This window comes from Salmo salar, chromosome 12 (assembly GCF_965601325.2).
Source record: "Salmo salar chromosome 12, fSalSal1, whole genome shotgun sequence".
Taxonomy (NCBI): Eukaryota; Metazoa; Chordata; class Actinopteri; order Salmoniformes; family Salmonidae; genus Salmo; species Salmo salar.
This window is the reverse complement of record NC_138302.1, coordinates 17,134,614-17,206,702: the sequence shown is the minus strand read 5'-3', so window position 1 is coordinate 17,206,702 and position 72,089 is coordinate 17,134,614. Positions and strand designations below refer to the sequence as shown.

Below are 72,089 nucleotides of genomic sequence, written 5' to 3'. Positions count from 1 at the left end.
GCTTGGAAAGGTGATTCAGAGGACAGTTCAGAACTTTGAGCGGCCCACAGGGCTGTGCCCCAATCCAGAGCTTTGTCTGTGAGTAGGGAGATGACGAAGTCCACGCCGTCTTTGTCAGAGGTGAAGACAGCAGGGTGATGGTCTATGTACAGGTTACATTGCATGAGAAATCCTTGACATTTCCCTGGGGAGCCGTCGTATTTATTAGGCATGGATATGGAGAGAGATGAATGAGAGGAGGCTGTGGCACCTGATATCGGTGAAGCAGGAATGGACTGGCGAAAGAGGTCAGAGTTCATCGATTAATTCCTCCTGTCAGGTTAGATGTACAGTGAGGGAAAAAAAGTATTTGATCCCCTGCTGATTTTGTACGTTTGCCCACTGACAAAGAAATTATCAGTCTATAATTTTAAATGGTAGGTTTATTTGAACAGTGAGAGACAGAATAACAACAAACAAATCCAGAAAAACGCATGTCAAAAATGTTATAAATTGATTTGCATTTTAATCAAAAACCAAAGAACATAATTATTTTCACAACGTCAAGGTGAGAGACAAGGCTGCAGTTTGAGTCCAAATCTTTTCAACATTTATATCAATGAATTAGCAGACATGTTAGAACCTTCTCCAGCCCCAGGACTCACTATTTGACACGGAGGTAAAATACCTGCTATATGCTGAGGATTTGGTTATTCTATCACCAACCAATGGTCTTCAACAGAACCTTAACATTCTAGAGCAAATTTCCATAATTGGGCCCTGGCAGTAAATTTAAAAAAAGAAACAAATAGAAATTCACCCTGAACAACACCATAATTGAACACACAAAAAATTACTCATAACTTGGTCTGACCATATCTGCATCGGGAAACTTTAACTTCTTGCGGATCAGTGGGACGCCAACATCCGGGGAAATTGCAGAGCGCGAAATTCAAAATACAAAATTCGTAATATTAAACATTCATGAAAATACAAGTGTCTTACAAAGTTTAAAAGCTTAACTTCTTGTTAACCTGTTGGGGATAGGGGGCAGCATTTGCACGGCTGGATAAAAAAAACGTACCCGATTTAATCTGGTTACTACTCCTGCCCAGTAACTAGAATATGCATATAATTAATTGTTTGATTTGGATAGAAAACACCCTAAAGTTTCTAAAACTGTTTGAATGGTGTCTGTGAGTATAACAGAACTCATATAGCAGGCCAAAACCTGAGAAGATTCCAAACAGGAAGTGCCCTCTCTGACCATTTCTTGGCCTTCTTTGTCATCTCTTTCCAAAACAGAGGATCTCTGCTGTAACGTGACACTTTCTAAGGCTCCCATAGGCTCTCAGAAGGCGCCAGAACGTTGAATGATGACTCTGCAGTTACTGGCTGAAAAACAGTAGCGCATTTGTTAAGTGGTCGATCTGAGAACAATGGGACGGGCGTGCACGTGAAGAGTCCATGTTACTTTTTCAGTCTTTGAATGAAAACAACGACTCCCGGTCTGAATATTATCGCTATTTTACGAGAAGAATCGCATAAAAATTGATTTTAAACAGCGTTTGACATGCTTCGAAGTACGGTAATGGAATATTTTGCATTTTTTTGTCACGATATGCACCGGCGCGTCACCCTTCGGATAGTGTCTTGAACGCACAAACAAAACGCCGCTATTTGGATATAACTATGGATTATTTGGAACCAAACCAACATTTGTTGTTGAAGTAGAAGTCCTGGGAGTGCATTCTGACGAAGAACAGCAAAGGTAATCCAATTTTTCTTATAGTAAATCTGGGTTTGGTGAGTACCAAACTTGGGTGTCAAAATAGCTAGCCTGTGATGGCCGGGCTATCTACTCAGAATATTGCAAAATGTGCTTTCACCGAAAAGCTATTTTAAAAATCGGGCACAGCGATTGCATAAAGGAGTTCTGTATCTATAATTCTTAAAATAATTATGTTTTTTTGTGAACGTTTATCGTGAGTAATTTAGTAAATTCACCGGAAGTGTTCGGTGGGAATGCTAGTTCTGAACGTCACATGCTAATGTAAAAAGCTGTTTTTTGATATAAATATGAACTTGATTGAACAAAACATGCATGTATTGTATAACATAATGTCCTAGGAGTGTCATCTGATGAAGATCAAAGGTTAGTGCTGCATTTAGCTGTGGTTTTGGTTTTTGTGACATTATATGCTAGCTTGAAAAATGGGTGTCTGATTATTTCTGGCGGGGTACTCTGCTGACATAATCTAATGTTTTGCTTTCGTTGTAAAGCCTTTTTGAAATCGGACAGTGTGGTTAGATTAACGAAAGTCTTGTCTTTAAAATGGTGTAAAATAGTCATATGTTTGAGAAATTGAAGTAATAGCATTTCTAAGGTATTTGAATATCGCGCCACGGGATTCCACTGGCTGTTGACTAGGGTGGGACGCAAACGTCCCACCTAGCCCAGAGAGGTTAACAGCCAGTGAAATAGCAGAGCGCCAAATTCAAAACAACAAAAATCTCATAATTCAAATTTCTCACACATACAAGTATTATCCACCATTTTAAAGATAAACTTCTTGTTAATCCAACCACAGTGTCCGATTTCAAAAAGGCTTTACGGCGAAAGCATACCATTAGATTATGTTAGGACAGCACCTAGACAAGAAAAACCACACAGCCATTTTCTAAGCAAGGAGAGGCGTCACAAAAACCAGAAATACAGCTAAGATTAATCACTAACCTTTGATGATCTTCATCAGATGGCACTCATAGGACTTCATGTTACACAATACATGTATGTTTTGCTCGATAAAGTTCATATTTATATCCAAAAAAAAACATTTTACATTGGCGTGTAATGTTCAGAAATGTTTTGCCTCCAAAACTTCCGGTGAATGAGCACATCAATTTACAGAAATACTCATCAAACGTTGATAAAATATACAACTGTTATGCATAGAATTAAAGATAAACTGCTCCTTAATGCAACCGCTGTGTCAGATTTCAAAAAAGCTTTACGGCGAAAGCACACTGCAATAATCTGTGTACAGCGCTCAGTCACCAAAACAAGCCATACAGATACCCGCCATGTTGTGGAGTCAACAAAAGTCAGAAATAGCATTATAAATATTCACTTACCTTTGATGATCTTCATTGGAATGCACTCCCAGGAATCCCAGTTCCACAATAAATGTTAGTTTTGTTTCAATAAAGTTCATCTTTATGTCCAAATACCTCCTTTTTGTTTGCACGTTTAGTCCAGCATTCCAAATTCACAAGAGCGCGCGTTTAGTCCAGACGAAAAGTCAAAATAGTTACATTACAGTTCGTAGAAACATGTCAAACGACGTATAGAATCAATCTTTAGGATGTTGTTATCATAAGTCTTCAATAATTTTCCAACTGGACAATTCCTTTGTCTTCATAAAGGAAAGAGAAGGGAGCTCGTGCTCATGCCCGTGACTGAGATGGCCTAAGCCAGACACCTGATTCCAACAGCTCTTATTCTCTTCCCATTCACAGTAGAAGCCTGAAACAACATTCTAAAGACTGTTGACATCTAGTGGAAGCCTTAGGAAGTGCAATATGACCCCACAGACAATGTATATTGGATAGGCAATCACTTGAAAAACTACAAACCTCAGATTTCCCACTTCCTGGTTGGATTTGTTCTCTTTTGGGTCTGAGTAGCAGGCAGTTTACTCTGGGCACCTCATTCATCCAAGCTACTCAATACTGCCCCCCTTTCCCAGAGAAGTTAATCCAGCCGCTTTGTCAGATTTCAAAAAGGCTTTACGGCGAAAGCATACCATGCGATTATCTGAGGACAGCGCCACAAGCAGAGGCATCACGAAAGTCAGAAATAGCGATAAAATAAATCACTTACCTTTTAAGATCTTCCTCTGTTTGCAATCCCAAGGGTCCCGGCTACATAACAAATTGTCATTTTGTTCAATAAAGTCCTTCTTTATATCCCAAAAAAGTCAGTTTAGTTGGCGAGCTTGATTCAGTAATCCACCGGTTTCCCTCGTTCAAAATGCATACAAATGAATCCCAAAAGTTACCAATAAACTTCGTCCAAACAAGTCAAACAACGTTTCTAATCAATCCTCAGGTACCCTAATATGTAAATAAACAAACAATTTTAAGACTGAGAATAGTATGTTCATTAACTGAGATAAATAACGAAGTGCGGGCCCTCATCCACGCGCGCCACAATACTACAGCCAAAATGGGAGCCACCTAGAAAAACTACAAATTCTGCTAATTTTTCAAAAAACAAGTCTGAAACGCTTTCTGAAGACTGCAGTTCATAGGGCTTCCAGTAGATGTCAACAATCTGGGAGGTATTCCATTGATATTCCCATAGACAGCCATTTCAATGAGTGCTGAGCTCAACAACAACAAAAAAATCCGGATGGATTCTCCTCGGGTTTTCGCCTGCCATATCAGTTGTATTATACTCACAGACATTATTTTAACAGTTTTGGAAACTTTAGAGTATTTGCTATCCAATACTACTATTATATGCATATCCTAGCTTCTGGGCCTGAGTAACAGGCAGTTTACTTTGGGCACATCAATCATCCAAACTTCCGAATACTGCCCCCTATCCCGAAGAAGTTTTAATATGGCACTCAATGAAAAAGGCCGCAGAGCATTGTATGCAATAAAAATGAAATTATTCAAAATCAAAATCCCAATTAAAATTTGGACCAAAATATTTGACAGTGTAATCCTACCAATAGCTCTTTACGGAAGTGAGGTTTGGGGGCCACTCAATAAACTGGATTTTAAAATGTGGGACAAACATCCAATTGAAGTCCTACATGCAGAATTCTGTCAGAAAATTCTACAAGTCCAGAGAAATACACCAACTAATGCATGTAGGGCAGAATTTGGGCGCTTTCCACTGGTAATGAAAATACAGAAAAAACAGACATGGACTTAGAAACCGGCAGACATGAAAAGACATGCCTACCCAAAGAGGAGTGTGTATGTGGTCACTGCACAACAGGGGAGGTAGAAACGGAGATGCACTTTCTCCTTTACTGTGATAAATGTTCCTCACAAAGAGATTCATTATTCACAGAAATTACTACATTTATTTCAAATTTTAACTAATTTAACCCAGAGGAAAAACTAAAAAATACTCATAGGCGAAGGAGCAATGGCTCCTCTTGAAGCCAAATATGTATTTGCCTGCCATAGCCTGAGGGATACTGGATAATAACATCTTCATAGTAAACAGTAGTATACTGTAAACTATTATAGTAAATTATTATTGTTACTATTATTATCGTTGTGATTATCATTCCAAATTGTATGGGTAGTAGGGTGATGGTAATGATAGCAGTTTAACCTCTCTTGGGTAGGGGGCAGTATTTTCACGGCTGGATGAAAAACGTACCCAAATTGAACGGCCTACTACTCGGGCCCAGAAACTAGAATATGCATATTATTAGTAGATTTGCATAGAAAACACTCTGAAGTTTCTAAAACTGTTTGAATGATGTCTGAGTATAACAGAACTCATATGGCAGGCAAAAACCTGAGAAAAATCCAACCAGGAAGTGGGAAATCTGATGCTTGTAGTCTTTTCAAGTCATTGCCTATCTAAACACATCGTGACTTAGGGTTCATTTTGCACTTCCTAAGGCTTCCACTAGATGTCAACAGTCTTTAGAACCTAGTTTCAGGCTTTTGCAGTGAACAGAGAGCGAACAAGAAGGCCGGGAAGTTGGTGACTCAGAAAATGACATGAGTTTTGTGGCGCGCGTTCACGTGAAGAGGTAGCTGTGTTCCATAACGTTTTTCAAGACATTGGAATCGTCCGGATGGAATATTATTGAAGTTTTATGTTAAAAAGGCCCTAAAGATTGATGCTATACAACGTTTGACATGTTTCAACGAACGTAAATAGAACTTTTTTGTTACTTTTCGTCATTAAATTTTGGGCGCGCTTCCTACATTTGGAGTAGCTTACTGAACGCGCTAACAACAAGGAGGTATTTGGACATAAATTATGGACTTTATCGAACAAAACATTTATTGTGGACCTGGAATTCCTGGAAGTGCCTTCTGATGAAGATCAAAGGTAAGTGAATATTTATAATGCTATTTATGATTTTAGATGACTCCAAAATGGCGGGTATCTGTATTGCCTGGTGTATGTTTCTGAGCGCCGTACTCAGATTATTGCAAAGTGTGCTTTCCCCGTGAAGCTTTTTTGAAATCTGTCACAGAGGTTGTATAAAGGAGATGGTTATCTATAATTCTTTGAATAACAGTTTAATATTTTATCAACGTTTATGATGAGTATTTTGGGATATTGTTGTGCTGATTCACCGGCAGTATTGGAGGCAAAATATTTTCTGAACATCACGCACCAATGTAAAATGCTGTTTTTGGATATAAATATGAACTTTATCGAACAAAATATACATGTATTGTCTAACATTGAGTCCTAGGAGTGTCATCTGATGAAGATCGTCAAAGGTTAGTGCTTAATTTTAGCTGAATTTCTGGTATTTGTGACCCCTCTCCTGCTTGGAAAATGGCTGTGTGGTTCTTCTTGTGTTGTACCTGTAATCCAACATAATCCAACTTTGCTTTCGCCATAAAGCCTTTTTGAAATCGGACAATGTGGTTATATTAAGGAAAAGTGTATCTTTAAAATGGTGTAAAATAGTAATATGTTTGAGAACTTTGAATTATGACATTTTGTTGTTTTGAATTTGCCGCTCTGATTTTTCACTGGCTGTTGAATAGTGTGAACCGTGGGTGGGACGGTAGCATCCCACCTGCCCAAGAGAGGTTAATGATGATGGTAGTAGTAATGATGATGGTAGTTGTAGTACTGATGTAATGGGGAAGATGACAGTTATTTAGTTATAGTTTCATCTTCCATGTTTAGCTTTTTATATATTTATAACATTTATACTATTGACTTTCCATTTTATTGTTGTTCGGTTTGTATTATCATTTACTACCATTTTATATTACTATTTGTTGTTCTTTATAATTTCATTACAATGTATATTCTATACCGTAAATTCCGGACTATAAGCCGCAACTTTTTTCCCATGCTTTGAACTTCGCGGCTTAACCTCTAGGGTCGGGCGGGACGAAATCGTCCCACCTACTCAACAGCCAGTTGAATCCCATGGTGCGTTATTCAAATACCTTAGAAATGCTATTACTTCAATTTCTCAAACATATGACTATTTTACACCATTTTAAAGACAAGACTCTCGTTAATCTAACCACACTGTCCGATTTCAAAAAGGCTTTACAACGAAAGCAAAACATTAGATTATGTCAGCAGAGTACCCCGCCAGAAATAATCAGACACCCATTTTTCAAGCTAGCATATAATGTCACATAAACCCAAACCACAGCTACATGCAGCACTAACCTTTGATGATCTTCATCAGATGACAACCCTAGGACATTATGTTATACAATACATGCATGTTTTGTTCAATCAAGTTCATATTTATATCAAAAACCAGCTTTTTACATTAGCATGTGACGTTCAGAACTAGCATACCCACCGCAAACTTCCGGTGAATTTACTAAATTACTCACGATAAACATTCACAAAAAACATAATTATTTTAAGAATTATAGATACAGAACTCCTCTATGCACTCGCTATGTCCGATTTTAAAATAGCTTTTCGGTGAAAGCACATTTTGCAATATTCTCAGTAGATAGCCCGGCATCACAGGGCTAGCTATTTAGACACCCACCAAAATCAGATTTACTATAAGAAAAATGTTATTACCTTTTGTTGTCTTCGTCAGAATGCACTCCCAGGACTTCTACTTCAATAACAAATGTTGGTTTGGTTCAAAATAATCCATAGTTATGTTCAATTATCCTCTGTTTTGTTCGTGCGTTCAAGACACTATGCGAATGGTAAAGAAGGGTGACGCGCACGACGCATTTCGTGACAAAAAAAATCTAAATATTCCATTACCGTACTTCGAAGCATGTCAACCGCTGTTTAAAATCAATTTTTATGCCATTTTTCTCGTAAAAAAGCGATAATATTCCGACCCGGGAATCTGTGTTTAGGTTCAAAGACGAAAGAAAATAAAAACATGGGGTTGACTCGTGCACACGCCTCAGCCCATTGTCCTCTGATAGAGCACTTGCCAAAAGCACTAATGTTTTTGCCAGTGGCTGGAATTACATCATTCAGCTTTTCCCCACCTTCTGAGAGCCTATGGGAGCCGTAGGAAGTGTCACGTTACAGCAAAGATCCTCAGTCTTCAATAAACAGAGTCAAGAAGCTCAAGGAATGGTCAGAGAGGGCACTTCCTGTACAGAATCTTCTCAGGTTTTTGCCTGCCATATGAGTTCTGTTATACTCACAGACACCATTCAAACAGTTTTAGAAACTTTAGGGTGTTTTCTATCCAAAGCCAATAATTATATGCATATTCTAGTTTCTGGGCAGTAGTAATAACCAGATTAAATCGGGTACGTTTTTTATCCGGCCGTGTAAATACTGCCCCCCTACCCCCAACAGGTTAAACAATGACGCAGCTAATATATGGATTTTTCCCGCTTTCAAATTTGTGGGTCCTGACAGCGTGGAGCATTGTCAAAAAATCCACTATCATCAACGGGTTTCGAAAGGCTGGACTGCTGCGTGTTGAAGAGGGCTCAGCGGGGGATTTGCCTCCAGATAAAAGTGACGGGAGCAACAATGAAAACGATCCAATATCGGATGAAGCAATTCTAAGGCTATTCAACTCCGACACCGAAGGAGATGACTTCAGTGGTTTCAGTGCACAGGAGGAGGAAAATAGTGACCAATGACTTTCTTGGTAGGCTGTTTACTGTTAATTTTGTATTTTTTGTTACAAGCCGTGTTTCGTTAAAGCCCATTTATTTTTGTTACAAGCCGTGTTTTGTTAAAGCCTGTGTGAAGTTCATTTGTTTCAATGTACCGGTAGGCACCTGCGGCTTATAGACATGTGCGGCTTATTTATGTTCAAAATATATATATATTTTTTAAATTCAGTGGGTGCGGCTTATATTCAGGTGTGCTTAATAGTCCGAAAATTACGGTACATTGTTGCTTTGGCAATATTGACAATGTTTTTCATGCCAATAAAGCAGCTTGAATTAGAAGAGAAAAAAATGAATTAAAGGAGAGAAGAGGAGAGAGAAAAGAGAAAGGAGAGAGAAAGGAGAGAGAGAAAGAGGGAAAGAAAGAGGAGAGAGAAAGGAAGAGGAGAGAGCGAGAGAAATGAGAGAAAAGAGAGAGAAAAGAGAGAAAAGAGAGAGAAAAGAGAGAGAGAGAGAGAAGAGAGAGAAAGAGAGAGAGGAGAGAGAGAGGAGAGAGAGAGAAGAGAAGAGAGAAAACAGAGGAGAGTAAAGTGAGAGTAAAGTGAGAGTAAAGTGAGAGTAAAGAGAAGAGAAAATAGAGAAAAGAGAGAAAAGAGAAAGAATAGATTGGAATGGAGAGAAAACAGAGAAAGAAATGAATTAAGAGAGAAAAGAGAGGAGAGAAAAGAGCGAGAAAAGAGAAAGAGGGAGAGAGAAAAAGGGAGGGAGAGAGAGAAAGAGGTTAGATAGATGGAAGAGAGAAAAGAGAGGGGGAAAGGGGGGGTTAAAGAGATAAGTTGTAATGCAATGCAGTCTCTGGCATCATCTCCCCATCATGCACGTGTTAAAGGCACTGTACCGGTACTGTACCTTTCTGCGTTGTGTTCTGGTGAGGTGTAGGTGGAAGACAAGTCTGGACACAATTCTGCCGGTTGTCTCTCTTTTAGTGACTACATGGAATGGATACAAATAAAAAACAAAGGTTAATGCTGCTGTCTGGACTCCCACACACAAGTATATCAAATCAAATGTATTTATATAGCCCTTCTTACATCAGCTGATATATCAAAGTGCTGTACAGAAACCCAGCCTGAAACCCCAAACAGCAAGCAATGCAGGTGTAGAAGCACGTATATTAGCCTCTCTTCTTCATGCTCTGAGCTAACTCACGTCAACAACAAAAACTGCATTGTACATGTTCATTATTTCAAAAGACTCACATTTCATTTTATATATGTTGTACAGAGATAATTTGCTAATAAATGCTAAATATTTCTTAGTGTACTATTGTAGCATTATACCGGAGGTATACTAATGAGGCAACAACGCCATTTTTGACATGCCCAGACAGGTAACAAAATGAACAACAGCTAACTAATTAGCACAAACATTACATATCAAATCGTCACATTTCACAACATACCTGCATGGAATGGACACAAATACAAAGCAAATGTTGATGCTGCCGTTTGGACTACCATACACAAGTTTATTGCCTGATAAAAGACAAAAGAGTGCCGAATTCCTGTCAGAAAACTCACGCTGTCTGCACCTGAGACCCTCTCCCGCAAAGGTAACGGTGGCTGGGCAAGCCTTGCAAAGTTGAAATCAAAGTTCCACTCGAACACTAGCCACATTAACACTAATATAAATATTCCTAAAAACTGTAGTGCAACACTAAATCAATGACGATATAATTTTCAATAGTCTTTTTTTGTACATTTGTGGACATTTGCGAACATGTGCATTCAAAAGACCGGAGCGTACATAACACATACCTCTCCTCATCACGCGCTGAGCAAACCGAAGAGTAAAAGCATGGCTCCCGTTGATGACCTCACAGCATTAACACAATTTAGAAAATAAATACAATACAATAGTTCACTCTTAAAAGTTGTGCAACACATCTCAAAATAACCTTAAAACAATGAATTATAATAAATATGAGGGATTTTCGGTGAAATACATAAGGTATATGTTATACCTGTAAAACGTACGTAGCATTTGCTTCGGCACAGGTGTTGTGCTGAAAATCTCCCCTCTGCCAGAATCCCCCCCTTCGCGTTCTTCATTGCTGCGACTTGATTGCTAGTTGTCGTTTCTGCTCTCCACTCCTTTGTCAGTTTAGCGTACATTTCACTGATCTTAGTGGCAGAAAGCATTTTTGTCTGCAGTTTTCGGTTTGGCTATTTGTTTCAAGTGTATGTTGCGGTTCTAGCTTGTATGGCGCCCTGGGCGAACCCCCCTTCGGCGCCCACACCCGGGAGCGCCCCTTGTTGCCCCCGGCAAGATGCCCCTGGGCGGCTGCCAATGTCGCCTGTACCTAAATCCGCTACTGATTATTGTATTAGTCTATTAATAAATCTCTTTGCCAATCTCTCTCATGTCTTATTGAACTAGTATTTTTGAAAGTGTAAGGATAATTATTCAGCCATTGCTTGTCAACATTTTACTCCCTCCTCTATGTTTAATATAACACACATACATTAATTATTAATTTCGGTTGCCTATCCTGACGTGAAGTTTGACGTGAAGTTTGTTCTATAGAAAGTATTTGACTCTGATGTGTGTTGGAAATTAGAAGGGGGGGATTCTGGCAGGGGGATTTTCAGCACAACACCAGTACCTAACTTACTTGATGTTAGCTAGCAGCCAGCATTTATCTGCATTTGGAGAAAGTTCTGAACTCGATTATCTTTTGGACACCTAAAGCTATGAAAATCGTGCATATGTCATGTATGGAACTAGTCTGGGCTGTAGTCTGTTTAGCTAACATTCCACTCCTTGTAACATTACAAAGGGGGTCTGTAATGTATTGCATTGTTATCTAGGTATTCAATTCCCTTTTTAAATTATGCAAGACTACTTTACAATAATGGCAATTATGCATTATTTTAATCTTCCAATTTACCCATGTGGCTCTGACATGCATCGAATGCTACATAACTTTGCATGCATGCTTTCCATAAATGCAATGTACTGATGAAATGCCCCCCCCCCATGAATAATAAAAAAGGCAAGAAATGCAACATTAGGCCAACCTGACTAGCGAGAAAAGTGTTAAAAACCGTAGCTAGCGATCGTCAACATGACAGGATCTGAATGTAGGAAGAGACGAGTCACACACGCCTGTTTAGACAGTTTTCACCGCCTTCTTGTTATGAAGTCAATCAACTGTATTCGCTTCTCAAGTCGAAGTTATTGAGTTGACAATGTTTTGTGCTGTATAAATGTTTGGGAAAGTATTTGTTTTAAGCAAATAACGCCTGCCTGCCAGCTGCGAGAGAAAAGTAATCGCTAACGGTGCATGTACACTAAATAGCGGTAAATTGCCGCGTGTCTCTTATGCCGCCCATTGTGACTCGCTTGTGGGCGTGCTGGGAGCATATGGCAGCATGAAGCAGCATGTTCGATTGGAAAAAGAGAGAAAGTAAATGAACTACCTAGATAGCTGAATGCAGCCTGCCGCAATATTGGTTAACATATGGCATATACACAAACTTGGCAGTTGTGTCAAGTTGGCTGTATGTCCTTTGGGTGGCGGGCCATGCACGATACACACGGGAAACTGTCGAGCGTGACAAATCCAGCAGCGTTGCAGTTCTTGACACACTCAAACCGGTGCGCCTACCATACCCCATTCAAAGGCACTTAAATCTTTTGTCTGGCCCATTCACCTCTGAAGGGCACACACAATCCATGTCTCAATTGTCTCAAAGCTTAAAAATCCTTCATTAACCTGTCTCCTCCCCTTCATCTACACTGAAGTGGATTTAACAAGTGACATCACTAAGGGAGTATACATTCACCTGGTCAGTCTATGTCATGGAAAGAGCAGGCGTTCATAATGTTTTGAACAAACAGGACACGCACGCCTCTGAGAATCACGCAGCGCTGCTGGGCTGGCCAAAGGCACAGTAGGGTCACACATGCTGCTTTGAATGGGTCGGTTGTGTGAAGAGGACACACATAACTTTGTCCTTTTTAAAATATTTATTTTGAGTGAAAACGTCTTCACAAATCGTGATTTTATCAGGAGAGAAGATATTCCATGCGGTAATAATCCGATTATTTCTCTCTCTGTCTCTCTGTCTATGGCGCACAGCTCACCATCTGCATTTTTTGTGATACCGGGAGCACGTCAGCTGGTGCGTGGTAGCTGCAGTGTTAGTAATAACGGACAGCATTACTGTGCAGACACGGAGGACGGTCTCTCGCGGGTGACGGGTCCGGGTCCGTTGCATTTCTAACTGCCATGGGGAGAAAACGGTTGGCTGAAAACACTCCGGCTCAAGGGTGAATGACCGCACACCGAGAAGCGAGCGAGCAGATGCTGTTAATTCAACAACCAAATGCAATTGATTTTACATACAACAATCACTAGAAGCTATCGTCAGAGCTTTGGACTCTAAACTTTTATATTTCTTAGTTATATCTTGTCTAAAACTTCCCCGATATTGGGTGTTTGGACTGGAGAGAACAGAAGGTGAGTACATCATAAGAGATGGAGGGAGAGGGGGACTCATTTAAGGTTAACTTGAGTGTATCAATGTGGTATCATGTGGTATATGCAGTACTTAGATGTAGAAATGCAACCAGTGTTTCTGGCTCTCTCTTCTGCACTTCCTTTTCTCTGTATGCTCTCTCCCTTTTTCTCTTCCTATATTTTTCCCTCTCTCTCTCTTTCTAGGTCTCTCTCTCTTTCTCTCTAGGTCTCTCTCTCTCTCTAGGTCTCTGTCTCTATCTCTCTCTCCCTGTCTCGCTCTCTCTAGGTCTCTCTGTCTCTCTCTATCTAGGTCTCTATTTCTCTCTTTCCAGGTCTCTCTCTCTCTAGGTCTCTGTCTCTATCTAGGTCTCTGTCTCTCTCTCTCTAAGTCTCTCTGTCTTGCTCTCTCTAGGTCTCTCTCTAGGTCTCTCTCTCTGGGTCTATCTCTCTAGGTCTCTCTCTCTGGGTCTCTCTCTCTAGGTCTCTCTCTCTCTCCTCTGCCATCAAGAGTGATTGGTTGACCGTTACTATGGTATCACTGGGGTGGTAAAGGCTCAATTTACCGTCAGACTAGAGGGAAGAGGGGATACAACTCAGACTAGAGGGAAGAGGGGATACAACTCAGACTAGAGGGAAGAGGGGATACAACTCAGACTAGAGGGAAGAGGGGATACAACTCAGACTAGAGGGAAGAGGGGATACAACTCAGACTAGAGGGAAGAGGGGATACAACTCAGACTAGAGGGGATACAACTCAGACTAGAGGGAAGAGGGGATACATCTCAGACTACAGGGAAGAGGGGATACAACTCAGACTAGAGGGAAGAGGGGATACAACTCAGACTAGAGGGAAGAGGGGATACAACTCAGACTAGAGGGAAGAGGGGATACATCTCAGACTAGAGGGAAGAGGGGATACAACTCAGACTAGAGGGAAGAGGGGATACAACTCAGACTAGAGGGAAGAGGGGATACATCTCAGACTAGAGGGAAGAGGGGATACATCTCAGACTAGAGGGAAGAGGGGATATATCTCAGACTAGAGGGAAGAGGGGATACAACTCAGACTAGAGGGAAGAGGGGATACAACTCAGACTAGAGGGAAGAGGGGATACATCTCAGACTAGAGGGAAGAGGGGATACATCTCAGACTAGAGGGAAGGAGTAGAGGAGACAGGTTGAAGGGAATAAAAAAGTTGTTGTTCTCTATCCTCTCCTTCTCTCCTTTTTCTATCTATCTGTCTGTCTGTCTGTCTGTCTGTCTGTCTGTCTGTCTGTCTGTCTGTCTGTCTGTCTGTCTGTCTGTCTGTCTGTCTGTCTGTCTGTCTGTCTGTCTGTCTGTCTGTCTGTCTGTCTGTCTGTCTGTCTGTCTGTCTGTCTGTCTCTCTCTCTCTCTCTCTCTCTCTCTCTCTCGGTGTGTGTGTGTACAGATGAAGTGGGTAACAGGTGTGTGTGATGGTGGTCTCTTCACAGAGAGCTACTGTAACATCTGCAACGCTCAACTCATCTCAGAGTCTCAACGCGTGGCACACTACGAGGTTAGTCTCTCTCTCACACACACACACACACACACACACACACACACACACACACACACACACACACACACACACACACACACACACACACACACACACACCTGTAAATACCCTGTAACAGTTTCCTTTGTCTTGTCTCTTGTCCTTCAGAGTAAGAAACATGCCAACAAGGTCCGTCTCTTCTACATGCTTCACCCTGAGGATGGAGGACCTCCCTCCAAGAGACTGAGACCTGACAACGCTGTACGTCTGTCTGTGTGTGTGTGTCAGTGTTCGTGTCTTTCTCGCATCCCTTCTCTCTCTTTCTCTCTCTACCTCTTCCTCTGCTAGGCCAACTAACAGTCAGTCAGACAGAATGTTACCTCTTCCTCTGCTAGGCCAACTAACAGTCAGTCAGACAGAATGTTACCTCTTCCTCTGCTAGGCCAACTAACAGTCAGTCAGACAGAATGTTACCTCTTCCTCTGCTAGGCCAACTAACAGTCAGTCAGACAGAATGTTACCTCTTCCTCTGCTAGGCCAACTAACAGTCAGTCAGACAGAATGTTACCTCTTCCTCTGCTAGGCCAACTAACAGTCAGTCAGACAGAATGTTACCTCTTCCTCTGCTAGGCCAACTAACAGTCAGTCAGACAGAATGCTACCTCTTCCTCTGCTAGGCCAACTAACAGTCAGTCAGACAGAATGTTACCTCTTCCTCTTCCTCTGCTAGGGCAACTCTTTGTACATGTACGTGCAGTGTGTGTGTGTGTGTGTGTGTGTGTGTGTGTGTGTGTGTGTGTGTGTGTGTGTGTGTGTGTACATTCAAAGCGCTGTGTCCCCATGGGGGGCACTGGTCCAGCAGTCCTGTGGGTCTGCAGATAAAACTCAGCTTCCTTTGATCTCTGCAATGAATTGGGGAGGTTGAATCTCTCTCACACACACACACACACACACACACACACACACACACACACACACACACACACACACACACACATCTCTCTCTCATTCTCTCTCTCCTCTCTCGCTCCTCTCCTCTCTCTCCTATCTCTCTTTCTCTCCTATCTCTCTTTCTCCTCCAGGATAGTGAGGAGAGAGCTGTGGATGGTAACAAGTGTTGTAGTCTGTGTAACATGTTCTTTACCTCAGCCATAGTGGCCCAGTCCCACTACCAGGGAAAGACTCATGCTAAGAGCGTAAAACTAGTGTTGGGCTCCTCACCGACTATTTCTACTACCCCTACCACAGGTAACACACACACACACACACACACACACACACACACACACACACACACACACACACTCAGACACACACACACACACACACACACACACGCACATTTTCCAATACACACACACACTTTCCTTAATAATCACGTTTCATGAATACGCACTCCTTATTTCCTGTTTCCTGTGTCACAGACTCCTCCCCCTGTCCATCAGACACGCCCCCTCTGCCAATGCCGCCTCCCCCAGCCCCTCCCATTACCTGGCTAGTGACCAATGGCAACACAGCGTGTAGGTCGTGCTTCCTGTGTGGGGCATGGTTCAACAACCCAGCGATGGCCCAGCAGCACTACGAGGGGAAGAAGCACCGCCGGAACGCAGCCAGGAGACAACTACTGGATCAACTAGCGGATAACCTGGACAGCAACCAGAACACAGGTTAGAGGTCAGGGGTTAGAGGTCAAGGGTTAAAGTTCAGGGGTCAGGAAAGCAGCCAGGGCACGACTTCTGGAACAACTGACAGATAATTGGATATGAAGCAGAACACATGTTAGAGGTCAGCTGTTAGAGGTCAGAGGTTTGTGAGATTAGAGGTCAAACTAGGGTCAAAGGTTATGGCAGGTGTAGCTAGGCGTAGGGTCTAAGATTATATAAGGTATGATTACAGGACCGGTGTTATGGTGGCTTTAGTGGGCGTGGCCCACCCAACCATACCCTGCCGTACCTCCTTGACCATCCAAATAAAATATTTAAATATAGATGATTTATTTGACCTAGATGCACGCCGACAGAGACAAATACATCTCAGATAAAGCATCGGCGCGAAACAGCGACTGATATTATATAAGAACGGCTAATAGTAGGTTAACACCATCTGCTTTAATTCACTCCGGAAACAGTCATTCAAGAAGATCTAAACGCATATTCCCATGAAACTGATTGACATCAAATGATTGACGTGCAGTTTGGACATTTCACCTGTAAAACGTGAAGAATTATCATTAAAGAAGATGGTGTTAACTAACTATTAGCCATTCTTATATGATATTAAGCTGTTTCCTGAGTGAATTAAAGCAGATGGTGACTGATCAACAAGTAGCCTATCTGAACACTGAGTTGACATCATATTTGCTTAGCAACAATATAAGCTCAAGAAACTTGTCATGATTGACGGCCATGTTTTCCAAGTTATATGCAGCTTTGTGTCTGTGTCCTCTGTAGCTGAGCCCACATTTACCAATAACTTTAACTACATCAATCACACGTTCCATGACCTGCCTTCTCTTTCTGACCTGGTCTTGTTGAACTGACATGTGCTTATCACTCAGAAGGGTACGGATGTCTGCTTTTCTGGCTCTGAGGAAAAAAGCTTCTGCACTTTCTCTATGTGTCTTGCTTCTCTCATGTTCCTGAACTCTCTGAGGAGCATGTTTCCAGGCCTGCGTGCCTCCTTTGACAAATCCACTATCACTGGCTGAAGGTTTTGCGAATGCAAGACAAACTGAGCAGAACAAGGAGTGAGTTACTTCATAGTATGTCAGCCATTTTCTGTTTGTGACATATATAGTGGAATATATTGGGAATGACTCTTTGAGGGGTTTGTTTTGGGTGGGACTGAAAAAAATAAGTCAAAATCCTTGGACTGAGGACGGCAAAATAATCAAATGGATTTTCAGTGCTTTCGCTGTCCCCTTCTATTTTCCCTGTACTGGGCTCTGAACCTCTCTCTCTCTCTGCACATCTGGTTGCTCTGCAGAATGAGATTAACATTGTAAATAACCTCAACTTAAACTTGTATTACTTGTACAGTCATCGATTGTACAGTCATGGCCAAAAGTTTTGAGAATGACACAAATATTAATTTTCAAAGTTTGCTGCTTCAGTGTCTTTAGATATTTTTGGCAGATGTTACTATGGAATACTGAAGTATAATTACAAGCATTTCATAAGTGTCAAAGGCTTTTATTGACAATTACATGAAGTTGATGCAAAGTCAATATTTGCAGTGTTGACCCTTCTTTTTCAAGACCTCTGCAATCCGCCCTGGCATGCTGTCAATTAACTTCTGGGCCACATCCTGACTGGCAGCCCATTCTTGCATAATCAATGCTTGGAGTTTGTCAAAATTTGTGGGGTTTTGTTTGTCCACCCGCCTCTTGAGGATTGACCACAAGTTCTCAATGGGATTAAGGTCTGGCCATGGACCCAAAATATTGATGTTTTGTTCCCCGAGCCACTTAGTTATCACTTTTGCCTTATGGCAAGGTGCTCCATCATGCTGGAAAAGGCATTGTTCGTCACCAAACTGTTCCTGGATGGTTGGGAGAAGTTGCTCTCGGAGGATGTGTTGGTGCCATTCTTTATTCATGGATTTGTTCTTAGGCAAAATTGTGAGTGAGCCCACTCCCTTGGCTGAGAATCAACCCCACACATGAATGGTCTCAGGATGCTTTACTGTTGGCATGACACAAGACTGATGGTAGCGCTCGCCTTGTCTTCTCCGGACAAGCTTTTTTCCGGATGCCCCAAACAATCGGAAAGGGGATTCATCAGAGAAAATGACTTTACCCCAGTCCTCAGCAGTTCAATCCCTGTACCTTCTGCAGAATATCAGTCTGTCCCTGATGTTTTTCCTGGAGAGAAGTGGCTTCTTTGCTGCCCTTCTGACACCAGGCCATCCTCCAAAAGTCTTCGCCTCACTGTGCGTGCAGATGCACTCACACCTGCCTGCTGTCATTCCTGAGCAAGCTCTGTACTGGTGGTGCCCCGATCCCACAGCTGAATCAACTTTAGGAGACGGTCCTGGCGCTTGCTGGACTTTCTTGGGCGCCCTGAAGCCTTCTTCACAACAATTGAACCGCTCTCCTTGAAGTTCTTGATGATCCAATAAATGGTTGATTTAGGTGCAATCTTACTGGCAGCAATATCCTTGCCTGTGAAGCCCTTTTTGTGCAAAGCAATGATGACGGCACGTGTTTCCTTGCAGTTAACCATGATTGACAGAGGAAGAACAATGATTCCAAGCACCACCCTCCTTTTGAAGCTTCCAGTCTGTTATTCAAAATCAATCAGCATGACAGAGTGATCTCCAGCCTTGTCCTCATCAACACTCACACCTGTGTTAACGAGAGAATCACTGACATGATGTCAGCTGGTCCTTTTGTGGCAGGGCTGAAATGCAGTGGAAATGTTTTTGGGGGGATTCAGTTCATTTGCATGGCAAAGAAGGACTTTGCAATTAATTGCAATTCATCTGATCACACTCTTCATAACATTCTGGAGTATATGCAAATTGGCATCATACAAACTGAGGCAGCAGACTTTGTAAAAATGTATATTTGTGTCATTCTCAAAACGTTTGGCCACGACTGTATGCCCCCTGATTACAGTCCCACTGATAATATCATATCATAGCATACATGTTTAGGTTTGTGCTCTTAAGTTGTACCTGAAGCTTCCTGCTCTGAATCTGACTCTGTACTGACCACCATCTCCAGTTCTGCAGGAGCACCTGAAGCTCTAGTGCTGCTGCTGCTTCCTTCTCCACCTTGACAAAGAAAATACTCTATTATCATACTCTATCATTAGTGTGTCAGTAGGCTACATTAATACAGCTCTGGAAATAATTAAGAGTTGTCTCTTAATTTTTCCCAGAGCTGTATATTATTGTAGTAACTTGTAATGCTGGTACTAATGGCGCTAATGATCTTTGTCATTGCCTGTGCTGTGTCACACAGGCTACTGTGTTACGTTTATGGTTACGTTACTGTAGCCTGTTTCGCTGTACAGTGTATGTGCACTTTCCCTAGCTTATGTGGCATGAGTCATGACCCAATGCTGGCAAGTCCATAGTCTGGGTTTACAATTTTTTTTACTAGTTGAAACATATTGCCTTCAATGTCATATTATGATCGCTATGTTGCACTCATTGCTATGATATAGCTCCTCCACGAAGTCGTGCAAACTGTTTAGGCTCCCGGCCGTTGTGTCACTATTATTAGCTAGGCTACTTAGCTAACTATGCTGGGTGTGTGTGTGTTTTAGCTAGTGTTTTTGACTGACCTGGTCCCTTACTGGCGAACATGTTGCTTATTTTGCAGCATTTAGCTGCGTCTGTGGCAAGGGCATTTCTCTTTTTTATTCTCTCCCTCTCTGCTGCACCTTTCATTTTCTGACCGTCCATTTCGCCGTGCGACTTGTCTAAAATGTTTTTGGTAGAGAAGCAGGTAGACCGTTGCTATGTGCGTCGCGGAGAGACCTGATGTCATTTTTGGCGCGCGCATCCTCGCGCGGGGACACTGCAGCGGAGAGTGAGAGTCTCGATGAGTGGATTCTCTGTCAACTCATTCCTGCTTGCTACATGTGTTATGGCTAGTCAAGTTGACTATTCGCGGCAGGCCAAAACGACCCTCAGGCCACCGGGACATCCCGACGGCGTTAACCTACTATTAGCCGTTCTGATATGATATTAGGCGCTGTTTCCAGAGTGATTCAAAGCAGATGGTGTTTACTAACTATTAGCCGTTCTTAATAGCAGGCGTAGTTTCCTGAGTGAATTAACACATGACGGTGATGATGGTCTATTTTGAAATGAAGTATGCCTAACTTGGTGTTTGAGGGTTACATAAAAATATCACATGTCCTTGAGACAATATCTTGTGGGCATCGGCAGACGTTGCAATTTGAAGATAAATGTTATGCATAGGCCTGTTCTACAATGACATCTGTAGGTAAAAACTTGAATTGAGAAATTAGGATGTTATTTAAAAAAAGTCTATTTTGCGCTCCCTCACCTAAAAACATAGCACTACACCACTGTAATTGAAGGAAAGGTGGCGGGTGCACAATGCACTGTTCGGATGGTGGGATTATATTGGACGAACGTGTGAATGTAACCTACTTTTTGATGTGATTTGTTTGACAATCAGATTGTGTTCGTGCCACATTACATTTTTACAGTTAAATTACACTCAAGAGTTCACACATAGGAGGTCCTGTGGAACAAAGTTTCCCCCAATAGAAATCAAATGCCCGTCCAACTGATTAGTTCTGGCCCTGTATGATTAGACAGAGATCATATCACAGGAGTCCAGGAAGTGTCCATAGGAGACAGGTGTTCCAATCATTTGATTCAGTTCCATTGTGTGTTCCTGTGTACCTTCAGGTTTGAGGAGCAGTTATAACTGCAGTGTGTGTGATGTCACTCTGAACTCAATAGAACAGTACTACGCACATCTCCAGGGCTCCAGACACCAAAACAAGTGAGTGAGTCTGTCTATCTGTCAGTCAGTTGGTCGGTCTATACCTCTATCTTTACCTGTAATCCTGACATCCAACCCCCACCCCCTAATCTAATCAGCCTCAGCCAATTCCTCTCTCCTTTCTCTTTGTAACCACACTGGTATTGTGCCCTAAATGGCATTGCACCCTATTCCCTATATAGTGCACTACATTAGACCAAAGCCCTATAAGCCCTGGTCAAAAGTAGTGCACTATATAGGGAATAGGGTGCCATTGGGGATGCTAACCAAGTTGAGAGGAAATTGTAGATGTTATTGTTATTAATGTTATGAATAGTGAAAAATGTAATAAGTAAATGTTATTGATCCAATTAGGAGGCTTGGTTAACGAGCTGCGTATTTCTCAATTTCTGACTTTTATCAGATCATTCTTTCTTTTTTAAAGCAGAACATTGTTAGTTTCTCTCCCTCTTCTCTCTCTCATCTCTCTCTCTTCTCTCATGTCTCTCTCTCTCTCTCTCTCTCTTTTGTCTTAGCGTAATAGATTGGTTCTTAGTGTAAATTATTCTTAGTGTAATAGAATGGTTCTTAGTGTAATATAATGATTCTTAGTGTAATAGAATGGTTCTTAGTGTAATAGAATGGTTCTTATTGTAATAGAATGGTTCTTAGTGTAATAGAATGATTCTTGGTGTAATATAATGGTTCTTAGGGTAATAGAATGATTCTTAGTGTAATATAATGGTTCTTAGTCTAATAGAATGATTCTCAGTTTAATATAATGGTTCTTAGTGTAATAGTGTATTAGAATGGTTCTTAGTGTAATATAATGGTTCTTAGTGTAATATAATGATTCTTAGTGTAATATAATTATTCTTAGTGTAATATAATGATTCGTAGTGCAATATAATGAATGTCATTATTGGTGTAATAGAATGATTCTTAGTGTATTGGTATAATAGAATGATTCTTAGTGTAATAGAATGGTTCTTAATGTAATGGAATGATTCTTAGCGTAATATAATGATTTCGTAGTGCAATATAATAATTCTTAGTGAAATAGAATGGTTCTTAGTGTAATAGAATGATTCTTAGTGTAATAGAATGATTCTTAGTCTAATAGTGTAATATAATGATTGTTAGTGTTATATAATGATTCTTAGTGTTATATATATTTTATATTTATATTTTAGTCATTTAGCAGACGCTCTTATCCAGAGCGACTTACAGTAGTGTTTCTTAGTGTTATAGGATGGTTCTTAGTGTAATAAAATGGTTATTAGTGTAATAAAATGGTTATTAGTGTAATAGAATGGTTCTTAGTGTGATATAATGATTCTTTGTGTTATATAATGATTCTTAGTAAAATATAATGATTCTTAGTTTAATTGAATGATTAATCGTATAGTAGAATGGTTCTTAGTGTAATAGAATGATTCTTAGTGTAATATAATGGTTCTTAGTGTAATAGAATGATTCTTAGTGTAATAGAATGATTCTTAGTGTAATATAATGGTTCTTAGTGTAATAGAATGGTTCTTAGTGTAATAGAATGGTTCTTAGTGTAATAGAATGGATTATTAGTGTAATAGAAGGATTAATCGTGTAATATAAAGATTCTTAGTGTTACTGAATGATTCTTTGTGTAATAGAATGATTTTTAGTGTTATTGGATGGTTCTTAGTGTAATATAATGATTCTTAGTGTAATAGTGTAATAGAATGATTCTCAGTGTAATATGATTCTTAGTGTAATAGAATGGTTCTTAGTGTAATAGAATGATTCTTAGTGTAATAGAATGATTCTTAGTGTAATATAATGATTCTCAGTGTAATATGATTCTTAGTGTAATAGAATGGTTCTTAGTGTAATAGAATGATTCTTAGTGTAATTGAATTATTCTTAGTGTAATTGAATTATTCTTAGTGTAATTGAATGGTTCTTAGTGTAATAGAATGGTTCTTAGTGTAATATAATGATTCTTAGTGTAATAGAATGGTTCTTAGTCTAGTAGAATGGTTCTTAGTCTAGTAGAATGGTTCTTAGTGTAATAGAATGGTTCTTAGTGTAATAATGTAATATAATGGTTCTTAGTCTAATGGAATGATTCTTAGTGTAATAGAAAGATTCTTACTGTAATAGAATGATTCTTAGTGTAATAGAATGATTCTTAATGTAATAGAATGATTCTTAGTGTAATAGAATGGTTCTTACTATAATAGAATGTTTCTTAGTGTAAAATAATGATTCGTAGTGTAATAGATCATTCTTGGTGTAATAGAATGATTCTTAGTGTAAAAGAATGATTCCTAGTGTAATAGACTGGTTCTTAGTGTAATAGAATGATTCTTAGTGCAATAGAATGATTCTTAGTGCAATATAATGATTCTTAGTGTAATAGAATGATTCTTAGTGTAATAGAATGGTTCTTAGTGTAATAGAATGATTCTTAGTGTAATAGTGTAATAGAATGATTCTTAGTGTAATATAATGGTTCTTAGTGTAATAGAATGATTCTTAGTGTAATAGAATGGTTCTTAGTCTAGTAGAATGGTTCTTAGTGTAATAGAATGATTCTTAGTGTAATTGAATGGTTCTTAGTCTAGTAGAATGGTTCTTAGTGTAATAGAATGATTCTTACTGTAATATAATGGTTCTTGGTGTAATAGAATGGTTCTTAGTGTAATAGAATGATTCTTAGTGTAATAGTGTAATATAATGATTCTTAGTGTAATAGAATAGTTCTTAGTGTAATAGAATGATTCTTAGTGTAATATAATGATTCTTAGTGTAATAGAATAGTTCTTAGTGTAATATAATGATTCTTAGTGTAATTGAATGGTTCTTAGTATAGTAGAATGGTTCTTATTGTAATAGAATGGTTCTTAGTGTAATAGAATGATTCTTGGTGTAATATAATGATTCTTAGGGTAATAGAATGATTCTTAGTGTAATATAATGGTTCTTAGTCTAATAGAATGATTCTCAGTTTAATATAATGGTTCTTAGTGTAATAGAATGTTCTAGTTAATAGAATGGTTCTTAGTGTAATAGAATGGTTCTTAGTGTAATAGAATGATTCTTAGTGTAATAGAATGACTCTTAGTGTAATAGAATGGTTCGTAGTGCAATAGAATGATTCTTAGTGTAATAGAATGACTCTTGGTGTAATAGAATGGTTCTTAGTGTATTAGAATGGTTCTTAGTGTAATAGAATGATTCTTAGTGTAATAGAATGGTTCTTAGTGTAATGGAATGATTCTTAGCGTAATATAATGATTTCGTAGTGCAATATAATAATTCTTAGTGTAATAGAATGGTTCTTAGTGTAATAGAATGATTCTTAGTGTAATAGAATGATTCTTAGTCTAATAGTGTAATATAATGATTGTTAGTGTTATATAATGATTCTTAGTGTTATATATATTTTATATTTATATTTTACTCATTTAGCAGACGCTCTTATCCAGAGCGACTTACAGTAGTGTTTCTTAGTGTTATAGGATGGTTCTTAGTGTAATAAAATGGTTATTAGTGTAATAAAATGGTTATTAGTGTAATAGAATGGTTCTTAGTGTGATATAATGATTCTTTGTGTTATATAATGATTCTTAGTAAAATATAATGCTTCTTAGTTTAATTGAATGATTAATCGTATAGTAGAATGGTTCTTAGTGTAATAGAATGATTCTTAGTGTAATATAATGGTTCTTAGTGTAATAGAATGATTCTTAGTGTAATAGAATGATTCTTAGTGTAATATAATGGTTCTTAGTGTAATAGAATGGTTCTTAGTGTAATAGAATGGTTCTTAGTGTAATAGAATGATTATTAGTGTAATAGAAGGATTCATCGTGTAATATAAAGATTCTTAGTGTTACTGAATGATTCTTTGTGTAATAGAATGATTTTTAGTGTTATTGGATGGTTCTTAGTGTAATATAATGATTCTTAGTGTAATAGTGTAATAGAATGATTCTCAGTGTAATATGATTCTTAGTGTAATAGAATGGTTCTTAGTGTAATAGAATGATTCTTAGTGTAATAGAATGATTCTTAGTGTAATATAATGATTCTCAGTGTAATATGATTCTTAGTGTAATAGAATGGTTCTTAGTGTAATAGAATGATTCTTAGTGTAATTGAATTATTCTTAGTGTAATTGAATTATTCTTAGTGTAATTGAATGGTTCTTAGTGTAATTGAATGGTTCTTAGTGTAATATAATGATTCTTAGTGTAATAGAATGGTTCTTAGTCTAGTAGAATGGTTCTTAGTCTAGTAGAATGGTTCTTAGTGTAATAGAATGGTTCTTAGTGTAATAATGTAATATAATGGTTCTTAGTCTAATGGAATGATTCTTAGTGTAATAGAAAGATTCTTACTGTAATAGAATGATTCTTAGTGTAATAGAATGATTCTTAATGTAATAGAATGATTCTTAGTGTAATAGAATGGTTCTTACTATAATAGAATGTTTCTTAGTGTAAAATAATGATTCGTAGTGTAATAGATCATTCTTGGTGTAATAGAATGATTCTTAGTGTAAAAGAATGATTCCTAGTGTAATAGACTGGTTCTTAGTGTAATAGAATGATTCTTAGTGCAATAGAATGATTCTTAGTGCAATATAATGATTCTTAGTGTAATAGAATGATTCTTAGTGTAATAGAATGGTTCTTAGTGTAATAGAATGATTCTTAGTGTAATAGTGTAATAGAATGATTCTTAGTGTAATATAATGGTTCTTAGTGTAATAGAATGATTCTTAGTGTAATAGAATGGTTCTTAGTCTAGTAGAATGGTTCTTAGTGTAATAGAATGATTCTTAGTGTAATTGAATGGTTCTTAGTCTAGTAGAATGGTTCTTAGTGTAATAGAATGATTCTTACTGTAATATAATGGTTCTTGGTGTAATAGAATGGTTCTTAGTGTAATAGAATGATTCTTAGTGTAATAGTGTAATATAATGATTCTTAGTGTAATAGAATAGTTCTTAGTGTAATAGAATGATTCTTAGTGTAATATAATGATTCTTAGTGTAATAGAATAGTTCTTAGTGTAATAGAAGGATTCTTAGTGTAATTGAATGGTTCTTAGTCTAGTAGAATGGTTCTTACTGTAATATAATGGTTCTTAGTGCAATAGAATGGTTCTTAGTGTTAATAGAAGGATTCTTAGTGTAATTGAATGGTTCTTAGTCTAGTAGAATGGTTCTTACTGTAATAGAATGGTTCTTAGTGTAATAGAATGGTTCTTAGTGTTAATAGAATGGTTCTTAGTGTAATAGAATGATTCTTAGTGTAATAGAATGATTCTTAGTGTAATAGAATGGTTCTTAGTGTAATATAATGATTCTTAGTGTATTATAATGGTTCTTAGTGTAATAGTGTAATAGAATGATTCTTAGTGTAATAGAAGGTTCTTAGTGTAATATAATGATTCTTAGTGTAATAGAATGATTCTTAGTGTAATAGAATGATTCTTAGTGTAATAGTGTAATAGAATGGTTCTTAGTGTAATAGAATGATTCTTAGTGTAATAGTGTAATAGAATGATTCTTACTGTAATTTAATGGTTGTTAGTGTACTAGAATGATTCTTGGTGTAATATAATGGTTCTTAGTGTAATAGAATGATTCTTAGTGTAATAGAATGGTTCTTAGTGTAATAGAATGATTCTTAGTGTAATTGAATGGTTCTTAGTGTAATAGAATGATTCTTAGTGTAATAGAATGATACTTAGTGTAATAGAATGTATCTTAGTTTAATAGAATGGTTCTTAGTATAGTAGAATGATTCTTAGTGTAATAGTGTAATTGAATGGTTCTTAGTGTAATATAATGATTCTTAGTGTAATAGAAGGATTCTTAGTGCAATATAATGATTCTTATTGTAATAGAATGATTCTTAGTGTAATAGAATGATTGTTAGTATAATAGAATGATTCTTAGTGCAATATAATGATTCTTAGTGTAATAGAATGGTTCTTAGTGTAATAGAATGATTCTTAGTGTAATATAATGATTATTAGTGTAATAGAATGATTCTTAGTGTAATATAATGATTCTTAGTGTAATAGAATGGTTCTTAGTGTAATAGAATAATTATTGGTGTAATAGACTGATTCTTAGTGTAATAGTGTAATATAATGATTCTTAGTGTAATATAATGATTCTTAGTGTAATATAATTATTGTTAGTGTAATAGAATGATTGGTAGTATAATAGAATGTATCTTAGCGTAATAGAATGGTTCTTAGTGTAATAGAATGATTCTTAGTGTAATAGAATGATTCTTAGTGTAATAGAATGTATCTTAGTTTAATAGAATGGTTCTTAGTATAGTAGAATGATTCTTAGTGTAATAGTGTAATTGAATGGTTCTTAGTGTAATAGAATGATTCTTAGTGTAATATAATGATTCTTAGTGTAATATAATGGTTCTTAGTGTAATAGTGTAATAGAATGATTCTTAGTGTAATAGAATGGTTCTTAGTGTAATATAATGGTTCTTAGTCTAATAGAAAGATTCTTAGTGTAATAGAATGATTCTTAGTGTAATAGAATGGTTCTTAGTGTAATAGAATGATTCTTAGTGTAATAGAATGATTCTTAGTGTAATAGAATGGTTCTTAGTGTAATATAATGATTCTTAGTGTATTATAATGGTTCTTAGTGTAATAGTGTAATAGAATGATTCTTAGTGTAATAGAAGGTTCTTAGTGTAATATAATGATTCTTAGTGTAATAGAATGATTCTTAGTGTAATAGAATGATTCTTAGTGTAAAAGTGTAATAGAATGGTTCTTAGTGTAATAGAATGATTGTTAGTGTAATATAATGGTTCTTAGTCTAATAGAATGATTCTTAGTGTAATAGAATGATTCTTAGTGTAATATAATGGCTCTTAGTGTAATAGAATGATTCTTACTGTAATTTAATGGTTGTTAGTGTAATAGAATGATTCTTAGTGTAATAGAATGATTCTTAGTGTAATAGAATGGTTCTTAGTGTAATAGAATGATTCTTAGTGTAATAGAATGGTTCTTAGTGTAATATAATGATTCTTAGTGTAATATAATAATTCTTAGTGTAATAGAATGATTCGTAGTGTAATAGAATGGTTCTTAGTGTAATAGAATAATTATTGGTGTAATAGAATGATTCTTCGTATAATAGAATGATTCTTCGTATAATAGAATGATTCTTCGTGTAATAGAATGATTCTTCGTATAATAGAATGATTCTTCGTGTAATAGAATGATTCTTCGTATAATAGAATGATTCTTCGTGTAATAGAATGATTCTTTGTGTAATAGAATGACTCTTTGCTCCCAGCTCTGTTCTCATGAGTCAGTGGAATGTTGTCGGTCTGTCATCACCCCACTCTTGCCCTACTCTCCTCCTCTTCCTCCTCCTCGTCCTCCTTTCTTTTTCTCTCTCCCTCATCTCTCTCATTCTCTCTCTTTCTCTCTTTCATTTATTCTGTCTGTTGTTTACACCTGTCTCTCGTCTGTTTCAGTTTGAAGCAACACCAGAGATGTGTTGAGCCAGTCGGTCTGTGACTTCTGCCCCCCACTGGATGGATGACCAGAGAGAAGAAGCAGCCAGAGAGAGACAGACTGGAATTGTGATGTCATCATGTGCCGTTTGTGACGTCACAGTGCAGAGAAGGAGGTGTGACTGGTTGGACTAAAACAGAAGCAGAAAGAAAAGAAAGGAAGATAAAGGTCAGACACAGCGATGATGTCACATGCACAAACTTTTTCTGCAAAGAGAGTTCAATGATGTCAGTCACCCACAGAAATTGACAAGAACACTTCTCACACTTCGTCATCTGACACACACACACATACACACACACACACACACACACACACACACACACACACACACACACACACACACACACACACACACACACACACACACACACACACAGTGGTGCCAGACAGCTCTGTGGAAGCCAAGGAACCGTTACTATGGTAATCCTGCCCGTGTCAAAATAGAAGACGTTTTCAAATCCTAAAAACCTTCATTCAGGAAATGGGGGTCTTGTCAGAAAGTGCTTCAGCTTTGAGTTGATTCATGTCATTAAAGCACTTTGAAACATATTTCTGTGTATCTGTCCTCACTTTTGTTGCGATTAGATGCATGTTGGATCCTTACCAGACACATGGGCATCCATCCATGTGTGTGAGAAAGAGAGAGAGAGAGACAGCAAGAGAACGAGAGAGACAGCAAGAGAAAGAGAGAGAGACAGCAAGAGAGAGAGGAAGGAGGGAGAGAGAGGGGTAGATATAGAAAGAGAGAGAGGGGGAGAGAGAGAGGGGGAGAGAGAGAGAGAGAGACAGCAAGAGAGAGAGAGAGAGAGAGACAGCAAGAGAGAGGAATGGGGGAGAGAGAGGGGAAGATATAGAAAGAGAGAGAAGGGGAGAGAGAGAGAGAGAGAGGAAGGGGGGAGAGAGGGGAAGATATAGAAAGAGAGAGAGGGGAGAGAGAGACAGCAAGAGAGAGAGGAAGGGGGGAGAGAGAGGAAGATATAGAAAGAGAGAGAGGGGGAGAGAGAGAGACCGCAAGAGAGAGAGGAAGGGGGGAGAGAGGGGAAGATATAGAAAGAGGGGAGAGAGAGAGACAGCAAGAGAGAGAGGAAGAAGGGTGGGGGGAGGGGTGGATGGCATTTTCTGCCCTGTGAACGGTTATTTTACACACAATTTAGCCCATAGGTCCATTAGCAGTGGTACGTGAACCTTTTAGCTGTTGACTTCAGTAGACCTGAATGGACATTTGCTGTTGCACACACACACACACACACACACACACACACACACACACACACACACACACACACACACACACACACACACACACACACACACACACACACACACCAAAGTGTGTCCTGATCTTGTCCACATTCTGATTCTGCCCACCTTGTTTTACATGTTTCCATGGTGTTAAAATATGTCTTCTATCCATCCACTGAGATTGAATTGTGACCACATTTTCTGGTCCTTGCCTGTATTGAAACTATTTGACAGATATTATTTCAAAATAATATTTATTTATTTACCTTAAAACGCAAATTGATGCCAAAGTCAATAGTGCCAGCTGTCAATAATTTTTGGGGTGGCGGGATAATGATGATTTAAATGGTTTCACTGTCCACATCCGTCTACACTTGAAATATATCCATAAATATATGCGTTCCTTACTACCTCTGGAGGTGGGCTGGAAGATCTGATCAAGTTCAGATCACAATGCATCTTTCAATCGTCTACAGCTGTCTTAAAATGTGGACAAAATCAGAATGTGGATCAGATCAGGACAATGGACACATGTTAGTTAATAGCTAGAGGTGGAGATCAATTCACTCTGAGCTGCCTCCCTCTCTTTGTCCTTGGAGAGTGCACTACTATAAATCCCCTTGAATTGAATTGAATTGAGAGAAAGAGAGAAAGAAAGAGAGAGGAGAGCGAGAGGAGAGAGACAGAGAAAAAGAGAGAGAGGAGAAAGAAAGAGAGAGGAGAGAGAGAGAAATATAGAGAGAGAGGAGAGAGAGGAGAGGGAGAAAGAAAGAGAGAGGAGAAAGAAAGATATAGAGAGGAGAAAGAAAGATAGAGAGAGGAGAAAGAAAGATAGAGAGGAGAAAGAGAGAGAAATAAAACAAAATCTAAATAACATACACGTGGTTAGCAGATGTTATTGCGGGTGTAGCTAAATTCGTTTTCTTCTAGCTCCGACAGTGCAGTAATATCCAACAATTAATATCTAACAATTTCACAACATACCCAATACACACAAATCTAAGTAAAGGAATGATGATGAAGGCCTAATTAGACCAGTATATTAGATCAGTATGTTAGATCAGTATATTAGATCAGTATATTAGATCAGTATGTTAGATCAGTATGTTAGATCAGTATATTAGATCAGTATGTTAGATCAGTATGTTAGATCAGTATATTAGATCAGTATATTAGATCAGTATGTTAGATCAGTATGTTAGATCAGTATATTAGATCAGTATGTTAGATCAGTATGTTACATCAGTATATTAGATCAGTATGTTAGATCAGTATATTAGACAGACACAGTGAGGTGAGGCTGTGAGGACTAGCTAACAGCCGACAGACACAGTGAGGTGAGGCTGTGAGGACTAGCTAACAGCCGACAGACACAGTGAGGCTGTGAGGACTAGCTAACAGCCGACAGACACAGTGAAGCTGTGAGGACTAGCTAACAGCCGACAGACACAGTGAGGCTGTGAGGACTAGCTAACAGCCGACAGACACAGTGAGGCTGTGAGGACTAGCTAACAGCCGACAGACACAGTGAGGCTGTGCGGACTAGCTAACAGCCGACAGACACAGTGGTGAGGTGAGGCTGTGAGGACTAGCTAACAGCCGACAGACACAGTGAGGCTGTGAGGACTAGCTAACAGCCGACAGACACAGTGAGGCTGTGAGGACTAGCTAACAGCCGACAGACACAGTGAGGTGAGGCTGTGAGGACTAGCTAACAGCCGACAGACACAGTGAGGTGGGGCTGTGCGGACTAGCTAACAGCCGACAGACACAGTGAGGCTGTGGGGACTAGCTAACAGCCGACAGACACAGTGAGGTGAGGCTGTGAGGACTAGCTAACAGCCGACAGACACAGTGAGGTGAGGCTGTGTAGACTAGCTAACATCCGACAGACACAGAGAGGCTGTGCGGACTAGCTAACAGCCGACAGACACAGTGATGCTGTGAGGACTAGCTAACAGCCGACAGACACAGTGAGGTGAGGCTGTGAGGACTAGCTAACAGCCGACAGACACAGTGAGGCTGTGAGGACTAGCTAACAGCCGACAGACACAGTGAGGCTGTGAGGACTAGCTAACAGCCGACAGACACAGTGAAGCTGTGAGGACTAGCTAACAGCCGACAGACACAGTGAGGCTGTGAGGACTAGCTAACAGCCGACAGACACAGTGAGGCTGTGAGGACTAGCTAACAGCCGACAGACACAGTGAGGCTGTGCGGACTAGCTAACAGCCGACAGACACAGTGAGGTGAGGCTGTGAGGACTAGCTAACAGCCGACAGACACAGTGAGGCTGTGAGGACTAGCTAACAGCCGACAGACACAGTGAGGCTGTGAGGACTAGCTAACAGCCGACAGACACAGTGAGGCTGTGCGGACTAGCTAACAGCCGACAGACACAGTGAGGTGAGGCTGTGAGGACTAGCTAACAGCCGACAGACACAGTGAGGCTGTGAGGACTAGCTAACAGCCGACAGACACAGTGAGGTGAGAATGTGAGGACTAGCTAACAGGCGACAGACACAGTGAGGTGAGGCTGTGTGGACTAGCTAACAGCCGACAGACACAGTGAGGCTGTGCGGACTAGCTAACAGGTGACAGACACAGTGAGGCTGTGAGGACTAGCTAACAGCCGACAGACACAGTGAGGCTGTGAGGACTAGCTAACAGCCGACAGACACAGTGAGGCTGTGAGGACTAGCTAACAGCCGACAGACACAGTGAGGTGAGGCTGTGAGGACTAGCTAACAGCCGACAGACACAGTGAGGTGAGGCTGTGCGGACTAGCTAACAGCCGACAGACACAGTGAGGCTGTGGGGACTAGCTAACAGCCGACAGACACAGTGAGGTGAGGCTGTGAGGACTAGCTAACAGCCGACAGACACAGTGAGGTGAGGCTGTGTAGACTAGCTAACATCCGACAGACAAAGAGAGGCTGTGCGGACTAGCTAACAGCCGACAGACACAGTGATGCTGTGAGGACTAGCTAACAGCCGACAGACACAGTGAGGCTGTGAGGACTAGCTAACAGCCGACAGACACAGTGAGGCTGTGAGGACTAGCTAACAGCCGACAGACACAGTGAGGTGAGGCTGTGAGGACTAGCTAACAGCCGACAGACACAGTGAGGTGAGGCTGTGCGGACTAGCTAACAGCCGACAGACACAGTGAGGCTGTGGGGACTAGCTAACAGCCGACAGACACAGTGAGGTGAGGCTGTGAGGACTAGCTAACAGCCGACAGACACAGTGAGGTGAGGCTGTGTAGACTAGCTAACATCCGACAGACAAAGAGAGGCTGTGCGGACTAGCTAACAGCCGACAGACACAGTGATGCTGTGAGGACTAGCTAACAGCCGACAGACACAGTGAGGTGAGGCTGTGAGGACTAGCTAACAGCCGACAGACACAGTGAGGCTGTGAGGACTAGCTAACAGCCGACAGACACAGTGAGGCTGTGAGGACTAGCTAACAGCCGACAGACACAGTGAAGCTGTGAGGACTAGCTAACAGGCGACAGACACAGTGAGGCTGTGAGGACTAGCTAACAGCCGACAGACACAGTGAGGCTGTGAGGACTAGCTAACAGCCGACAGACACAGTGAGGCTGTGCGGACTAGCTAACAGCCGACAGACACAGTGAGGCTGTGAGGACTAGCTAACAGCCGACAGACACAGTGAAGCTGTGAGGACTAGCTAACAGCCGACAGACACAGTGAGGCTGTGAGGACTAGCTAACAGCCGACAGACACAGTGAGGCTGTGAGGACTAGCTAACAGCCGACAGACACAGTGAGGCTGTGCGGACTAGCTAACAGCCGACAGACACAGTGAGGTGAGGCTGTGAGGACTAGCTAACAGCCGACAGACACAGTGAGGCTGTGAGGACTAGCTAACAGCCGACAGACACAGTGAGGCTGTGCGGACTAGCTAACAGCCGACAGACACAGTGAGGTGAGGCTGTGAGGACTAGCTAACAGCCGACAGACACAGTGAGGCTGTGAGGACTAGCTAACAGCCGACAGACACAGTGAGGCTGTGAGGACTAGCTAACAGCCGACAGACACAGTGAGGTGAGGCTGTGAGGACTAGCTAACAGCCGACAGACACAGTGAGGTGAGGCTGTGCGGACTAGCTAACAGCCGACAGACACAGTGAGGCTGTGGGGACTAGCTAACAGCCGACAGACACAGTGAGGTGAGGCTGTGAGGACTAGCTAACAGCCGACAGACACAGTGAGGTGAGGCTGTGTAGACTAGCTAACATCCGACAGACAAAGAGAGGCTGTGCGGACTAGCTAACAGCCGACAGACACAGTGATGCTGTGAGGACTAGCTAACAGCCGACAGACACAGTGAGGTGAGGCTGTGAGGACTAGCTAACAGCCGACAGACACAGTGAGGCTGTGAGGACTAGCTAACAGCCGACAGACACAGTGAGGCTGTGAGGACTAGCTAACAGCCGACAGACACAGTGAAGCTGTGAGGACTAGCTAACAGGTGACAGACACAGTGAGGCTGTGAGGACTAGCTAACAGCCGACAGACACAGTGAGGCTGTGAGGACTAGCTAACAGCCGACAGACACAGTGAGGCTGTGCGGACTAGCTAACAGCCGACAGACACAGTGAGGTGAGGCTGTGAGGACTAGCTAACAGCCGACAGACACAGTGAGGCTGTGAGGACTAGCTAACAGCCGACAGACACAGTGAGGCTGTGAGGACTAGCTAACAGCCGACAGACACAGTGAGGTGAGGCTGTGAGGACTAGCTAACAGCCGACAGACACAGTGAGGTGAGGCTGTGCGGACTAGCTAACAGCCGACAGACACAGTGAGGCTGTGGGGACTAGCTAACAGCCGACAGACACAGTGAGGTGAGGCTGTGAGGACTAGCTAACAGCCGACAGACACAGTGAGGTGAGGCTGTGTAGACTAGCTAACATCCGACAGACACAGAGAGGCTGTGCGGACTAGCTAACAGCCGACAGACACAGTGATGCTGTGAGGACTAGCTAACAGCCGACAGACACAGTGAGGTGAGGCTGTGAGGACTAGCTAACAGCCGACAGACACAGTGAGGTGAGGCTGTGAGAACTAGCTAACAGGCGACAGACACAGTGAGGCTGTGAGGACTAGCTAACAGGTGACAGACACAGTGAGGTGAGGCTGTGTGGACTAGCTAACAGCCGACAGACACAGTGAGGCTGTGCGGACTAGCTAACAGGTGACAGACACAGTGACGCTGTGAGGACTAGCTAACAGCCGACAGACACAGTGAGGCTGTGAGGACTAGCTAACAGCCGACAGACACAGTGAGGTGAGGCTGTGAGGACTAGCTAACAGCCGACAGACACAGTGAGGTGAGGCTGTGAGGACTAGCTAACAGCCGACAGACACAGTGAGACTGTGAGGACTAGCTAACAGCCGACAGACACAGTGAAGCTGTGAGGACTAGCTAACAGCCGACAGACACAGTGAGGCTGTGCGGACTAGCTAACAGCCGACAGACACAGTGAGGCTGGCGGACGCCGCCGCGCCGTGGGTGAGCCGGAGGCTAGCTAACAGCCGACAGACACAGTGAGGCTGTGAGGACTAGCTAACAGCCGACAGACACAGTGAGGCTGTGAGGACTAGCTAACAGCCGACAGACACAGTGAGGTGAGGCTGTGAGGACTAGCTAACAGCCGACAGACACAGTGAGGTGAGGCTGTGCGGACTAGCTAACAGCCGACAGACACAGTGAGGCTGTGCGGACTAGCTAACAGCCGACAGACACAGTGAGGTGAGGCTGTGAGGACTAGCTAACAGCCGACAGACACAGTGAGGTGAGGCTGTGTAGACTAGCTAACATCCGACAGACACAGAGAGGCTGTGCGGACTAGCTAACAGCCGACAGACACAGTGATGCTGTGAGGACTAGCTAACAGCCGACAGACACAGTGAGGCTGTGAGGACTAGCTAACAGCCGACAGACACAGTGAGGTGAGGCTGTGAGAACTAGCTAACAGGCGACAGACACAGTGAGGCTGTGAGGACTAGCTAACAGGTGACAGACACAGTGAGGTGAGGCTGTGTGGACTAGCTAACAGCCGACAGACACAGTGAGGCTGTGCGGACTAGCTAACAGGTGACAGACACAGTGAGGCTGTGAGGACTAGCTAACAGCCGACAGACACAGTGAGGCTGTGAGGACTAGCTAACAGCCGACAGACACAGTGAGGTGAGGCTGTGAGGACTAGCTAACAGGCGACAGACACAGAGAGGCTGTGAGGACTAGCTAACAGCCGACAGACACAGTGAGGCTGTGAGGACTAGCTAACAGCCGACAGACACAGTGAGGTGAGGCTGTGAGGACTAGCTAACAGCCGACAGACACAGTGAGGTGAGGCTGTGCGGACTAGCTAACAGCCGACAGACACAGTGAGGCTGTGCGGACTAGCTAACAGCCGACAGACACAGTGAGGTGAGGCTGTGAGGACTAGCTAACAGCCGACAGACACAGTGAGGTGAGGCTGTGAGGACTAGCTAACATCCGACAGACACAGAGAGGCTGTGCGGACTAGCTAACAGCCGACAGACACAGTGATGCTGTGAGGACTAGCTAACAGCCGACAGACACAGTGAGGTGAGGCTGTGAGGACTAGCTAACAGCCGACAGACACAGTGAGGCTGTGAGGACTAGCTAACAGCCGACAGACACAGTGAGGTGAGGCTGTGAGGACTAGCTAACAGGCGACAGACACAGTGAGGCTGTGAGGACTAGCTAACAGCCGACAGACACAGTGAGGCTGTGCGGACTAGCTAACAGGTTACAGACACAGTGAGGCTGTGAGGACTAGCTAACAGCCGACAGGCACAGTGAGGTGAGACTGTGTAGACTAGCTAAATGCCGACAGACACAGTGAGGCTGTGAGGACTAGCTAACAGCCGACAGACACAGTGAGGCTGTGAGGACTAGCTAACAGCCGACAGACACAGTGAGGCTGTGCGGACTAGCTAACAGCCGACAGACACAGTGAGGTGAGGCTGTGAGGACTAGCTAACAGCCGACAGACACAGTGAGGCTGTGAGGACTAGCTAACAGCCGACAGACACAGTGAGGCTGTGAGGACTAGCTAACAGCCGACAGACACAGTGAGGTGAGGCTGTGAGGACTAGCTAACAGCCGACAGACACAGTGAGGTGAGGCTGTGCGGACTAGCTAACAGCCGACAGACACAGTGAGGCTGTGCGGACTAGCTAACAGCCGACAGACACAGTGAGGTGAGGCTGTGAGGACTAGCTAACAGCCGACAGACACAGTGAGGTGAGGCTGTGTAGACTAGCTAACATCCGACAGACACAGAGAGGCTGTGCGGACTAGCTAACAGCCGACAGACACAGTGATGCTGTGAGGACTAGCTAACAGCCGACAGACACAGTGAGGTGAGGCTGTGAGGACTAGCTAACAGCCGACAGACACAGTGAGGCTGTGAGGACTAGCTAACAGCCGACAGACACAGTGAGGTGAGGCTGTGAGGACTAGCTAACAGGCGACAGACACAGTGAGGCTGTGAGGACTAGCTAACAGGTGACAGACACAGTGAGGTGAGGCTGTGTGGACTAGCTAACAGCCGACAGACACAGTGCTGTGAGGACTAGCTAACAGCCGACAGACACAGTGAAGCTGTGAGGACTAGCTAACAGCCGACAGACACAGTGAGGTGAGGCTGTGAGGACTAGCTAACAGCCAACAGACACAGTGAGGCTGTGAGGACTAGCTAATATCCGACAGACACAGTGAGGTGATGCTGTGAGGACTAGCTAACAGCCGACAGACAAAGTGAGGTGAGGCTGTGAGGACTAGCTAACAGCCGACAGACACAGTGAGGCTGTGAGGACTAGCTAACAGCCGACAGACACAGTGAAGCTGTGAGGACTAGCTAACAGCCGACAGACACAGTGAGGCTGTGAGGACTAGCTAACAGCCGACAGACACAGTGAGGTGAGGCTGTGTAGACTAGCTAACAGCCGACAGACACAGTGAGGTGAGGCTGTGAGGACTAGCTAACAGCCGACAGACACAGTGAGGCTGTGAGGACTAGCTAACAGCCGACAGACACAGTGAGGTGAGGCTGTGAGGACTAGCTAACAGCCGACAGACACAGTGAGGTGAGGCTGTGCGGACTAGCTAACAGCCAACAGACACAGTGAGGCTGTGCGGACTAGCTAACAGCCGACAGACACAGTGAGGTGAGGCTGTGAGGACTAGCTAACAGCCGACAGACACAGTGAGGCTGTGCGGACTAGCTAACAGCCGACAGACACAGTGAGGTGAGGCTGTGAGGACTAGCTAACAGCCGACAGACACAGTGAGGCTGTGAGGACTAGCTAACAGCCGACAGACACAGTGAGGCTGTGAGGACTAGCTAACAGCCGACAGACACAGTGAGGTGAGGCTGTGAGGACTAGCTAACAGCCGACAGACACAGTGAGGTGAGGCTGTGCGGACTAGCTAACAGCCGACAGACACAGTGAGGCTGTGGGGACTAGCTAACAGCCGACAGACACAGTGAGGTGAGGCTGTGAGGACTAGCTAACAGCCGACAGACACAGTGAGGTGAGGGTGTGTAGATTAGCTAACATCCGACAGACACAGAGAGGCTGTGCGGACTAGCTAACAGCCGACAGACACAGTGATGCTGTGAGGACTAGCTAACAGCCGACAGACACAGTGAGGTGAGGCTGTGAGGACTAGCTAACAGCCGACAGACACAGTGAGGCTGTGAGGACTAGCTAACAGCCGACAGACACAGTGAGGTGAGGCTGTGAGGACTAGCTAACAGGCGACAGACACAGTGAGGCTGTGAGGACTAGCTAACAGGTGACAGAAACAGTGAGGTGAGGCTGTGTGGACTAGCTAACAGCCGACAGACACAGTGAGACTGTGCGGACTAGCTAACAGGTGACAGACACAGTGAGGCTGTGAGGACTAGCTAACAGCCGACAGACACAGTGAGGTGAGGCTGTGAGGACTAGCTAACAGGCGACAGACACAGAGAGGCTGTGAGGACTAGCTAACAGGTGACAGACACAGTGAGGCTGTGAGGACTAGCTAACAGCCGACAGACACAGTGAGGTGAGGCTGTGTAGACTAGCTAACAGCCGACAGACACAGTGAGGTGAGGCTGTGCGGACTAGCTAACAGCCGACAGACACAGTGAGGTGAGGCTGTGAGGACTAGCTAACAGGCGACAGACACAGTGAGGCTGTGAGGACTAGCTAACAGCCGACAGACACAGTGAGGTGAGGCTGTGAGGACTAGCTAACAGCCAACAGACACAGTGAGGCTGTGAGGACTAGCTAATATCCGACAGACACAGTGAGGTGAGGATGTGAGGACTAGCTAACAGCCGACAGACACAGTGAAGCTGTGAGGACTAGCTAACAGCCGACAGACACAGTGAGGCTGTGAGGACTAGCTAACAGCCGACAGACACAGTGAGGTGAGGCTGTGTAGACTAGCTAACAGCCGACAGACACATTGAGGTGAGGCTGTGAGGACTAGCTAACAGCCGACAGACACAGTGAGGTGAGGCTGTGCGGACTAGCTAACAGCCGATAGACACAGTGAGGCTGTGAGGACTAGCTAACAGCCGACAGACACAGTGAGGTGAGGCTGTGAGGACTAGCTAACAGCCGACAGACACAGTGAGGTGAGGCTGTGCGGACTAGCTAACAGCCAACAGACACAGTGAGGCTGTGCGGACTAGCTAACAGCCGACAGACACAGTGAGGTGAGGCTGTGAGGACTAGCTAACAGCCGACAGACACAGTGAGGTCAGGCTGTGTAGACTAGCTAACATCCGACAGACACAGAGAGGCTGTGCGGACTAGCTAACAGCCGACAGACACAGTGACGCTGTGAGGACTAGCTAACAGCCGACAGACACAGTGAGGTGAGGCTGTGAGGACTAGCTAACAGCCGACAGACACAGTGAGGCTGTGAGGACTAGCTAACAGCCGACAGACACAGTGAGGTGAGGCTGTGAGGACTAGCTAACAGGCGACAGACACAGTGAGGCTGTGAGGACTAGCTAACAGGTGACAGACACAGTGAGGTGAGGCTGTGTGGACTAGCTAACAGCCGACAGACACAGTGAGGCTGTGCGGACTAGCTAACAGGTGACAGACACAGTGAGGCTGTGACGACTAGCTAACAGCCGACAGACACAGTGAGGTGAGGCTGTGAGGACTAGCTAACAGGCGACAGACACAGAGAGGCTGTGACGACTAGCTAACAGGTGACAGACACAGTGAGGTGAGGTTGTGTAGACTAGCTAACAGCCGACAGACACAGTGAGGTGAGGCTGTGCGGACTAGCTAACAGCCGACAGGCACAGTGAGGTGAGGCTGTGAGGACTAGCTAACAGGCGACAGACACAGTGAGGCTGTGAGGACTAGCTAACAGCCGACAGACACAGTGAGGTGAGGCTGTGAGGACTAGCTAACAGCCGACAGACACAGTGAGGCTTTGAGGACTAGCTAATATCCGACAGACACAGTGAGGTGAGGCTGTGAGGACTAGCTAACAGCCGACAGACACAGTGAGGTGAGGCTGTGAGGACTAGCTAACAGCCGACAGACACAGTGAGGCTGTGAGGACTAGCTAACAGCCGACAGACACAGTGAAGCTGTGAGGACTAGCTAACAGCCGACAGACACAGTGAGGCTGTGAGGACTAGCTAACAGCCGACAGACACAGTGAGGCTGTGCGGACTAGCTAACAGCCGACAGACACAGTGAGGTGAGGCTGTGAGGACTAGCTAACAGCCGACATACACAGTGAGGCTGTGAGGACTAGCTAACAGCCGACAGACACAGTGAGACTGTGAGGACTAGCTAACAGCCGACAGACACAGTGAGGTGAGGCTGTGTAGACTAGCTAACAGCCGACAGACACAGTGAGGTGAGGCTGTGAGGACTAGCTAACAGCCGACAGACACAGTGAGGCTGTGAGGACTAGCTAACAGCCGACAGACACAGTGAGGTGAGGCTGTGAGGACTAGCTAACAGCCGACAGACACAGTGAGGTGAGGCTGTGCGGACTAGCTAACAGCCAACAGACACAGTGAGGCTGTGCGGACTAGCTAACAGCCGACAGACACAGTGAGGTGAGGCTGTGAGGACTAGCTAACAGCCGACAGACACAGTGAGGTGAGGCTGTGTAGACTAGCTAACATCCGACAGACACAGAGAGGCTGTGCGGACTAGCTAACAGCCGACAGACACAGTGAGGTGAGGCTGTGTGGACTAGCTAACAGCCGACAGACACAGTGAGGCTTTGCGGACTAGCTAACAGGTGACAGACACAGTGAGGCTGTGACGACTAGCTAACAGCCGACAGACACAGTGAGGCTGTGAGGACTAGCTAACAGCCGACAGACACAGTGAGGCTGTGAGGACTAGCTAACAGCCGACAGACACAGTGAAGCTGTGAGGACTAGCTAACAGCCGACAGACACAGTGAGGCTGTGAGGACTAGCTAACAGCCGACAGACACAGTGAGGCTGTGAGGACTAGCTAACAGCCGACAGACACAGTGAGGCTGTGCGGACTAGCTAACAGCCGACAGACACAGTGAGGTGAGGCTGTGAGGACTAGCTAACAGCCGACAGACACAGTGAGGCTGTGAGGACTAGCTAACAGCCGACAGACACAGTGAGGCTGTGAGGACTAGCTAACAGCCGACAGACACAGTGAGGTGAGGCTGTGAGGACTAGCTAACAGCCGACAGACACAGTGAGGTGAGGCTGTGCGGACTAGCTAACAGCCGACAGACACAGTGATGCTGTGGGGACTAGCTAACAGCCGACAGACACAGTGAGGTGAGGCTGTGAGGACTAGCTAACAGCCGACAGACACAGTGAGGTGAGGCTGTGTAGACTAGCTAACATCCGACAGACACAGAGAGGCTGTGCGGACTAGCTAACAGCCGACAGACACAGTGATGCTGTGAGGACTAGCTAACAGCCGACAGACACAGTGAGGCTGTGAGGACTAGCTAACAGCCGACAGACACAGTGAGGTGAGGCTGTGAGAACTAGCTAACAGGCGACAGACACAGTGAGGCTGTGAGGACTAGCTAACAGGTGACAGACACAGTGAGGTGAGGCTGTGTGGACTAGCTAACAGCCGACAGACACAGTGAGGCTGTGCGGACTAGCTAACAGGTGACAGACACAGTGACGCTGTGAGGACTAGCTAACAGCCGACAGACACAGTGAGGCTGTGAGGACTAGCTAACAGCCGACAGACACAGTGAGGTGAGGCTGTGAGGACTAGCTAACAGCCGACAGACACAGTGAGGTGAGGCTGTGAGGACTAGCTAACAGCCGACAGACACAGTGAGACTGTGAGGACTAGCTAACAGCCGACAGACACAGTGAAGCTGTGAGGACTAGCTAACAGCCGACAGACACAGTGAGGCTGTGCGGACTAGCTAACAGCCGACAGACACAGTGAGGTGAGCCTGTGAGGACTAGCTAACAGCCGACAGACACAGTGAGGCTGTGAGGACTAGCTAACAGCCGACAGACACAGTGAGGCTGTGAGGACTAGCTAACAGCCGACAGACACAGTGAGGTGAGGCTGTGAGGACTAGCTAACAGCCGACAGACACAGTGAGGTGAGGCTGTGCGGACTAGCTAACAGCCGACAGACACAGTGAGGCTGTGCGGACTAGCTAACAGCCGACAGACACAGTGAGGTGAGGCTGTGAGGACTAGCTAACAGCCGACAGACACAGTGAGGTGAGGCTGTGTAGACTAGCTAACATCCGACAGACACAGAGAGGCTGTGCGGACTAGCTAACAGCCGACAGACACAGTGATGCTGTGAGGACTAGCTAACAGCCGACAGACACAGTGAGGTGAGGCTGTGAGGACTAGCTAACAGCCGACAGACACAGTGAGGTGAGGCTGTGAGAACTAGCTAACAGGCGACAGACACAGTGAGGCTGTGAGGACTAGCTAACAGGTGACAGACACAGTGAGGTGAGGCTTTGTGGACTAGCTAACAGCCGACAGACACAGTGAGGCTGTGCGGACTAGCTAACAGGTGACAGACACAGTGAGGCTGTGAGGACTAGCTAACACCCGACAGACACAGTGAGGCTGTGAGGACTAGCTAACAGCCGACAGACACAGTGAGGTGAGGCTGTGAGGACTAGCTAACAGGCGACAGACACAGAGAGGCTGTGAGGACTAGCTAACAGCCGACAGACACAGTGAGGCTGTGAGGACTAGCTAACAGCCGACAGACACAGTGAGGTGAGGCTGTGAGGACTAGCTAACAGCCGACAGACACAGTGAGGTGAGGCTGTGCGGACTAGCTAACAGCCGACAGACACAGTGAGGCTGTGCGGACTAGCTAACAGCCGACAGACACAGTGAGGTGAGGCTGTGAGGACTAGCTAACAGCCGACAGACACAGTGAGGTGAGGCTGTGAGGACTAGCTAACATCCGACAGACACAGAGAGGCTGTGCGGACTAGCTAACAGCCGACAGACACAGTGATGCTGTGAGGACTAGCTAACAGCCGACAGACACAGTGAGGTGAGGCTGTGAGGACTAGCTAACAGCCGACAGACACAGTGAGGCTGTGAGGACTAGCTAACAGCCGACAGACACAGTGAGGTGAGGCTGTGAGGACTAGCTAACAGGCGACAGACACAGTGAGGCTGTGAGGACTAGCTAACAGGTGACAGACACAGTGAGGTGAGGCTGTGTGGACTAGCTAACAGCCGACAGACACAGTGAGGCTTTGCGGACTAGCTAACAGGTGACAGACACAGTGAGGCTGTGACGACTAGCTAACAGCCGACAGACACAGTGAGGCTGTGAGGACTAGCTAACAGCCGACAGACACAGTGAGGCTGTGAGGACTAGCTAACAGCCGACAGACACAGTGAAGCTGTGAGGACTAGCTAACAGCCGACAGACACAGTGAGGCTGTGAGGACTAGCTAACAGCCGACAGACACAGTGAGGCTGTGAGGACTAGCTAACAGCCGACAGACACAGTGAGGCTGTGCGGACTAGCTAACAGCCGACAGACACAGTGAGGTGAGGCTGTGAGGACTAGCTAACAGCCGACAGACACAGTGAGGCTGTGAGGACTAGCTAACAGCCGACAGACACAGTGAGGCTGTGAGGACTAGCTAACAGCCGACAGACACAGTGAGGTGAGGCTGTGAGGACTAGCTAACAGCCGACAGACACAGTGAGGTGAGGCTGTGCGGACTAGCTAACAGCCGACAGACACAGTGATGCTGTGGGGACTAGCTAACAGCCGACAGACACAGTGAGGTGAGGCTGTGAGGACTAGCTAACAGCCGACAGACACAGTGAGGTGAGGCTGTGTAGACTAGCTAACATCCGACAGACACAGAGAGGCTGTGCGGACTAGCTAACAGCCGACAGACACAGTGATGCTGTGAGGACTAGCTAACAGCCGACAGACACAGTGAGGCTGTGAGGACTAGCTAACAGCCGACAGACACAGTGAGGTGAGGCTGTGAGAACTAGCTAACAGGCGACAGACACAGTGAGGCTGTGAGGACTAGCTAACAGGTGACAGACACAGTGAGGTGAGGCTGTGTGGACTAGCTAACAGCCGACAGACACAGTGAGGCTGTGCGGACTAGCTAACAGGTGACAGACACAGTGACGCTGTGAGGACTAGCTAACAGCCGACAGACACAGTGAGGCTGTGAGGACTAGCTAACAGCCGACAGACACAGTGAGGTGAGGCTGTGAGGACTAGCTAACAGCCGACAGACACAGTGAGGTGAGGCTGTGAGGACTAGCTAACAGCCGACAGACACAGTGAGACTGTGAGGACTAGCTAACAGCCGACAGACACAGTGAAGCTGTGAGGACTAGCTAACAGCCGACAGACACAGTGAGGCTGTGCGGACTAGCTAACAGCCGACAGACACAGTGAGGTGAGCCTGTGAGGACTAGCTAACAGCCGACAGACACAGTGAGGCTGTGAGGACTAGCTAACAGCCGACAGACACAGTGAGGCTGTGAGGACTAGCTAACAGCCGACAGACACAGTGAGGTGAGGCTGTGAGGACTAGCTAACAGCCGACAGACACAGTGAGGTGAGGCTGTGCGGACTAGCTAACAGCCGACAGACACAGTGAGGCTGTGCGGACTAGCTAACAGCCGACAGACACAGTGAGGTGAGGCTGTGAGGACTAGCTAACAGCCGACAGACACAGTGAGGTGAGGCTGTGTAGACTAGCTAACATCCGACAGACACAGAGAGGCTGTGCGGACTAGCTAACAGCCGACAGACACAGTGATGCTGTGAGGACTAGCTAACAGCCGACAGACACAGTGAGGTGAGGCTGTGAGGACTAGCTAACAGCCGACAGACACAGTGAGGTGAGGCTGTGAGAACTAGCTAACAGGCGACAGACACAGTGAGGCTGTGAGGACTAGCTAACAGGTGACAGACACAGTGAGGTGAGGCTTTGTGGACTAGCTAACAGCCGACAGACACAGTGAGGCTGTGCGGACTAGCTAACAGGTGACAGACACAGTGAGGCTGTGAGGACTAGCTAACAGCCGACAGACACAGTGAGGCTGTGAGGACTAGCTAACAGCCGACAGACACAGTGAGGTGAGGCTGTGAGGACTAGCTAACAGGCGACAGACACAGAGAGGCTGTGAGGACTAGCTAACAGCCGACAGACACAGTGAGGCTGTGAGGACTAGCTAACAGCCGACAGACACAGTGAGGTGAGGCTGTGAGGACTAGCTAACAGCCGACAGACACAGTGAGGTGAGGCTGTGCGGACTAGCTAACAGCCGACAGACACAGTGAGGCTGTGCGGACTAGCTAACAGCCGACAGACACAGTGAGGTGAGGCTGTGAGGACTAGCTAACAGCCGACAGACACAGTGAGGTGAGGCTGTGAGGACTAGCTAACATCCGACAGACACAGAGAGGCTGTGCGGACTAGCTAACAGCCGACAGACACAGTGATGCTGTGAGGACTAGCTAACAGCCGACAGACACAGTGAGGTGAGGCTGTGAGGACTAGCTAACAGCCGACAGACACAGTGAGGCTGTGAGGACTAGCTAACAGCCGACAGACACAGTGAGGTGAGGCTGTGAGGACTAGCTAACAGGCGACAGACACAGTGAGGCTGTGTGGACTAGCTAACAGCCGACAGACACAGTGAGGCTGTGCGGACTAGCTAACAGGTTACAGACACAGTGAGGCTGTGAGGACTAGCTAACAGCCGACAGGCACAGTGAGGTGAGGCTGTGTAGACTAGCTAAATGCCGACAGACACAGTGAGGCTGTGAGGACTAGCTAACAGCCGACAGACACAGTGAGGCTGTGAGGACTAGCTAACAGCCGACAGACACAGTGAGGCTGTGCGGACTAGCTAACAGCCGACAGACACAGTGAGGTGAGGCTGTGAGGACTAGCTAACAGCCGACAGACACAGTGAGGCTGTGAGGACTAGCTAACAGCCGACAGACACAGTGAGGCTGTGAGGACTAGCTAACAGCCGACAGACACAGTGAGGTGAGGCTGTGAGGACTAGCTAACAGCCGACAGACACAGTGAGGTGAGGCTGTGCGGACTAGCTAACAGCCGACAGACACAGTGAGGCTGTGCGGACTAGCTAACAGCCGACAGACACAGTGAGGTGAGGCTGTGAGGACTAGCTAACAGCCGACAGACACAGTGAGGTGAGGCTGTGTAGACTAGCTAACATCCGACAGACACAGAGAGGCTGTGCGGACTAGCTAACAGCCGACAGACACAGTGATGCTGTGAGGACTAGCTAACAGCCGACAGACACAGTGAGGTGAGGCTGTGAGGACTAGCTAACAGCCGACAGACACAGTGAGGCTGTGAGGACTAGCTAACAGCCGACAGACACAGTGAGGTGAGGCTGTGAGGACTAGCTAACAGGCGACAGACACAGTGAGGCTGTGAGGACTAGCTAACAGGTGACAGACACAGTGAGGTGAGGCTGTGTGGACTAGCTAACAGCCGACAGACACAGTGAGGCTGTGCGGACTAGCTAACAGGTGACAGACACAGTGAGGCTGTGAGGACTAGCTAACAGCCGACAGACACAGTGAGGTGAGGCTGTGAGGACTAGCTAACAGACGACAGACACAGAGAGGCTGTGAGGACTAGCTAACAGGTGACAGACACAGTGAGGCTGTGAGGACTAGCTAACAGCCGACAGACACAGTGAGGTGAGGCTGTGTAGACTAGCTAACAGCCGACAGACACAGTGAGGTGAGGCTGTGCGGACTAGCTAACAGCCGACAGACACAGTGAGGTGAGGCTGTGAGGACTAGGTAACAGGCGACAGACACAGTGAGGCTGTGAGGACTAGCTAACAGCCGACAGACACAGTGAGGTGAGGCTGTGAGGACTAGCTAACAGCCAACAGACACAGTGAGGCTGTGAGGACTAGCTAATATCCGACAGACACAGTGAGGTGAGGCTGTGAGGACTAGCTAACAGCCGACAGACAAAGTGAGGTGAGGCTGTGAGGACTAGCTAACAGCCGACAGACACAGTGAGGCTGTGAGGACTAGCTAACAGCCGACAGACACAGTGAAGCTGTGAGGACTAGCTAACAGGTGACAGACACAGTGAGGCTGTGACGACTAGCTAACAGCCGACAGACACAGTGAGGTGAGGCTGTGAGGACTAGCTAACAGGCGACAGACACAGAGAGGCTGTGACGACTAGCTAACAGGTGACAGACACAGTGAGGTGAGGTTGTGTAGACTAGCTAACAGCCGACAGACACAGTGAGGTGAGGCTGTGCGGACTAGCTAACAGCCGACAGGCACAGTGAGGTGAGTCTGTGAGGACTAGCTAACAGGCGACAGACACAGTGAGGCTGTGAGGACTAGCTAACAGCCGACAGACACAGTGAGGTGAGGCTGTGAGGACTAGCTAACAGCCGACAGACACAGTGAGGCTTTGAGGACTAGCTAATATCCGACAGACACAGTGAGGTGAGGCTGTGAGGACTAGCTAACAGCCGACAGACACAGTGAGGTGAGGCTGTGAGGACTAGCTAACAGCCGACAGACACAGTGAGGCTGTGAGGACTAGCTAACAGCCGACAGACACAGTGAAGCTGTGAGGACTAGCTAACAACCGACAGACACAGTGAGGCTGTGAGGACTAGCTAACAGCCGACAGACACAGTGAGGCTGTGCGGACTAGCTAACAGCCGACAGACACAGTGAGGTGAGGCTGTGAGGACTAGCTAACAGCCGACATACACAGTGAGGCTGTGAGGACTAGCTAACAGCCGACAGACACAGTGAGGCTGTGAGGACTAGCTAACAGCCGACAGACACAGTGAGGTGAGGCTGTGTAGACTAGCTAACAGCCGACAGACACAGTGAGGTGAGGCTGTGAGGACTAGCTAACAGCCGACAGACACAGTGAGGCTGTGAGGACTAGCTAACAGCCGACAGACACAGTGATGCTGTGAGGACTAGCTAACAGCCGACAGACACAGTGAGGTGAGGCTGTGAGGACTAGCTAACAGCCGACAGACACAGTGAGGTGAGGCTGTGAGAACTAGCTAACAGGCGACAGACACAGTGAGGCTGTGAGGACTAGCTAACAGGTGACAGACACAGTGAGGTGAGGCTTTGTGGACTAGCTAACAGCCGACAGACACAGTGAGGCTGTGCGGACTAGCTAACAGGTGACAGACACAGTGAGGCTGTGAGGACTAGCTAACACCCGACAGACACAGTGAGGCTGTGAGGACTAGCTAACAGCCGACAGACACAGTGAGGTGAGGCTGTGAGGACTAGCTAACAGGCGACAGACACAGAGAGGCTGTGAGGACTAGCTAACAGCCGACAGACACAGTGAGGCTGTGAGGACTAGCTAACAGCCGACAGACACAGTGAGGTGAGGCTGTGAGGACTAGCTAACAGCCGACAGACACAGTGAGGTGAGGCTGTGCGGACTAGCTAACAGCCGACAGACACAGTGAGGCTGTGCGGACTAGCTAACAGCCGACAGACACAGTGAGGTGAGGCTGTGAGGACTAGCTAACAGCCGACAGACACAGTGAGGTGAGGCTGTGAGGACTAGCTAACATCCGACAGACACAGAGAGGCTGTGCGGACTAGCTAACAGCCGACAGACACAGTGATGCTGTGAGGACTAGCTAACAGCCGACAGACACAGTGAGGTGAGGCTGTGAGGACTAGCTAACAGCCGACAGACACAGTGAGGCTGTGAGGACTAGCTAACAGCCGACAGACACAGTGAGGTGAGGCTGTGAGGACTAGCTAACAGGCGACAGACACAGTGAGGCTGTGAGGACTAGCTAACAGGTGACAGACACAGTGAGGTGAGGCTGTGTGGACTAGCTAACAGCCGACAGACACAGTGAGGCTTTGCGGACTAGCTAACAGGTGACAGACACAGTGAGGCTGTGACGACTAGCTAACAGCCGACAGACACAGTGAGGCTGTGAGGACTAGCTAACAGCCGACAGACACAGTGAGGCTGTGAGGACTAGCTAACAGCCGACAGACACAGTGAAGCTGTGAGGACTAGCTAACAGCCGACAGACACAGTGAGGCTGTGAGGACTAGCTAACAGCCGACAGACACAGTGAGGCTGTGAGGACTAGCTAACAGCCGACAGACACAGTGAGGCTGTGCGGACTAGCTAACAGCCGACAGACACAGTGAGGTGAGGCTGTGAGGACTAGCTAACAGCCGACAGACACAGTGAGGCTGTGAGGACTAGCTAACAGCCGACAGACACAGTGAGGCTGTGAGGACTAGCTAACAGCCGACAGACACAGTGAGGTGAGGCTGTGAGGACTAGCTAACAGCCGACAGACACAGTGAGGTGAGGCTGTGCGGACTAGCTAACAGCCGACAGACACAGTGATGCTGTGGGGACTAGCTAACAGCCGACAGACACAGTGAGGTGAGGCTGTGAGGACTAGCTAACAGCCGACAGACACAGTGAGGTGAGGCTGTGTAGACTAGCTAACATCCGACAGACACAGAGAGGCTGTGCGGACTAGCTAACAGCCGACAGACACAGTGATGCTGTGAGGACTAGCTAACAGCCGACAGACACAGTGAGGCTGTGAGGACTAGCTAACAGCCGACAGACACAGTGAGGTGAGGCTGTGAGAACTAGCTAACAGGCGACAGACACAGTGAGGCTGTGAGGACTAGCTAACAGGTGACAGACACAGTGAGGTGAGGCTGTGTGGACTAGCTAACAGCCGACAGACACAGTGAGGCTGTGCGGACTAGCTAACAGGTGACAGACACAGTGACGCTGTGAGGACTAGCTAACAGCCGACAGACACAGTGAGGCTGTGAGGACTAGCTAACAGCCGACAGACACAGTGAGGTGAGGCTGTGAGGACTAGCTAACAGCCGACAGACACAGTGAGGTGAGGCTGTGAGGACTAGCTAACAGCCGACAGACACAGTGAGACTGTGAGGACTAGCTAACAGCCGACAGACACAGTGAAGCTGTGAGGACTAGCTAACAGCCGACAGACACAGTGAGGCTGTGCGGACTAGCTAACAGCCGACAGACACAGTGAGGTGAGCCTGTGAGGACTAGCTAACAGCCGACAGACACAGTGAGGCTGTGAGGACTAGCTAACAGCCGACAGACACAGTGAGGCTGTGAGGACTAGCTAACAGCCGACAGACACAGTGAGGTGAGGCTGTGAGGACTAGCTAACAGCCGACAGACACAGTGAGGTGAGGCTGTGCGGACTAGCTAACAGCCGACAGACACAGTGAGGCTGTGCGGACTAGCTAACAGCCGACAGACACAGTGAGGTGAGGCTGTGAGGACTAGCTAACAGCCGACAGACACAGTGAGGTGAGGCTGTGTAGACTAGCTAACATCCGACAGACACAGAGAGGCTGTGCGGACTAGCTAACAGCCGACAGACACAGTGATGCTGTGAGGACTAGCTAACAGCCGACAGACACAGTGAGGTGAGGCTGTGAGGACTAGCTAACAGCCGACAGACACAGTGAGGTGAGGCTGTGAGAACTAGCTAACAGGCGACAGACACAGTGAGGCTGTGAGGACTAGCTAACAGGTGACAGACACAGTGAGGTGAGGCTTTGTGGACTAGCTAACAGCCGACAGACACAGTGAGGCTGTGCGGACTAGCTAACAGGTGACAGACACAGTGAGGCTGTGAGGACTAGCTAACAGCCGACAGACACAGTGAGGCTGTGAGGACTAGCTAACAGCCGACAGACACAGTGAGGTGAGGCTGTGAGGACTAGCTAACAGGCGACAGACACAGAGAGGCTGTGAGGACTAGCTAACAGCCGACAGACACAGTGAGGCTGTGAGGACTAGCTAACAGCCGACAGACACAGTGAGGTGAGGCTGTGAGGACTAGCTAACAGCCGACAGACACAGTGAGGTGAGGCTGTGCGGACTAGCTAACAGCCGACAGACACAGTGAGGCTGTGCGGACTAGCTAACAGCCGACAGACACAGTGAGGTGAGGCTGTGAGGACTAGCTAACAGCCGACAGACACAGTGAGGTGAGGCTGTGAGGACTAGCTAACATCCGACAGACACAGAGAGGCTGTGCGGACTAGCTAACAGCCGACAGACACAGTGATGCTGTGAGGACTAGCTAACAGCCGACAGACACAGTGAGGTGAGGCTGTGAGGACTAGCTAACAGCCGACAGACACAGTGAGGCTGTGAGGACTAGCTAACAGCCGACAGACACAGTGAGGTGAGGCTGTGAGGACTAGCTAACAGGCGACAGACACAGTGAGGCTGTGTGGACTAGCTAACAGCCGACAGACACAGTGAGGCTGTGCGGACTAGCTAACAGGTTACAGACACAGTGAGGCTGTGAGGACTAGCTAACAGCCGACAGGCACAGTGAGGTGAGGCTGTGTAGACTAGCTAAATGCCGACAGACACAGTGAGGCTGTGAGGACTAGCTAACAGCCGACAGACACAGTGAGGCTGTGAGGACTAGCTAACAGCCGACAGACACAGTGAGGCTGTGCGGACTAGCTAACAGCCGACAGACACAGTGAGGTGAGGCTGTGAGGACTAGCTAACAGCCGACAGACACAGTGAGGCTGTGAGGACTAGCTAACAGCCGACAGACACAGTGAGGCTGTGAGGACTAGCTAACAGCCGACAGACACAGTGAGGTGAGGCTGTGAGGACTAGCTAACAGCCGACAGACACAGTGAGGTGAGGCTGTGCGGACTAGCTAACAGCCGACAGACACAGTGAGGCTGTGCGGACTAGCTAACAGCCGACAGACACAGTGAGGTGAGGCTGTGAGGACTAGCTAACAGCCGACAGACACAGTGAGGTGAGGCTGTGTAGACTAGCTAACATCCGACAGACACAGAGAGGCTGTGCGGACTAGCTAACAGCCGACAGACACAGTGATGCTGTGAGGACTAGCTAACAGCCGACAGACACAGTGAGGTGAGGCTGTGAGGACTAGCTAACAGCCGACAGACACAGTGAGGCTGTGAGGACTAGCTAACAGCCGACAGACACAGTGAGGTGAGGCTGTGAGGACTAGCTAACAGGCGACAGACACAGTGAGGCTGTGAGGACTAGCTAACAGGTGACAGACACAGTGAGGTGAGGCTGTGTGGACTAGCTAACAGCCGACAGACACAGTGAGGCTGTGCGGACTAGCTAACAGGTGACAGACACAGTGAGGCTGTGAGGACTAGCTAACAGCCGACAGACACAGTGAGGTGAGGCTGTGAGGACTAGCTAACAGACGACAGACACAGAGAGGCTGTGAGGACTAGCTAACAGGTGACAGACACAGTGAGGCTGTGAGGACTAGCTAACAGCCGACAGACACAGTGAGGTGAGGCTGTGTAGACTAGCTAACAGCCGACAGACACAGTGAGGTGAGGCTGTGCGGACTAGCTAACAGCCGACAGACACAGTGAGGTGAGGCTGTGAGGACTAGGTAACAGGCGACAGACACAGTGAGGCTGTGAGGACTAGCTAACAGCCGACAGACACAGTGAGGTGAGGCTGTGAGGACTAGCTAACAGCCAACAGACACAGTGAGGCTGTGAGGACTAGCTAATATCCGACAGACACAGTGAGGTGAGGCTGTGAGGACTAGCTAACAGCCGACAGACAAAGTGAGGTGAGGCTGTGAGGACTAGCTAACAGCCGACAGACACAGTGAGGCTGTGAGGACTAGCTAACAGCCGACAGACACAGTGAAGCTGTGAGGACTAGCTAACAGGTGACAGACACAGTGAGGCTGTGACGACTAGCTAACAGCCGACAGACACAGTGAGGTGAGGCTGTGAGGACTAGCTAACAGGCGACAGACACAGAGAGGCTGTGACGACTAGCTAACAGGTGACAGACACAGTGAGGTGAGGTTGTGTAGACTAGCTAACAGCCGACAGACACAGTGAGGTGAGGCTGTGCGGACTAGCTAACAGCCGACAGGCACAGTGAGGTGAGTCTGTGAGGACTAGCTAACAGGCGACAGACACAGTGAGGCTGTGAGGACTAGCTAACAGCCGACAGACACAGTGAGGTGAGGCTGTGAGGACTAGCTAACAGCCGACAGACACAGTGAGGCTTTGAGGACTAGCTAATATCCGACAGACACAGTGAGGTGAGGCTGTGAGGACTAGCTAACAGCCGACAGACACAGTGAGGTGAGGCTGTGAGGACTAGCTAACAGCCGACAGACACAGTGAGGCTGTGAGGACTAGCTAACAGCCGACAGACACAGTGAAGCTGTGAGGACTAGCTAACAACCGACAGACACAGTGAGGCTGTGAGGACTAGCTAACAGCCGACAGACACAGTGAGGCTGTGCGGACTAGCTAACAGCCGACAGACACAGTGAGGTGAGGCTGTGAGGACTAGCTAACAGCCGACATACACAGTGAGGCTGTGAGGACTAGCTAACAGCCGACAGACACAGTGAGGCTGTGAGGACTAGCTAACAGCCGACAGACACAGTGAGGTGAGGCTGTGTAGACTAGCTAACAGCCGACAGACACAGTGAGGTGAGGCTGTGCGGACTAGCTAACAGCCGACAGACACAGTGAGGCTGTGAGGACTAGCTAACAGCCGACAGACACAGTGAGGTGAGGCTGTGAGGACTAGCTAACAGCCGACAGACACAGTGAGGTGAGGCTGTGCGGACTAGCTAACAGCCGACAGACACAGTGAGGTGAGGCTGTGAGGACTAGCTAACAGCCGACATACACAGTGAGGCTGTGAGGACTAGCTAACAGCCGACAGACACAGTGAGGCTGTGAGGACTAGCTAACAGCCGACAGACACAGTGAGGTGAGGCTGTGTAGACTAGCTAACAGCCGACAGACACAGTGAGGTGAGGCTGTGAGGACTAGCTAACAGCCAACAGACACAGTGAGGCTGTGCGGACTAGCTAACAGCCGACAGACACAGTGAGGTGAGGCTGTGAGGACTAGCTAACAGCCGACAGACACAGTGACGCTGTGAGGACTAGCTAACAGCCGACAGACACAGTGAGGTGAGGCTGTGAGGACTAGCTAACAGCCGACAGACACAGTGAGGCTGTGAGGACTAGCTAACAGCCGACAGACACAGTGAGGTGAGGCTGTGAGGACTAGCTAACAGGCGACAGACACAGTGAGGCTGTGAGGACTAGCTAACAGGTGACAGACACAGTGAGGTGAGGCTGTGTGGACTAGCTAACAGCCGACAGACACAGTGAGGCTTTGCGGACTAGCTAACAGGTGACAGACACAGTGAGGCTGTGACGACTAGCTAACAGCCGACAGACACAGTGAGGCTGTGAGGACTAGCTAATATCCGACAGACACAGTGAGGTGAGGCTGTGAGGACTAGCTAACAGCCGACAGACACAGTGAGGTGAGGCTGTGAGGACTAGCTAACAGCCGACAGACACAGTGAGGCTGTGAGGACTAGCTAACAGCCGACAGACACAGTGAAGCTGTGAGGACTAGCTAACAGCCGACAGACACAGTGAGGCTGTGAGGACTAGCTAACAGCCGACAGACACAGTGAGGCTGTGAGGACTAGCTAACAGCCGACAGACACAGTGAGGTGAGGCTGTGAGGACTAGCTAACAGCCGACATACACAGTGAGGCTGTGAGGACTAGCTAACAGGCGACAGACACAGTGAGGCTGTGAGGACTAGCTAACAGCCGACAGACACAGTGAGGTGAGGCTGTGTAGACTAGCTAACAGCCGACAGACACAGTGAGGTGAGGCTGTGAGGACTAGCTAACAGCCGACAGACACAGTGAGGCTGTGAGGACTAGCTAACAGCCGACAGACACAGTGAGGTGAGGCTGTGAGGACTAGCTAACAGCCGACAGACACAGTGAGGTGAGGCTGTGCGGACTAGCTAACAGCCAACAGACACAGTGAGGCTGTGCGGACTAGCTAACAGCCGACAGACACAGTGAGGTGAGGCTGTGAGGACTAGCTAACAGCCGACAGACACAGTGAGGTGAGGCTGTGTAGACTAGCTAACATCCGACAGACACAGAGAGGCTGTGCGGACTAGCTAACAGCCGACAGACACAGTGACGCTGTGAGGACTAGCTAACAGCCGACAGACACAGTGAGGTGAGGCTGTGAGGACTAGCTAACAGCCGACAGACACAGTGAGGCTGTGAGGACTAGCTAACAGCCGACAGACACAGTGAGGTGAGGCTGTGAGGACTAGCTAACAGGCGACAGACACAGTGAGGCTGTGAGGACTAGCTAACAGGTGACAGACACAGTGAGGTGAGGCTGTGTGGACTAGCTAACAGCCGACAGACACAGTGAGGCTTTGCGGACTAGCTAACAGGTGACAGACACAGTGAGGCTGTGACGACTAGCTAACAGCCGACAGACACAGTGAGGCTGTGAGGACTAGCTAACAGCCGACAGACACAGTGAGGTGAGGCTGTGAGGACTAGCTAACAGGCGACAGACACAGAGAGGCTGTGAGGACTAGCTAACAGGTGACAGACACAGTGAGGTGAGGTTGTGTAGACTAGCTAACAGCCGACAGACACAGTGAGGTGAGGCTGTGCGGACTAGCTAACAGCCGACAGGCACAGTGAGGTGAGGCTGTGAGGACTAGCTAACAGGCGACAGACACAGTGAGGCTGTGAGGACTAGCTAACAGCCGACAGACACAGTGAGGTGAGGCTGTGAGGACTAGCTAACAGCCGACAGACACAGTGAGGCTTTGAGGACTAGCTAATATCCGACAGACACAGTGAGGTGAGGCTGTGAGGACTAGCTAACAGCCGACAGACACAGTGAGGTGAGGCTGTGAGGACTAGCTAACAGCCGTCAGACACAGTGAGGCTGTGAGGACTAGCTAACAGCCGACAGACACAGTGAAGCTGTGAGGACTATCTAACAGCCGACAGACACAGTGAGGCTGTGAGGACTAGCTAACAGCCGACAGACACAGTGAGGCTGTGAGGACTAGCTAACAGCCGACAGACACAGTGAGGCTGTGCGGACTAGCTAACAGCCGACAGACACAGTGAGGTGAGGCTGTGAGGACTAGCTAACAGCCGACAGACACAGTGAGGCTGTGAGGACTAGCTAACAGCCGACAGACACAGTGAGGCTGTGAGGACTAGCTAACAGCCGACAGACACAGTGAGGTGAGGCTGTGAGGACTAGCTAACAGCCGACAGACACAGTGAGGTGAGGCTGTGCGGACTAGCTAACAGCCGACAGACACAGTGAGGCTGTGAGGACTAGCTAACAGCCGACAGACACAGTGAGGTGAGGCTGTGAGGACTAGCTAACAGCCGACAGACACAGTGAGGCTTTGAGGACTAGGTCATATCCGACAGACACAGTGAGGTGAGGCTGTGAGGACTAGCTAACAGCCGACAGACACAGTGAGGCTGTGAGGACTAGCTAACAGCCGACAGACACAGTGAAGCTATGAGGACTAGCTAACAGCCGACAGACACAGTGAGGCTGTGAGGACTAGCTAACAGCCGACAGACACAGTGAGGCTGTGCGGACTAGCTAACAGCCGACAGACACAGTGAGGTGAGGCTGTGAGGACTAGCTAACAGCCGACAGACACAGTGAGGCTGTGAGGACTAGCTAACAGCCGACAGACACAGTGAGGCTGTGAGGACTAGCTAACAGCCGACAGACACAGTGAGGTGAGGCTGTGAGGACTAGCTAACAGCCGACAGACACAGTGAGGTGAGGCTGTGCGGACTAGCTAACAGCCGACAGACACAGTGAGGCTGTGAGGACTAGCTAACAGCCGACAGACACAGTGAGGTGAGGCTGTGAGGACTAGCTAACAGCCGACAGACACAGTGAGGCTTTGAGGACTAGGTCATATCCGACAGACACAGTGAGGTGAGGCTGTGAGGACTAGCTAACAGCCGACAGACACAGTGAGGCTGTGAGGACTAGCTAACAGCCGACAGACACAGTGAAGCTATGAGGACTAGCTAACAGCCGACAGACACAGTGAGGCTGTGAGGACTAGCTAACAGCCGACAGACACAGTGAGGCTGTGAGGACTAGCTAACAGCCGACAGAGACAGTGAGGCTGTGCGGACTAGCTAACAGCCGACAGACACAGTGAGGTGAGGCTGTGAGGACTAGCTAACAGCCGACAGGCACAGTGAGGTGAGGCTGTGTAGACTAGCTAAATGCCGACAGACACAGTGAGGCTGTGAGGACTAGCTAACAGCCGACAGACACAGTGAGGCTGTGAGGACTAGCTAACAGCCGACAGACACAGTGAGGCTGTGCGGACTAGCTAACAGCCGACAGACACAGTGAGGTGAGGCTGTGAGGACTAGCTAACAGCCGACAGACACAGTGAGGCTGTGAGGACTAGCTAACAGCCGACAGACACAGTGAGGCTGTGAGGACTAGCTAACAGCCGACAGACACAGTGAGGTGAGGCTGTGAGGACTAGCTAACAGCCGACAGACACAGTGAGGTGAGGCTGTGTGGACTAGCTAACAGCCGACAGACACAGTGAGGCTGTGCGTACTAGCTAACAGCCGACAGACACAGTGAGGTGAGGCTGTGAGGACTAGCTAACAGCCGACAGACACAGTGAGGTGAGGCTGTGAGGACTAGCTAACAGCCGACAGACACAGTGAGGTGAGGCTGTGCAGACTAGCTAACATCCGACAGACACAGTGATGCTGTGAGGACTAGCTAACAGCCGACAGACACAGTGAGGTGAGGCTGTGAGGACTAGCTAACAGCCGACAGACACAGTGAGGCTGTGAGGACTAGCTAACAGCCGACAGACACAGTGAGGTGAGGCTGTGAGGACTAGCTAACAGGCGACAGACACAGTGAGGCTGTGAGGACTAGCTAACAGCCGACAGACACAGTGAGGCTGTGAGGACTAGCTAACAGCCGACAGACACAGTGAGGTGAGGCTGTGAGGACTAGCTAACAGCCGACAGACACAGTGAGGTGAGGCTGTGCGGACTAGCTAACAGCCGACAGACACAGTGAGGCTGTGCGGACTAGCTAACAGCCGACAGACACAGTGAGGTGAGGCTGTGAGGACTAGCTAACAGCCGACAGACACAGTGAGGTGAGGCTGTGTAGACTAGCTAACATCCGACAGACACAGAGAGGCTGTGCGGACTAGCTAACAGCCGACAGACACAGTGATGCTGTGAGGACTAGCTAACAGCCGACAGACACAGTGAGGTGAGGCTGTGAGGACTAGCTAACAGCCGACAGACACAGTGAGGCTGTGAGGACTAGCTAACAGCCGACAGACACAGTGAGGTGAGGCTGTGAGGACTAGCTAACAGGCGACAGACACAGTGAGGCTGTGAGGACTAGCTAACAGGTGACAGACACAGTGAGGTGAGGCTGTGTGGACTAGCTAACAGCCGACAGACACAGTGAGGCTGTGCGGACTAGCTAACAGGTGACAGACACAGTGAGGCTGTGAGGACTAGCTAACAGCCGACAGACACAGTGAGGTGAGGCTGTGAGGACTAGCTAACAGGCGACAGACACAGAGAGGCTGTGAGGACTAGCTAACAGGTGACAGACACAGTGAAGCTGTGAGGACTAGCTAACAGCCGACAGACACAGTGAGGTGAGGCTGTGTAGACTAGCTAACAGCCGACAGACACAGTGAGGTGAGGCTGTGCGGACTAGCTAACAGCCGACAGACACAGTGAGGTGAGGCTGTGAGGACTAGCTAACAGGCGACAGACACAGTGAGGCTGTGAGGACTAGCTAACAGCTGACAGACACAGTGAGGTGAGGCTGTGAGGACTAGCTAACAGCCAACAGACACAGTGAGGCTGTGAGGACTAGCTAATATCCGACAGACACAGTGAGGTGAGGCTGTGAGGACTAGCTAACAGCCGACAGACACAGTGAGGCTGTGAGGACTAGCTAACAGCCGACAGACACAGTGAGGTGAGGCTGTGAGGACTAGCTAACAGCCGACAGACACAGTGAGGTGAGGCTGTGTGGACTAGCTAACAGCCGACAGACACAGTGAGGCTGTGCGTACTAGCTAACAGCCGACAGACACAGTGAGGTGAGGCTGTGAGGACTAGCTAACAGCCGACAGACACAGTGAGGTGAGGCTGTGTAGACTAGCTAACATCCGACAGACACAGAGAGGCTGTGCGGACTAGCTAACAGCCGACAGACACAGTGATGCTGTGAGGACTAGCTAACAGCCGACAGACACAGTGAGGTGAGGCTGTGAGGACTAGCTAACAGCCGACAGACACAGTGAGGCTGTGAGGACTAGCTAACAGCCGACAGACACAGTGAGGTGAGGCTGTGAGGACTAGCTAACAGGCGACAGACACAGTGAGGCTGTGAGGACTAGCTAACAGGTGACAGACACAGTGAGGCTGTGAGGACTAGCTAACAGCCGACAGACACAGTGAGGTGAGGCTGTGTGGACTAGCTAACAGCCGACAGACACAGTGAGGCTGTGCGGACTAGCTAACAGGTGACAGACACAGTGAGGCTGTGAGGACTAGCTAACAGCCGACAGACACAGTGAGGTGAGGCTGTGAGGACTAGCTAACAGGCGACAGACACAGAGAGGCTGTGAGGACTAGCTAACAGGTGACAGACACAGTGAGGCTGTGAGGACTAGCTAACAGCCGACAGACACAGTGAGGTGAGGCTGTGTTTACTAGCTAACAGCCGACAGACACAGTGAGGTGAGGCTGTGCGGACTAGCTAACAGCCGACAGACACAGTGAGGTGAGGCTGTGAGGACTAGCTAACAGGCGACAGACACAGTGAGGCTGTGAGGACTAGCTAACAGCCGACAGACACAGTGAGGTGAGGCTGTGAGGACTAGCTAACAGCCAACAGACACAGTGAGGCTGTGAGGACTAGCTAATATCCGACAGACACAGTGAGGTGAGGCTGTGAGGACTAGCTAACAGCCGACAGACACAGTGAGGTGAGGCTGTGAGGACTAGCTAACAGCCGACAGACACAGTGAGGCTGTGAGGACTAGCTAACAGCCGACAGACACAGTGAAGCTGTGAGGACTAGCTAACAGCCAACAGACACAGTGAGGCTGTGAGGACTAGCTAACAGCCGACAGACACAGTGAGGTGAGGCTGTGAGGACTAGCTAACAGCCGACAGACACAGTGAGGTGAGGCTGTGCGGACTAGCTAACAGCCGACAGACACAGTGAGGCTGTGAGGACTAGCTAACAGCCGACAGACACAATGAGGTGAGGCTGTGAGGACTAGCTAACAGCCGACAGACACAGTGAGGCTTTGAGGACTAGGTCATATCCGACAGACACAGTGAGGTGAGGCTGTGAGGACTAGCTAACAGCCGACAGACACAGTGAGGCTGTGAGGACTAGCTAACAGCCGACAGACACAGTGAAGCTATGAGGACTAGCTAACAGCCGACAGACACAGTGAGGCTGTGAGGACTAGCTAACAGCCGACAGACACAGTGAGGCTGTGAGGACTAGCTAACAGCCGACAGAGACAGTGAGGCTGTGCGGACTAGCTAACAGCCGACAGACACAGTGAGGTGAGGCTGTGAGGACTAGCTAACAGCCGACAGGCACAGTGAGGTGAGGCTGTGTAGACTAGCTAAATGCCGACAGACACAGTGAGGCTGTGAGGACTAGCTAACAGCCGACAGACACAGTGAGGCTGTGAGGACTAGCTAACAGCCGACAGACACAGTGAGGCTGTGCGGACTAGCTAACAGCCGACAGACACAGTGAGGTGAGGCTGTGAGGACTAGCTAACAGCCGACAGACACAGTGAGGCTGTGAGGACTAGCTAACAGCCGACAGACACAGTGAGGCTGTGAGGACTAGCTAACAGCCGACAGACACAGTGAGGTGAGGCTGTGAGGACTAGCTAACAGCCGACAGACACAGTGAGGTGAGGCTGTGTGGACTAGCTAACAGCCGACAGACACAGTGAGGCTGTGCGTACTAGCTAACAGCCGACAGACACAGTGAGGTGAGGCTGTGAGGACTAGCTAACAGCCGACAGACACAGTGAGGTGAGGCTGTGTAGACTAGCTAACATCCGACAGACACAGAGAGGCTGTGCGGACTAGCTAACAGCCGACAGACACAGTGATGCTGTGAGGACTAGCTAACAGCCGACAGACACAGTGAGGTGAGGCTGTGAGGACTAGCTAACAGCCGACAGACACAGTGAGGCTGTGAGGACTAGCTAACAGCCGACAGACACAGTGAGGTGAGGCTGTGAGGACTAGCTAACAGGCGACAGACACAGTGAGGCTGTGAGGACTAGCTAACAGCCGACAGACACAGTGAGGCTGTGAGGACTAGCTAACAGCCGACAGACACAGTGAGGTGAGGCTGTGAGGACTAGCTAACAGCCGACAGACACAGTGAGGTGAGGCTGTGCGGACTAGCTAACAGCCGACAGACACAGTGAGGCTGTGCGGACTAGCTAACAGCCGACAGACACAGTGAGGTGAGGCTGTGAGGACTAGCTAACAGCCGACAGACACAGTGAGGTGAGGCTGTGTAGACTAGCTAACATCCGACAGACACAGAGAGGCTGTGCGGACTAGCTAACAGCCGACAGACACAGTGATGCTGTGAGGACTAGCTAACAGCCGACAGACACAGTGAGGTGAGGCTGTGAGGACTAGCTAACAGCCGACAGACACAGTGAGGCTGTGAGGACTAGCTAACAGCCGACAGACACAGTGAGGTGAGGCTGTGAGGACTAGCTAACAGGCGACAGACACAGTGAGGCTGTGAGGACTAGCTAACAGGTGACAGACACAGTGAGGTGAGGCTGTGTGGACTAGCTAACAGCCGACAGACACAGTGAGGCTGTGCGGACTAGCTAACAGGTGACAGACACAGTGAGGCTGTGAGGACTAGCTAACAGCCGACAGACACAGTGAGGTGAGGCTGTGAGGACTAGCTAACAGGCGACAGACACAGAGAGGCTGTGAGGACTAGCTAACAGGTGACAGACACAGTGAAGCTGTGAGGACTAGCTAACAGCCGACAGACACAGTGAGGTGAGGCTGTGTAGACTAGCTAACAGCCGACAGACACAGTGAGGTGAGGCTGTGCGGACTAGCTAACAGCCGACAGACACAGTGAGGTGAGGCTGTGAGGACTAGCTAACAGGCGACAGACACAGTGAGGCTGTGAGGACTAGCTAACAGCTGACAGACACAGTGAGGTGAGGCTGTGAGGACTAGCTAACAGCCAACAGACACAGTGAGGCTGTGAGGACTAGCTAATATCCGACAGACACAGTGAGGTGAGGCTGTGAGGACTAGCTAACAGCCGACAGACACAGTGAGGCTGTGAGGACTAGCTAACAGCCGACAGACACAGTGAGGTGAGGCTGTGAGGACTAGCTAACAGCCGACAGACACAGTGAGGTGAGGCTGTGTGGACTAGCTAACAGCCGACAGACACAGTGAGGCTGTGCGTACTAGCTAACAGCCGACAGACACAGTGAGGTGAGGCTGTGAGGACTAGCTAACAGCCGACAGACACAGTGAGGTGAGGCTGTGTAGACTAGCTAACATCCGACAGACACAGAGAGGCTGTGCGGACTAGCTAACAGCCGACAGACACAGTGATGCTGTGAGGACTAGCTAACAGCCGACAGACACAGTGAGGTGAGGCTGTGAGGACTAGCTAACAGCCGACAGACACAGTGAGGCTGTGAGGACTAGCTAACAGCCGACAGACACAGTGAGGTGAGGCTGTGAGGACTAGCTAACAGGCGACAGACACAGTGAGGCTGTGAGGACTAGCTAACAGGTGACAGACACAGTGAGGCTGTGAGGACTAGCTAACAGCCGACAGACACAGTGAGGTGAGGCTGTGTGGACTAGCTAACAGCCGACAGACACAGTGAGGCTGTGCGGACTAGCTAACAGGTGACAGACACAGTGAGGCTGTGAGGACTAGCTAACAGCCGACAGACACAGTGAGGTGAGGCTGTGAGGACTAGCTAACAGGCGACAGACACAGAGAGGCTGTGAGGACTAGCTAACAGGTGACAGACACAGTGAGGCTGTGAGGACTAGCTAACAGCCGACAGACACAGTGAGGTGAGGCTGTGTTTACTAGCTAACAGCCGACAGACACAGTGAGGTGAGGCTGTGCGGACTAGCTAACAGCCGACAGACACAGTGAGGTGAGGCTGTGAGGACTAGCTAACAGGCGACAGACACAGTGAGGCTGTGAGGACTAGCTAACAGCCGACAGACACAGTGAGGTGAGGCTGTGAGGACTAGCTAACAGCCAACAGACACAGTGAGGCTGTGAGGACTAGCTAATATCCGACAGACACAGTGAGGTGAGGCTGTGAGGACTAGCTAACAGCCGACAGACACAGTGAGGTGAGGCTGTGAGGACTAGCTAACAGCCGACAGACACAGTGAGGCTGTGAGGACTAGCTAACAGCCGACAGACACAGTGAAGCTGTGAGGACTAGCTAACAGCCAACAGACACAGTGAGGCTGTGAGGACTAGCTAACAGCCGACAGACACAGTGAGGTGAGGCTGTGTAGACTAGCTAACAGCCGACAGACACAGTGAGGTGAGGCTGTGAGGACTAGCTAACAGCCGACAGACACAGTGAGGCTGTGAGGACTAGATAACAGCCGACAGACACAGTGAGGTGAGGCTGTGAGGACTAGCTAACAGCCGACAGACACAGTGAGGTGAGGCTGTGCGGACTAGCTAACAGCCAACAGACACAGTGAGGCTGTGCGGACTAGCTAACAGCCGACAGACACAGTGAGGTGAGGCTGTGAGGACTAGCTAACAGCCGACAGACACAGTGAGGCTGTGCGGACTAGCTAACAGCCGACAGACACAGTGAGGTGAGGCTGTGAGGACTAGCTAACAGCCGACAGACACAGTGAGGCTGTGAGGACTAGCTAACAGCCGACAGACACAGTGAGGCTGTGAGGACTAGCTAACAGCCGACAGACACAGTGAGGTGAGGCTGTGAGGACTAGCTAACAGCCGACAGACACAGTGAGGTGAGGCTGTGCGGACTAGCTAACAGCCGACAGACACAGTGAGGCTGTGCGGACTAGCTAACAGCCGACAGACACAGTGAGGTGAGGCTGTGAGGACTAGCTAACAGCCGACAGACACAGTGAGGTGAGGCTGTGTAGACTAGCTAACATCCGACAGACACAGAGAGGCTGTGCGGACTAGCTAACAGCCGACAGACACAGTGATGCTGTGAGGACTAGCTAACAGCCGACAGACACAGTGAGGTGAGGCTGTGAGGACTAGCTAACAGCCGACAGACACAGTGAGGCTGTGAGGACTAGCTAACAGCCGACAGACACAGTGAGGTGAGGCTGTGAGGACTAGCTAACAGGCGACAGACACAGTGAGGCTGTGAGGACTAGCTAACAGGTGACAGACACAGTGAGGTGAGGCTGTGTGGACTAGCTAACAGCCGACAGACACAGTGAGGCTGTGCGGACTAGCTAACAGGTGACAGACACAGTGAGGCTGTGAGGACTAGCTAACAGCCGACAGACACAGTGAGGTGAGGCTGTGAGGACTAGCTAACAGGCGACAGACACAGAGAGGCTGTGAGGACTAGCTAACAGGTGACAGACACAGTGAAGCTGTGAGGACTAGCTAACAGCCGACAGACACAGTGAGGTGAGGCTGTGTAGACTAGCTAACAGCCGACAGACACAGTGAGGTGAGGCTGTGCGGACTAGCTAACAGCCGACAGACACAGTGAGGTGAGGCTGTGAGGACTAGCTAACAGGCGACAGACACAGTGAGGCTGTGAGGACTAGCTAACAGCTGACAGACACAGTGAGGTGAGGCTGTGAGGACTAGCTAACAGCCAACAGACACAGTGAGGCTGTGAGGACTAGCTAATATCCGACAGACACAGTGAGGTGAGGCTGTGAGGACTAGCTAACAGCCGACAGACACAGTGAGGTGAGGCTGTGAGGACTAGCTAACAGCCGACAGACACAGTGAGGCTGTGAGGACTAGCTAACAGCCGACAGACACAGTGAAGCTGTGAGGACTAGCTAACAGCCGACAGACACAGTGAGGCTGTGAGGACTAGCTAACAGCCGACAGACACAGTGAGGTGAGGCTGTGTAGACTAGCTAACAGCCGACAGACACAGTGAGGTGAGGCTGTGAGGACTAGCTAACAGCCGACAGACACAGTGAGGCTGTGAGGACTAGCTAACAGCCGACAGACACAGTGAGGTGAGGCTGTGAGGACTAGCTAACAGCCGACAGACACAGTGAGGCTTTGAGGACTAGGTCATATCCGACAGACACAGTGAGGTGAGGCTGTGAGGACTAGCTAACAGCCGACAGACACAGTGAAGCTGTGAGGACTAGCTAACAGCCGACAGACACAGTGAGGCTGTGAGGACTAGCTAACAGCCGACAGACACAGTGAGGCTGTGAGGACTAGCTAACAGCCGACAGACACAGTGAGGTGAGGCTGTGAGGACTAGCTAACAGGCGACAGACACAGAGAGGCTGTGAGGACTAGCTAACAGGTGACAGACACAGTGAGGCTGTGAGGACTAGCTAACAGCCGACAGACACAGTGAGGTGAGGCTGTGAGGACTAGCTAACAGCCGACAGACACAGTGAGGTGAGGCTGTGCGGACTAGCTAACAGCCGACAGACACAGTGAGGTGAGGCTGTGAGGACTAGCTAACAGGCGACAGACACAGTGAGGCTGTGAGGACTAGCTAACAGCCGACAGACACAGTGAGGTGAGGCTGTGAGGACTAGCTAACAGGCGACAGACACAGTGAGGCTGTGCGGACTAGCTAACAGGTGACAGACACAGTGAGGCTGTGAGGACTAGCTAACAGCCGACAGACACAGTGAGGCTGTGAGGACTAGCTAACAGCCGACAGACACAGTGAGGTGAGGCTGTGAGGACTAGCTAACAGGCGACAGACACAGAGAGGCTGTGAGGACTAGCTAACAGGTGACAGACACAGTGAGACTGTGAGGACTAGCTAACAGCCGACAGACACAGTGAGGTGAGGCTGTGAGGACTAGCTAACAGCCGACAGACACAGTGAGGTGAGGCTGTGCGGACTAGCTAACAGCCGACAGACACAGTGAGGTGAGGCTGTGAGGACTAGCTAACAGGCGACAGACACAGTGAGGCTGTGAGGACTAGCTAACAGCCGACAGACACAGTGAAGCTGTGAGGACTAGCTAACAGCCGACAGACACAGTGAGGCTGTGAGGACTAGCTAACAGCCGACAGACACAGTGAGGTGAGGCTGTGTAGACTAGCTAACAGCCGACAGACACAGTGAGGTGGGGCTGTGAGGACTAGCTAACAGCCGACAGACACAGTGAGACTGTGAGGACTAGCTAACAGCCGACAGACACAGTGAGGTGAGGCTGTGTAGACTAGCTAACATCCGACAGACACAGAGAGGCTGTGCGGACTAGCTAACAGCCGACAGACACAGTGATGCTGTGAGGACTAGCTAACAGCCGACAGACACAGTGAGGTGAGGCTGTGAGGACTAGCTAACAGCCGACAGACACAGTGAGGCTGTGAGGACTAGCTAACAGCCGACAGACACAGTGAGGTGAGGCTGTGAGGACTAGCTAACAGGCGACAGACACAGTGAGGCTGTGAGGACTAGCTAACAGGTGACAGACACAGTGAGGTGAGGCTGTGTGGACTAGCTAACAGCCGACAGACACAGTGAGGCTGTGCGGACTAGCTAACAGGTGACAGACACAGTGAGGCTGTGAGGACTAGCTAACAGCCGACAGACACAGTGAGGCTGTGAGGACTAGCTAACAGCCGACAGACACAGTGAGGTGAGGCTGTGAGGACTAGCTAACAGGCGACAGACACAGAGAGGCTGTGAGGACTAGCTAACAGGTGACAGACACAGTGAGGCTGTGAGGACTAGCTAACAGCCGACAGACACAGTGAGGTGAGGCTGTGAGGACTAGCTAACAGCCGACAGACACAGTGAGGTGAGGCTGTGCGGACTAGCTAACAGCCGACAGACACAGTGAGGTGAGGCTGTGAGGACTAGCTAACAGGCGACAGACACAGTGAGCCTGTGAGGACTAGCTAACAGCCGACAGACACAGTGAGGTGAGGCTGTGAGGACTAGCTAACAGGCGACAGACACAGTGAGGCTGTGCGGACTAGCTAACAGGTGACAGACACAGTGAGGCTGTGAGGACTAGCTAACAGCCGACAGACACAGTGAGGCTGTGAGGACTAGCTAACAGCCGACAGACACAGTGAGGTGAGGCTGTGAGGACTAGCTAACAGGCGACAGACACAGAGAGGCTGTGAGGACTAGCTAACAGGTGACAGACACAGTGAGGCTGTGAGGACTAGCTAACAGCCGACAGACACAGTGAGGTGAGGCTGTGAGGACTAGCTAACAGCCGACAGACACAGTGAGGTGAGGCTGTGCGGACTAGCTAACAGCCGACAGACACAGTGAGGTGAGGCTGTGAGGACTAGCTAACAGGCGACAGACACAGTGAGCCTGTGAGGACTAGCTAACAGCCGACAGACACAGTGAGGTGAGGCTGTGAGGACTAGCTAACAGGCGACAGACACAGTGAGGCTGTGCGGACTAGCTAACAGGTGACAGACACAGTGAGGCTGTGAGGACTAGCTAACAGCCGACAGACACAGTGAGGCTGTGAGGACTAGCTAACAGCCGACAGACACAGTGAGGTGAGGCTGTGAGGACTAGCTAACAGGCGACAGACACAGAGAGGCTGTGAGGACTAGCTAACAGGTGACAGACACAGTGAGACTGTGAGGACTAGCTAACAGCCGACAGACACAGTGAGGTGAGGCTGTGAGGACTAGCTAACAGCCGACAGACACAGTGAGGTGAGGCTGTGCGGACTAGCTAACAGCCGACAGACACAGTGAGGTGAGGCTGTGAGGACTAGCTAACAGGCGACAGACACAGTGAGGCTGTGAGGACTAGCTAACAGCCGACAGACACAGTGAAGCTGTGAGGACTAGCTAACAGCCGACAGACACAGTGAGGCTGTGAGGACTAGCTAACAGCCGACAGACACAGTGAGGTGAGGCTGTGTAGACTAGCTAACAGCCGACAGACACAGTGAGGTGGGGCTGTGAGGACTAGCTAACAGCCGACAGACACAGTGAGACTGTGAGGACTAGCTAACAGCCGACAGACACAGTGAGGTGAGGCTGTGAGGACTAGCTAACAGCCGACAGACACAGTGAGGTGAGGCTGTGCGGACCAGCTAACAGCCGACAGACACAGTGAGGCTGTGCGGACTAGCTAACAGCCGACAGACACAGTGAGGTGAGGCTGTGAGGACTAGCTAACAGCCGACAGACACAGTGAGGTGAGGCTGTGTAGACTAGCTAACATCCGACAGATACAGAGAGGCTGTGCAGACTAGCTAACTGCCGACAGACACAGTGACGCTGTGAGGACTAGCTAACAGCCGACAGACACAGTGAGGCTGTGCGGACTAGCTAACAGGTGACAGACACAGTGAGGCTGTGAGGACTAGCTAACAGCCGACAGACACAGTGAGGCTGTGTGGACTAGCTAACAGCCGACAGACACAGTGAGGTGAGGCTGTGAGGACTAGCTAACAGGCGACAGACACAGAGAGGTGAGGCTGTGAGGACTAGCTAACAGCCGACAAACACAGTGAGGCTTTGAGGACTAGCTAATATCCGACAGACACAGTGAGGTGAGGCTGTGAGGACTAGCTAACAGCCGACAGACACAGTGAGGTGAGGCTGTGAGGACTAGCTAACAGCCGACAGACACAGTGAGGCTGTGAGGACTAGCTAACAGCCGACAGACACAGTGAAGCTGTGAGGACTAGCTAACAGCCGACAGACACATTGAGGCTGTGAGGACTAGCTAACAGCCGACAGACACAGTGAGGCTGTGCGGACTAGCTAACAGCCGACAGACACAGTGAGGTGAGGCTGTGAGGACTAGCTAACAGCCGACAGACACGGTGAGGCTGTGAGGACTAGCTAACAGCCGACAGACACAGTGAGGCTGTGCGGACTAGCTAACAGCCGACAGACAAAGTGAGGTGAGGCTGTGAGGACTAGCTAACAGCCGACAGAAACAGTGAGACTGTGCGGACTAGCTAACAGGTGACAGACACAGTGAGGCTGTGACGACTAGCTAACAGCCGACAGACACAGTGAGGCTGTGAGGACTAGCTAACAGCCGACAGACACAGTGAGGTGAGGCTGTGAGGACTAGCTAACAGGCGACAGACACAGAGAGGCTGTGAGGACTAGCTAACAGGTGACAGACACAGTGAGGTGAGGTTGTGTAGACTAGCTAACAGCCGACAGACACAGTGAGGTGAGGCTGTGCGGACTAGCTAACAGCCGACAGGCACAGTGAGGTGAGGCTGTGAGGACTAGCTAACAGGCGACAGACACAGTGAGGCTGTGAGGACTAGCTAACAGCCGACAGACACAGTGAGGTGAGGCTGTGAGGACTAGCTAACAGCCGACAGACACAGTGAGGCTTTGAGGACTAGCTAATATCCGACAGACACAGTGAGGTGAGGCTGTGAGGACTAGCTAACAGCCGACAGACACAGTGAGGTGAGGCTGTGAGGACTAGCTAACAGCCGACAGACACAGTGAGGCTGTGAGGACTAGCTAACAGCCGACAGACACAGTGAAGCTGTGAGGACTAGCTAACAGCCGACAGACACAGTGAGGCTGTGAGGACTAGCTAACAGCCGACAGACACAGTGAGGCTGTGAGGACTAGCTAACAGCCGACAGACACAGTGAGGCTTTGAGGACTAGGTCATATCCGACAGACACAGTGAGGTGAGGCTGTGAGGACTAGCTAACAGCCGACAGACACAGTGAAGCTGTGAGGACTAGCTAACAGCCGACAGACACAGTGAGGCTGTGAGGACTAGCTAACAGCCGACAGACACAGTGAGGCTGTGCGGACTAGCTAACAGCCGACAGACACAGTGAGGTGAGGCTGTGAGGACTAGCTAACAGCCGACAGACACAGTGAGGCTGTGAGGACTAGCTAACAGCCGACAGACACAGTGAGGCTGCGAGGACTAGCTAACAGCCGACAGACACAGTGAGGTGAGGCTGTGAGGACTAGCTAACAGCCGACAGACACAGTGAGGTGAGGCTGTGCGGACTTGCTAACAGCCGACAGACACAGTGAGGCTGTGCGGACTAGCTAACAGCCGACAGACAAAGTGAGGTGAGGCTGTGAGGACTAGCTAACAGCCGACAGACACAGTGAGGTGAGGCTGTGTAGACTAGCTAACATCCGACAGACACAGAGAGGCTGTGCGGACTAGCTAACAGCCGACAGACACAGTGATGCTGTGAGGACTAGCTAACAGCCGACAGACACAGTGAGGTGAGGCTGTGAGGACTAGCTAACAGCCGACAGACACAGTGAGGCTGTGAGGACTAGCTAACAGCCGACAGACACAGTGAGGTGAGGCTGTGAGGACTAGCTAACAGGCGACAGACACAGTGAGGCTGTGAGGACTAGCTAACAGGTGACAGACACAGTGAGGTGAGGCTGTGTGGACTAGCTAACAGCCGACAGACACAGTGAGGCTGTGCGGACTAGCTAACAGGTGACAGACACAGTGAGGCTGTGAGGACTAGCTAACAGCCGACAGACACAGTGAGGCTGTGAGGACTAGCTAACAGCCGACAGACACAGTGAGGTGAGGCTGTGAGGACTAGCTAACAGGCGACAGACACAGAGAGGCTGTGAGGACTAGCTAACAGGTGATAGACACAGTGAGGCTGTGAGGACTAGCTAACAGCCGACAGACACAGTGAGGTGAGGCAGTGAGGACTAGCTAACAGCCGACAGACACAGTGAGGTGAGGTTGTGCGGACTAGCTAACAGCCGACAGACACAGTGAGGTGAGGCTGTGAGGACTAGCTAACAGGCGACAGCCACAGTGAGGCTGTGAGGACTAGCTAACAGCCGACAGACACAGTGAGGTGAGGCTGTGAGGACTAGCTAACAGGCGACAGACACAGTGAGGCTGTGCGGACTAGCTAACAGGTGACAGACACAGTGAGGCTGTGAGGACTAGCTAACAGCCGACAGACACAGTGAGGCTGTGAGGACTAGCTAACAGCCGACAGACACAGTGAGGTGAGGCTGTGAGGACTAGCTAACAGGCGACAGACACAGAGAGGCTGTGAGGACTAGCTAACAGGTGACAGACACAGTGAGGCTGTGAGGACTAGCTAACAGCCGACAGACACAGTGAGGTGAGGCTGTGAGGACTAGCTAACAGCCGACAGACACAGTGAGGTGAGGCTGTGCGGACTAGCTAACAGCCGACAGACACAGTGAGGTGAGGCTGTGA

At 47.8% G+C, this 72,089-nt stretch overlaps 1 protein-coding gene across 1 annotated transcript; it reads left to right on the top strand.

The window, feature by feature from the left end:
* The first annotated feature begins 14,578 nt into the window (after nucleotides 1–14,578).
* LOC145859312 (zinc finger matrin-type protein 4) lies at nucleotides 14,579–29,300 on the top strand. The gene is made up of 6 exons (XM_082958386.1): nucleotides 14,579–14,844; nucleotides 14,995–15,087; nucleotides 15,909–16,074; nucleotides 16,251–16,493; nucleotides 21,220–21,316; nucleotides 28,819–29,300. The coding sequence occupies exons 1-6, from the start codon at nucleotides 14,737–14,739 to the stop codon at nucleotides 28,859–28,861; spliced, it is 750 nt and encodes a 249-aa protein (XP_082814512.1). The 5' UTR covers nucleotides 14,579–14,736; the 3' UTR covers nucleotides 28,862–29,300.
* Nucleotides 29,301–72,089: the final 42,789 nt, after the last annotated feature.

Excerpts from the sequence above, each read along its gene's own strand:
- LOC145859312 (XM_082958386.1), top strand. The coding sequence starts at position 14,737 with ATGAAGTGGGTAACAGGTGTGTGTGATGGTGGTCTCTTCACAGAGAGC. Across the intron at positions 15,088-15,908 it reads GACTGAGACCTGACAACGCT|GATAGTGAGGAGAGAGCTGT; the intron begins GTACGTCTGTCT and ends TTTCTCCTCCAG. Across the intron at positions 16,494-21,219 it reads GGACAGCAACCAGAACACAG|GTTTGAGGAGCAGTTATAAC; the intron begins GTTAGAGGTCAG and ends GTGTACCTTCAG.